We start from the raw sequence: 72,089 nt of genomic DNA, 5'->3' as shown, positions 1-72,089 counted from the left end.
GGTGTTTTCCAACAAAAACCAATCTTTCAGCCAGCAGAAGGCTGCAGCTTCATAATACAACCTCAAGTCCGGCAGGGCAAACCCCCCTCTTTCTTTCGAATCTGTTAACCCTAACCTGATTTCAATAGAGCAGAAAGTCCATACATGGTATGTTGTGCTCTTGCTGTTACTCATTTGTCAGGCCTCTGACAGATGATTGGCGCACAAATTATTCTAGAAGGTGCAAAGTAGATTAATTGAAAGAAGTAAAAATATTCAGTGTTCGGGGGAAATGAGTTGTAAAGCCTTTATTCATGGAGAGAAAAAGAACAAACATATTGGTAACATTATTACAAAAGACCAACAATATGCAAATTTCAAATTAAGACATTATAAAATCTGATAGGTAGATATAACAATCTTGTTTCCTAAAACTAAAACTTCTAAAAGTTTTTATGCAAACAAGTTCAAGGATATCTATCTTCATGAATATTTCCAGAGTTCAGAGTTGTCCCTATGGAGGGATTTCAGTTGCTCAAGAAAGCCATAAAAGTCCTTTAAAATGACACAGATGTGCTATTGAAGGATTTGCTTCATGCATCTGATGGAAGTGGGCTCCAGTCTGTGAAAGCTTAAGACTTAACAATTTGTTAGTCTTTAAGGTGCCGCAATACCCTTTGTTGCTTTTGCTGCAACAGAATAACACAACCTGCTATGCGTCCTGAGAAATCTCCAGATCAGGACTGGGTTGGTAGACAGAGACCGAGGAGGGGGGATGGAAAGATGACCCAGGAAGGGGTTACAGGGAGGGTCTGAGACCAGGAATGGAGGCTGGAGGAGGTGGTCTTGTCCTTCCCAGGATGCATCTGCTCTTGCTGGGGATACAGGACTCCCATCTCCCCTCCTGGGAAGAGAAGAGAAGCAATGGCTCACTGCTATGGTGGAGGAACCAGAGTCAGAAGGGGAGGGCAAGACCTGGAAGTGCTCCCATCACTGGGCACAGACACTTCCTCCCCATGCAGTGAGCATTTGTACCCTTGGCTGCATCTCCCCTACCTTGGGCCCGGTCTTATTCAACATCTTTATCAACGACTTGGATGATGGACTCAAGGGCATCCTGATCAAATTTGCAGATCGCACCAAATTGGGAGGGGTGGCTAACACCCCAGAGGACAGGATCACACTTCAAAACGACCTTGACAGATTAGAGAACTGGGCCAAAACAAACAAGATGAATTTTAACAGGGAGAAATGTAAAGTATTGCACTTGGGCAAAAAAAATGAGAGGCACAAATACAAGATGGGTGACACCTGGTTTGAGAGCACTACATGTGAAAAGGATCTAGGAGTCTTGGTTGACCACAAACTAGACATGAGCCAACAGTGTGACGCGGCAGCTAAAAAAGCCAATGTAATTCTGGGCTGCATCAATAGGAGTATAGCATCTAGATCAAGGGAAGTAATAGTGCCACTGTATTCTGCTCTGGTCATACCTCACCTGGAGTACTGTGTCCAGTTCTGGGCACCACAGTTCAAGAAGGACACTGACAAACTGGAACGTGTCCAGAGGAGGGCAACCAAAATGGTCAAAGGCCTGGAAATGATGCCTTATGAGGAACGGCTAAGGGAGCTGGGCATGTTTAGCCTGGAGAAGAGGAGGTTAAGGGGTGATATGATAGCCATGTTCAAATATATAAAAGGATGTCACATAGAGGAAGGAGAAAGGTTGTTTTCTGCTGCTCCAGAGAAGCGGACATGGAGCAATGGATCCAAACTACAAGAAAGAAGATTCCACCTAAACATTAGGAAGAACTTCCTGACAGTAAGAGCTGTTCGACAGTGGAATTTGCTGCCAAGGAGTGTGGTGGAGTCTCCTTCTTTGGAGGTCTTTAAGCAGAGGCTTGACAACCATATGTCAGGAGTGCTCTGATGGTGTTTCCTGCTTGGCAGGGGGTTGGACTCGATGGCCCTTGTGGTCTCTTCCAACTCCATGATTCTATGATTCTCTAAACATCCCTCCTTGTACAACTCTATAATCCCATTTGGATGATCCAATTCATTAACATTGTCAATGAATGCAGATTGCGTTCACTTCAAGGAGTTCTGAATTTTCTAACAACCCTAATCTCTTTAGCTTCAGTTAGGACTAAAGGATCAGTTGTTTCCCCTTCACACAGACTTCAGTTCATAATGGTGCAAATAAGGCCTGCAAGGCAGCCCAGACTCTGACCTTTCATTTAAAAAATTGCAAGCCTCTAGCCCTACCAGAAGGAAAGTTATGAAGCAAAAGGTGCAGGCATTATTCTAAGGGATTTCTATGAGGGATGCCGGCCTGACTGCTCCTACCTTTCAGTGTTTTAAGCCAACAAGTGGAGTCAGAACTGCAATTGCGGAATGAGTTGTTTCGACTCCAGGCTATAGGAATCCCTGGGGTCCTAAAGAACTGCAGTCACCTTAATCTGGTCTTGCCTTCCTACAGTTAACTATTTAATAATCCAGCAGAGATTAGGTCGGAACAACTATTTTCTCCTAATAATGAAAAGAGTAAGGAAAAAACACACATTAGCTGGGGACTCAGAGAGGAGGGATGGACAGCCACATTTCTATGGTGGGTGCAGAGGAGGGGGTTCTCTTATTTAGCAGCGAGCTTGTTTTCTAGCAAGGAAAGAACAACACACACTGCTGCCCCACCCTCTGCCCACCCACGCATTTGCCTGTCAGCAATTCCTGGTTGACCATGGTTACCAGGCTAGTGCTAAAATGTTGGAATAGGGATGCGCAACATCAACCCCCTGCAAAATAAAGGCCTGTATATTGGGCGGGCTTAATAGAACTATTTAGTGCCTAACCTTCTGCTCTTGCCTCTTTATTGGGTCCTCCCTTAAAGAGGGCACGTATTGAGGTGAGACCTGGACAACCGACATCCTGTGTTGTGGGTGGGTTCAATAGGTAAGCCGCAACACCCGATTGGTAGGTCCCTCGAAGCTGGGTACAATCTGGCCAATGGGACACAGTCCAAATGGTTCGAGGGACCTATTTATGCCCATGCACGTGACCCAGAGCTTCCTCTTTCGGTGCCTGCATTGGAACACCCACCCACGTCTACCTATATTTAGGGCTGTGCGCTTGAACTTACTATACTGTCGTGTGTCGTCTGTCATTGGGACAGGGGCACAGCAGGAATTTTCTCCACTTGGCTGATTGGCTGGTGCCATTTGGGTTTCGCCTGCCACGTAGCAAATCGTCACAACTTGTAAGGTTGCGGCTGTTACGAAAAAGGAGCAATGCAGAAGCAAGCACCAGGTGGCTGGAATGGTAAACAGGATGTGGGTGTTATTGGATTGTACCGTGGGAACCAGGAACAGTTTGTAAAGTGCTCTGAGAGCCGGATGTTACCTCAGAGCAGCACATGACCCTGTACTGGAAGTACATGGGTAGAGTTTATTCTCTCTCTGCAGTGGGAATCAGAGTGTGCAGACATGTTTCTCTGTACTGCTGAAAGACAGAAATAAAGACATGTAAATATATTTCTGTCTGTCTCATTCCCCCCCCCTGGAGATGGGAGGGGGAGTGGTGGTGTGTTCTCCTTCACGTTGAGGAGAATCGCCGAAGAGACCTCCTTTGATCTTGCCGGCAGACGCTGGCAGGGGAGGTCAAGGATTCAAGCCGGGCACCTGGAGGGTGGCCAAATTCCTAAGAGCTGAGCTGGAGGCTCTGCTTGCTTGAATCCCGACAACTGGTAGCAGACCGATGGTTATCTGATCTATGAGAATCTGCATGAGAGGTGAGAGGTCGATGAATCGTTGCCATCCTCTGCACCTAAGAAGATAAAGAAATGCGTCTGCCTGCAGCCAGAGGCTAAACAGAACAGACAGCTGGACACCGAGAGGAGTGTGTTTCAAGGCAACGGAGCCCCCAAAAAGGTATGCTGCATTTTGGGGGAGAGAGAATGAACGCAGAAAGATTAATTTCTGGTTCACAATAGCTGCGTTTGAAAAAACAACAGCTCTGAAGGCAAGCTTGCATACCAGGAATTCCTGTGGTGAGATAAGGAGTTCCGTCCTGAGCAGGTTGCTAGGCAACGTCTGCCAGTTAAAGAATGGCTAAGAAGAGCCTGGGAAATCGAAAGTGTATCTGCGCAGCTGTGCAAGGGTTTTGAAAAAACAGCCCAAAGGCAAGCCTGCCAGTGAAGCAGTAAACAAAAACTTTTGGAGTTTACTGGCTTGAAAAGTGAAAGCTGGCTTGAGATTGAGTGTAAAGCTGACCCTTGGATTCAGCATGGATGCCAAGAAGGGGGGAGTGCCCCTGAATGCCGTGGTTCTAGATGAACACAGCCGGCATGCTGCACTGGAAGTAAAGGACAGGGGGAGGGAGGAACGGAGTTCTAATTCCCCCACCGATGAGGCTACTGGAAAAGATGCTGTAGCTTTGAATGCTATGCAGTGTTACACTTGTGGACAGGCTGGGCATCTTCAGCGGAGCTGTAAGAAGCCACGTCAGCCAAAAGGAGCGAAGGGCCGCTTAGCAAAGCCTGAGGCGTCAGGCAAAGGTCATACCAAGCCTATGGTGAAACCTGCAAAGGCTTTGATGGCGAAAGGAACCACGCCAGATGTTGGGAACGCGTTTATTATCGACACTGCAGCGACGGTTCATATGTCCCCACACAGAGGACTCTTTTCAACGTTTAAGAAGCAAAGCTTCACTGTGACACAGGCCAACGGTCAGGAGCTGGAAGCGGCCGGCGTGGGGACTGTCTATCTTAAGAGTCTGGACTTGACAATAAACAATGTTTACTTGGTTCCTGAATTGAAGTTCAATCTGCTGAGTGTTTCGCAGATTGCAAAGGTGGGACTGAAACTGTCCTACGATGCTGAGAGCTGCAAGATCTACAAAGATGGAGAGTTATTTCTTTCGGCCAGAGAAAAGGATGGACTTTATTTGTTGACTTTTGCACAAAGTGATTACATGGAATGTAATTCATCTGTGTCTAACCTAGTTTCTCTTGCAGGTGTGAGCAAGAAGGTGACCGGAGTCAACAGAGCATTTCAGCGGGTGTATGCTGATGTGATTGGTCCTCTAGAACCATCTAGAGGCAATGCAAGATATTATCTTGTGTGTGTGGATCATTTCTCTAACTATGTCTGGGTTTATGTGTTGAGAAAGCCAAAGGAAGCCTTAGAGAGGTTTCAGGAGTTTTGTGACAAAGTTAAGAGTATGCATGATGCTAACATTGATTGTCTATTCACAGATGAGAAGCAGATTTTTCTTTTACAGGATTTCCAAAGGTTCCTGCAGAAGAAGGGAATAAGACACAAGGGGGGGAAGCGCAATTGCTAAGTTCACATCTGCCACATGAGTACTGGGCCGAGTCTCTAATGTCGTTCTGTTATACGAAAGTGAGAAAGGTTTCAAAAGAGTTGGGAAGTTCTCCTTTTGAGAAACTGTTCCAAAGAAAACCTTCTGTTGCCCATTTCAAGGTTTTTGGGTCTCATGTGAGAACAGAAGCTCCAGGTGGAGTAAAGAATGCCAGAGGCATTTTTGTGGGGTATGAAAAGGGTCTCTACAGAGTAATTTTGTCTGAATCTGGTCAGGTGATTCTCACAAAATTTCTAGAGAGTACTCCTGAACAGGAGAGAGTGATAGTACACACATTTCCCACTGAGGACGATTCAGATGATGATGATTTCACTGATTTCAGCTGTACAGAAAGTGATGACACTGATAGCTCGGAGAGCTCAGTTGTCACAGTCATTGAGAGGAAGTCTCACACAATGGATAGGCCTTCACAACTGAAGGATGAACCACTGTTTACCATTGGAACTAGTTCTCCAAAGAGTCCTGAGACTGGACCAGTGAGCAGAGAGGATCAGCACCTCATACATAGGTCTGAGAGAGTTACAAAGGGTCAACCACCCAGAGGTACTCAAAAGAGTTTGCTAACTTAGCTGTTGCATGTGTTGCTGTTGTAAACAACCGAGGACAGGTTGGAGCTGTGTCTAAGTCAGAGACAAAGACACAACAGAGAGTTGCTAGCCAAGGTAATGTAGATGCACTCATTCCTTGGAAGCCAGACAACCAGAGAGGTACACTGGGGAAACCAGTGGCGGGGAGTTCCAAGGGTGGAACTGAAACAACAGGGGAGTGTTATGTGTATAACAACTGTTTGTTTTCTTCTCTGGATCATGCTTTGCTTGCTGCATCACGCATTGATTCTTTTGGGGGAGGATGTTACGAAAAAGGAGCAATGCAGAAGCAAGCACCAGGTGGCTGGAATGGTAAACAGGATGTGGGTGTTATTGGATTGTACCGTGGGAACCAGGAACAGTTTGTAAAGTGCTCTGAGAGCCGGATGTTACCTCAGAGCAGCACATGACCCTGTACTGGAAGTACATGGGTGGAGTTTATTCTCTCTCTGCAGTGGGAATCAGAGTGTGCAGACATGTTTCTCTGTACTGCTGAAAGACAGAAATAAAGACATGTAAATATATTTCTGTCTGCCTCATTCCCCCCCCCCCGGAGATGGGAGGGGGAGTGGTGGTGTGTTCTCCTTCACGTTGAGGAGAATCGCCGAAGAGACCTCCTTTGATCTTGCCGGCAGACGCTGGCAGGGGAGGTCAAGGATTCAAGCCGGGCACCTGGAGGGTGGCCAAATTCCTAAGAGCTGAGCTGGAGGCTCTGCTTGCTTGAATCCCGACAGCGGCTAGGCTCTGGTTCAGGTGATAGGGATGGGAGAACGCTCTCGCCATCCCTATGTGAAGGGTATTCCGTTAAAGGAATCCAGGAACTTGATGGTTTGGTCAACCCCTGAGAGGGGGTTGTGCCCGTGCCTGAGTCCAGGGGAATATTTGGGTGGCAGAGATGGCCTGTTCCCAGCTTTCCGCTTATCCAGGTGTTCACCCTTGGCTGACCTATGCTGGTGCCCTGGGCCAGCGCTACCTACATGGCAGCGAGCTAGTCGAACCAGAGCCTATGCAACCAGTCACTTTCTGCAATCAATAAGGTTGTGGCCTAAATTCTGCCAAAAGCCAAACCTAAAATTTGAGTTATGTGTGAATTTATTTAGGGGGGAGGTTGCTGGGTCTGAACACGCAATACAGAACAATGCCTTTTGTCAGTTGTTCTTCTGATTTTCAAGGTTGAGCCACTCACCTCTGGGAGAGTGAACTGGAGAATTTCACCAGTTCTGGATTCAGGTATGGCTGCCTGCATCCCTGGCTTTGCCTTGAGAGAAGGTCTCAGTGCAATTTACAAACTATTCATCATTCTCAACATACAACAGCTATTGGACTTCTCCTTCGAGCTGGGATTGTTCAGTGATCTTCCAGCTAAGATGTCAGAAAGCGGTAGAGAAGGTGAGAATCTGTGCTCTGATCTCTGCTCCACTGGCTCTGTCTATTGGACAGAAAAAAATCTTATTTAAAAACTAATAATTCAATGGAAGACATGAAGAACCAATCATTATGCTGATGCTACATGGCAAAACACCATTCAGTTAATCACCAAAGGCCTTCTGTGCTTGACAATGATGTACAACTATTTAAGTACAATTTATTAAATCCATATTTTGCACTCAGTCAGATTATTTATCTTTCTGACTATATTAGTCACCCAAAGTTTAATTTTCTAATGAAAGAACTCCTTAACCTTGTTATCCATAGAAAGTAGGGAAAAGAGAACATTCATCATCTACATTGTTTTTCCAGTTGGACAAAGTTATTATTTCTCCAAGTTAACAATATCTGTATTAATTACAGCAAAACTTTTGCTATAATAATAATCTTGGGGGGCTCTTGGATGCCTCTTGATCGATCCAGTTGCCATTTTACAATATTCTTGTATTGTCTCCTGAAAGGGAGTGTGGTTTTTTTTGGTTTTTTTAAAGTACAATTGAATTAAAAAATAAGGAAAGGGCTATATTGAAATCAAGCCATTGACTGAAAGTCTAAGTGTAGTTGGCTTTGAGAGAGGTAAGGGGGGGCTGTCTAAAGAAAATAGAGATCAGAGAAGTTGCAAGGGAAATAGAGAAATTCTTTGCATCTTTCTCCACTGCATTAATGTGCCCAGTCTAGCGCAGGCCCAATGAAATGTTTCTTTATTGAGGACTACATTCACTTGAGAATAATTGGTCAAGGATCCAGTTGCTCACTGAGGCAAGACAGTTTGATCATATTACACTGATCTTGGCCCAACTGCACTGACTGCCAATAGATTGTCTATTAAAACGACAAGTCCTTTAGTCCAAAATGATTACTCTAATCACCATTAGTGCTGTTTTACTAAAGGGAAAATCTTTGTGAATTAACAATAAAATAAGAAAAGTAAACAGCAAGGAAGGGCAGGAGAAAAACAACCACCCAATTAAAGTACAATGGCACCTCGGGTTAAGAACTTAATTCGTTCTGGAGGTCCATTCTTAACCTGAAACTGTTCTTAACCTGAAGCACCACTTTAGCTAATGGGGCCTCCCGCTGCCACTGCGCTGTGTGTCTTTCCCGTGTATAAGACGAGTATTTTTTATTATAAAATTATGTCAAAATTTTGGGGTCGTCTTATACACGGATAGTGCATGGGGTTGGGGGGACAAGGGATTGATTGCTGCCGTGACCCGGAGGGTGTTATACATGGAAAAATATGGTAAATTGGGCACTATAAAAGCCAACTTTTCAGCCTCTAATTTTAGTTTGAAGGAGGATGTAAGTGTGTATGGAAAACCCAGGGATTAGACCAAAGGCCCATCGATTCCATCATCCTGTTCTTCCAGCGGCCAACCAGATGTTTCTGAGAAGCCAACAAGCTGGGCATGGGTGCAACAGCTATCAAACTGAATTTTGCTCTCAAGTGTGTGGGAATGCTGACATAGCTGTTGGAGAAAACAAAAGATTGTATACCTTTTGCTTTAAGAAGCCCCAGGGCAGCTGCTGTCTAAGCTACAACTGTGGGAAATGAGACCAGTGTCTTTTTGGTGGCGTTTATTTAATTACAAATATACAAAAGCAAGTGGGTAGCTGACACTCAGGCAATCATAAATTCAGCGTCATTTCCCCCAAAGAGTACGCACGCTGCAGTTTTTACCGCTCTGAATGATGTTGTGTTATCCATAAATGTGGCCATCTTACTGCTCACCTCTAACTCTTGGCCATTTATGAACAGCTTTAAGGCACCAGTGTGAATAGGAATTTCCAGCAGGGGAAGAGATGAACTCAAAAGGGCACTTGAAGCCAGGCAAAGGGGCACTTTTTCAACCATTCATAAAAAAAATAAAAAATAAAAATTACACACTAAAACAAAATGCCAAAATCCACAGTAGGGCAAGACCTTTTTAAGACCAGCCAAAGTGTCACACAACACCATGCAGGCTTATGAGTTCTTCACAATTCTTCATCAGGCTAGATGTTAAGTAAATGATGTGGGATTTTGGGGGTGGGTGCTTGGTGTTCATGTCATAAAGATTGAATTGGTGCCAGCATGAAGATGGAGTGTTGGAAGAGACGGCAGATTTAAATTTCAAACCTAACCCACAATGATCTTGATTTGGGAGTTGGTTGTGATGGAATATTTGGGGCAGATACTTTTTAGTACAGTGGTACCTCGGGTTACATTTGCTTCAGGTTACAGGCTCCGCTAACCCAGAAATATTGCTTCAGGTTGAGAACTTTGCTTCAGGATGAGAACAGAAATTGTGCTCTGGCAGTGCGGCAGCAGCAGGAGACCCCATTAGCTAAAGTGGTGCTTCAGGTTAAGAACAGTTTCAGATTAAGTACAGACCTCCAGAACGAATTAAGTACTTAACCCGAGGTACCACTGTATTGGTCCTTTATACCTTAAGGAGTGTCTCTACCCCCATCGTTCTGCCCCGACACTGAGGTCCAGCGCTGAGGGCCTTCTGGCGGTTCCCTTGCTGTGAGAAGTGAGGTTACAGAGAACCAGGCAGAGGGCCTTCTCAGTAGTGGCACCTGCCCTGTGGAACACCCTCCCTTCAGATGTCAAGGAAATAAGCAACTATTTTACTTTTAAAAGACAACTGAAGGCGGCCCTGTTTAGGGAAGTTATTATTTTTTTTATTTAATGTCTTTATTGTTTTAAAATAAATACATTTATACAGTGGTACCTCGGGTTACATACGCTTCAGGTTACAGACTCCGCTAACCCAAAAATAGTACCTCAGGTTAAGAACTTTGCTTCAGGATGAGAACAGAAATCACGCAGCGGTGGTGTGGCAGCAGCGGGAGGCCCCATTAGCTAAAGTGGTGCTTCAGGTTAAGAACAGTTTCAGGTTAAGTACAGACCTCCGGAACGAATTAAGTACTTAACCTGAGGTACCACTGTAGAAAGAAAGAAAAACAATAATAGTATAACAAACATTTATACACCCGACAATACAAATAATTATATATCTTGTGGGGGGAAAGGAAAAAACAAACAAACAAAAAGTTAAAAAATGACTTCCTGTTAGTCTCACTGTACTTTATCTATTAATTCCCTTATACCACACAGTTACATACATAGTCTCCTTTTACATTCCTGTGAATTGGTCAGTTACTTTTTATACAATTCAAGGGTCAGTCTAGTTCTGCCAGGAGTATTCTTTAAAAATTCTCCATTCCTTATAGACTATTTGTTTTTTTGGCCTCTGATCCTTGCTGTCGTCTTTGCTAGCTGCAGATATTCCACCATTAGGGTTTGTCAGTCTGCTATATTGGGTATTGTTGTATTTTTCCAATTTCTTGCTACTAAAATTCTGGCCGCTGTTATCCCGTACATGAACAATGTTCTTTTCGATTTCAGTATTTCTGGCAGTATACTTAATAGGAATATTTCTGGCCTTTTTTAAATGTAAATTTAAATAGTTTTTTAAGTTCTTCATATACACAGATGTCTGTAAAATTCCACTACATATGCAGATAAGACCCAATTTCTCTGTCACATCTCCAACATATAGATAATCTATTTTTATACATTTTAGCAAGTTTTTCTGGGGTTTGTTTAGAGAAGTTTTTAATGTTTGATGCTGTATTGTTTTTAATATTCAATCGGAAGCCACCCAGAGTGGCTGGGGAAACCCAGCTGGATGGGCGGGGTATAAATAAATAAATAAATAATATTATTATTTATTTAAATAATATATAAATAAATATATTTAAATAAATTATTATTATTATTATTATTATTATTATTTATTTAGTGAGAGCACCCCAGCAGATTTAACACTGCAAAACATGCAGCAAAGAAAAGCATGGAAATGTAGGTCGTAATACCTATAAAATATGTCCTTCAAGCGAGTCTCAAAATGTCCCCTTTTAAAAAGCTCTTTCTAAGCTATCCCACTTCCTTAGCACAGAAACAGACCACACGTTTAGTAAGTCATCTCATGGTTTACTCACAAAACTTTTCAAAGGTCAGATTCATGTGCTTTTCCATACAGCAGTCAGAAAAAATTGCACAGGCAGTCAAAATGTTGTTTAGTTACAGAGGGTAAAAGGTTGTAAACCATTGGTATAGGGGGGAAATATGCTAGTTTCAGACTCCATTTTGGTCTGTAACAAGAGACTGGTTGAAGCCATGTGCTCAGAGCTCCTTACATACTGAAATCCACATTGAGAGTGAGAAATAGAAAAGGCTTGGCGACTCATTTCCTCCCAAAGTGGGAAGTGATGACATAGACTACACCTGGCAGGACAGCCTAACTCTATGGTTTAACCCCTTCATGCACTAATTGGATTCAAACATGCTAAGGTTATACCCGACCCGAATCCTACAGGTTGTTTGGATGGCATGTTCAATTTTTCGCCAGCCTCCACTAGCAGAAAGGAATGCCTTTGTTGAGGTGGGGGGGGATAGAGCTTCATGTGGTGGGCAGGAAGCTACCAGTGGTGGTCCTCACATTTGGGAGCAGAGTGCTGGAGGCTTCAGATCTGCAGGACACAAAATCCCCTCAATATACAACCCGCCTCCAGCTCTCAACCTCCCTTGCCCCAGCTAGGATTGCTTTGCCCATTGGATCAGCCTCTCACATGAGCTCTCTAGGTCTCACATGAGAAACAGAGATGCAGGGAGAAAGAAAAACAACAAAGAAAAATCATGGATCAATGCATTCTAACGTAAAATGTGATTTAAAGAGATTTCGCGCTTATACCAAACTTCCTTTCTCCCATGGCACCTCCGTTCTCTACTGAATGTAGTTCTTTGGAGTTCACATTTAAGGTGACTTAAATGTGTTTTTAAAATGACCCTCCTCAGCCGCTTTTATGCCGTTAGCAGCTGGAAGCCTCCTGTTCTTTGAATGCCATTTTTGCTGCTTCTATATATTCTCAACATAGTTCACAGGCAACATGTGACAACCCCTGCCCTGCCCTGTCCAATACACACCATTCTTTACAGGCTCAAAAATAATCCAATCTGGGTATATTTATTAATTTATTTAAAAATAGACTGCACATCAAGTCTTCTGCCTTAGCTGACTCGCTTTTTATTGGCCGTGTCTTTTGTACAGCACTGCTTGTCAGCATTTGATATATCTTTCTTCTGGTGCTGTGATTCTTGAGAGCGAGTGATTTGTCCACATTTTGATCAGGTATTCTCTGCTCTACTTTTCATTCCACATTTTCTTTTTCTGAAGCAACGGCTGTTGCAGAAGAGTGCCTGGTGAAAGAAAGAAAGAAAGAAAGAAAGAAAGAAAGAAAGAAAAGTTTATTGCTATTGATACCATTAACAATGATGTTACTTCATACTACTATTACTTCAGTAATAGTTGCAATGCAGATATAAGAATGAAGATCTATTAAGAAAAAGTTTAATAATGATAAAAGTGTGTAATGGCAATAAGTTATATGAAATCGAAATATGGAATAGACGGGAGGTTGGGTCTTTAGTGTTAAGACCAATTTATGTCTTATTGCTTGTTAAGAAAATTCAGTATCTATTGTTATTCCTGTGTGTAATTTGGTATTTCTGTTTTCTCTTTTTTTTTTTCTTTGTGTATCAATAATAAAAAAAGACAATGCTGTCCTCCTGGACCAGCCCTGGAGAACGGTTATCAAGAGCACTGTCCACTCTTAAATCCAGTCCTAAATCTAGAACCAAGTCCACAAGTAGCATTAGCAGAGTGCTTTGGGGGCCCCTGGCAGCTACATTTTGGGGTGCAGGGGGCTATCTTATCTCCAATGCCATTTAATATCTATTTCAGGGGTAAGCAATCCAAGGCCCGGGGGCCGGATGCGGCCCAATCGTCTTCTCAATCTGGCCCGCGGACAGTCTGGGAATCAGCGTGTTTTTACATGAGTAGAATGTGTCCTTTTATTCAAAATGCATCTCTGGGTTACTTGTGGTGGGTTACTGCCTGGTGTTTTTACATGAGTAGAATGTGTGCTTTTATTTAAAATGTATCTCTGGGTTACTTGTGGGGCATAGGAATGCGTTCATTTTTTATTTCAAAATATAGTCTGGCCCATCACATGGTCTGAGGGATGGTGGACTGGCCCACAGCTGAAAAAGGTTGCTGACCCCTGATCTATATGAAGCCGCTGGGAGCAGTCATTAGGAGTTTGGGGGCAAGCTGTCATCAGTACGCAGATGGCACTCAGTTCTATTTCTCCATAACATCTGAACTGGGAGAGACCATGCAGTCCACGAACCACTGCTTGGATGCAGTGATGAGATGAATGGGGCGGGGGGGAATAAGCTGAACTTGAATCCTGAAAAATGAAAGCACTGTTGGTGAATTGGTTTCCATAGCTGAGAAATTGGTCAACTGCGACTGGAGGCACGTGGAACATGCTTCTGCTGACTGCACTCTGGAGGTGGCGCCGAAGGAAGCCTGGGGGCAAAGCTGTTGCTGCCGCTGCCAACTCAGCCTGGAGAAGAGGTGAGCAAGAGGCAACATGGTAGAATGCACAGGGGGTGGGGAAGTGTTGGCAGGAGGGTGATTTTAAGTGTGCTGGGGGTCCAAATCGTGTCCGGATTTGCACCACTGGGATGTTGGAGAGTATGATATAACACCTTTGCTCAGAGACCTGCACTGGTTGTAGATTTGCAACCAGGCCAAGATGGTGATGCACTATTAATAATAATAAATAATAATAATTTCATTATTTATACCCCGCCCATCTGGCTGGGTTTCCCCAGCTACTCTGGGCAGCTCCCAACAGAATATTAAAAACACAATAAAACATCAAACATTAAAAACTTCACTAAACAGGACTGCCTTCAGATGTCTTCTAAAAGTCAGATAGTTTTTTATTTCCTTATTTCCCTTATTATTTTAAACTTTTATATAGTTCTTTTTAACAGTTTTTGCTGATAGATTCATTGTCTTATTCCATTTGAACACCACTTTGAGAGTGCCCCCCCCAACCAAGAAGGATATAAATTTTAATTCATAAGGTGGGGCTGCGTCCTTGGTGACTGAGGAACATTTCCGGGCCGTGCAAGGACCGCATCTTGCATGCCTTTGCTACAAGAAAGATGAAAGCATGCATCTTACATTACTCTGGGTGGTTATTTTTTGAAACACCTTGTCCATGAACAGCACCAGAACTGCAGTATGGATTTCAGCCGGGTGGAATTCAATGCTACCCTTGATGATTACATCTATGTAAAGACGGACAGATGTGAAGGACACCATATTTATCTTATTCCTCTTGGCACAAATTTCTTTGGCACTAAAGGCTGGCAAGCTTTCTCTGTCTCGTGACAGATAAGACGCAAGAAGTCCTTCCCACATGCATTGTTGTCATAATCGAATGCCAACTCAAATCAATTGTGAGACATTAGAAAGACACAATAAAAGGACAAGCCTAACTCTTCAACCATCTGTTCATTCTGCTGGGAGAATTTGCGATACAATAACACTACAGAATTAACCCCTTGGGTGTGCTTTTTGTTATAAACTCAAATGACAAAAAGCTGCTGTAAGGACGGCTTTCGTGGGTAAACTTACATAGTCAAGTGACTCGAGAGGATGAATGTGTTGGCAAAGACAAAATGAAGAATCATCCCGACAAGACAGAAGTAGTGAGGAAAAGAGAGAAGGCAGATCTGAACAGCGGTGTTCAACCTGTTCTTGATGGATTGTACAGTCAAAGCTTGGTTCTCAAACGGCTTAGTTGACAAACAAATCGGCTCCCAAATGCCAAATGCTTTGACCGGAAGTAATTGTTCTGATCTTTGAACGTTTTTCGGTAGCCGAACATCCAATGTGGCTTCCGATTGAGTGCAGGAAGCTCCTGTAGCCAATCAGAAGCCGCACCTTGGTTTTCGAATGGTTTCAGGACTTCCGGAATGGATTAAGTTTGAGAACCAAGGTTCCACTGTGTTCTCCTTGAAGAATTTGGGATTGTACCTGCACCCAGGTTTGTTCCTGGATACATAGGTGGCAACTTCAGCCAAAGTTGTCTTGAGTCGTTATTCCACATGACAGGGGGGATCGCTCGGGATCTGGGGACTCCGCCTGTCCACGCAATGTTTTTCTCGAGTTTCATCTTGAAATGTGGCCATTTCTAGGAAAAGTCAGTCTTGCCCCATTTTCAGTTTGGTCTGGGGCTGGGTTCAGACAAGGCTCAACTACTCATGAAACTTCTGGTTCTCGTGAGGATTTGTGGCCCAGAGGCTGGCACTGCTTCAAAGAGGACAAGTCTTCTGCCTTCCCTGGTTGCACCACCTCTCCCTGGAGGAGTTTGCAAGGCCTGCCTCCTTCTCAGAAATCCTTTCCTCTGTCACTGCAGGCTGCAACCCAAACCCCTTCCTCATCTTCCACAGGTTGAGAAGAAGCACCTTCTGGGTCTTCTTCTTCATCATCTTTAGATCAAAATCCAAGGGTTCAGAGAGGACCATGAACTGAGGATTCCAAATCAATCCATTTGCAATTGGTTTTCTTTCCTGGCTAGTGTAGATGTCCCCATTACATGGGTTTGGACTACCAATTCTACGCTATGATTCTTTCATTCTAAGTTACTTTTATGTACTCCCAAAGATGCCAATGGTACTATTTTGTTGTGTTGTTTTTTTTAAAAAAGTGAATTGTGGCTTCTGTCTTTGACCTACTGATTTTCTTTTACTTTCTGATCTCTGCTTTCTCTCTGGGGATAGTTCATTGTTTCATTACCAAGCCTTCCCCTGATTTATTAATGTTGTTTCAATTTCTCTTTCATTACCTTCTTTTTTGTAAACTGACTTTTAATCTCTAACCTAAAGGGTTTTTTTGTTTCTCAGAGCCTACGGCACTTTCCAATTATATACTGCTTTTAATCTTCTGGGGGTTTTAAAAAGAAAAAGAAAAAAATCATTAATTATAATGTAAATGTAAGCTTTCCAAATGCTTTGAAGAAAAAACAACCCCTGAACATGGGATTCTCCAGTGTTTGCAGTTTCCGGTGTAATGAAATTGCAGCTGTTCCAGCAGACACAGTAATTTTGTTGAGAGCAACATGCTGCTATTCTGCTTCTTTAAATATTTAAAATCACTTTGCAACTATTTCCACAAAGTACACAAGCAAAAAGCAATTGAGCAAAAATAGCAATCATTAAGTCTGGAGATGTGCTAAGCGCAGCAGGTAACAAAAAGGATACAGATTCACACTTCTACTCTTCAGGAAGCAAAGTCTGGCGTTACAGCTTTGGCAATCAACAAGCAGATTTAAAAGGAAGATCAGACATGGGAGGGTTGGGGGGTGAAGGTGAGGACTGTGCCAACAAACTTCTTATAAAGTCAAAGAAAAGGAACTAAAGATGAGCTGAAAGTTCTCTCCTTTTCAGTGATGCTTTGGCAGTGCCTGAATAAATATTCATTGCGGGCACACGTGCTAAACCCTGTCTGTGGTGCCGACCCCTTTACCTCAAATGATGAGACAAGAGACCAGAGTATGGGTTCAAATTGGCCACAACTTCATTGAACTTCAGAAGTGGAAAACTTGGCACAGGCCTTGGCAGGTAACCCTCTAAGCCCACCTGGCTGAGGATATGCAGGCAGATGAGGCCCGGTGAGAGGGGACTGCAAAGCGCAAACTTACACAGCATGCCCTTCCACCGACCTGGTCCCGGGAGAGCCAGTGTGGTGTAGTGGTTAAGAGCGGTAGTCTCGTAATCTGGGGAACCGGGTTTGCGTCTCCGCTCCTCCACATGCAGCTGCTGGGTGACCTTGGGCCAGTCACACTTCTCTGAAGTCTCTCAGCCCCACTCACCTCACAGAGTGTTTGTTGTGGGGGAGGAAGGGAAAGGAGAATGTTAGCTGCTTTGAGACTCCTTAAAGGGAGTGAAAGGCAGGATATCAAATCCAAACTCTTCTTCTTCTTCTGACCTACATGCCGCTGCTCTAGGGCCAGGGACTCCTGGTTTTTGCCCTTTAAACGGGCCCTGCAAGTGCCACCACATGGGGAGGGAGCATTACTGCATCTCCTCCCCCAACTTGATGTTAGACTAAAGGATACCTTGCCAAGGCCTAAAAACCGCCAAAGTTGTGACGAAATGCTATGGGGAAGACGAAACCTGCCAATGCAGGGGAAATTCCTTCCCAGTTCTGAATACAGCAACCATCTTACGACCTCAGCAGCGCCCGCTGACCTGGAACGCAAAATATTAGCCTGTGAAGAAAGAATCATTAAACTGAAGATCGCTGACCTAGGATGAAATTATGGAGGCAAGAAATTATTAATTTGAGGGTGGGTGGGTGGGTGATCCTGGAAGGAAGAACAGCAAAAGAAGCTTGAGCAACAGTCATCCTCTTTTCTTTTGGCCTTAGGCCCACCCCCGTCCATTGTCCTCCCTGGCCGAGGGTGGGTCAAAGGCCGGCTCAAGCAGGTGGGTGGCACCTGCCCAGGTGAGCCCCGCTCGGTGCCACAAACCCCGCCCACCTGTGGGGAAGGGAGGGCGAATATTGTTGCCTTTTCTTGATCTTCACAGGCTTCATTTGCCCTTTGTGACAAATGACGCCCCCCCCAGGAGTTCAGGGGCCCTCTCCCTTCAGAGATCTCCTCCAATCCATGTAGGGTGATCTAATGGTTATGGGGTTGCTTGTGCGTAAGTTGCCGCCACTCCTGGCTAGGTGGCCTGGTTAAACCTTTCCTGACTGGACAGCCCCTCACTTCGTGGCTGTTCAGTCGCTGGCAGAATCCGACAGTGGGCATTTATTCAACCTTTTCCAACAGAAAAGTTCTTTGACACCCAGTCTCCTCCTAGCCTCCCTGCGCGGAAGCCTTCTGCGCAGGGTGGGCGTGGGTAGCGGAGGACCTGTGCTCTCTCCGCTGGTGTCCAGTGAAGAGTCTCTGAGCCTGCTCTTCGCTTCCCCCATTGGCCCCCCTCCATCCCTGGTGTCACGCTGATTTTCTTCCCCAACAGGAAACCTGCCTCTCTCCCTACTTGGCCCCTCTCCAGCATCGTCGTGGAGCCCCTCCTCCTCCTCTCGTTCCGATGGCAGTTCCCTGACAGGTGATGATGAGAAAATTGACAAGGTGGCAAAACTAGGACACTCATCTCTGTGGACAGTTACTGTGCAGGGCATTGTGTTCTAGATTGCTCCAGTTTAGTATGTGATTGCTTGCATAATCCAGTCTGGAGTTGGATTCTATATGTGGCTCAATGCTCCCCCATAACAGCAACCCTTGTGGTTAATTTAATTTAAAAAATACCCACTTACAAGACATTTGTACTGACAGTAAACACAGAACAAAAGTAATATATTTAAGCATTTAATGTGCCTTGTTTTTATCAAAGTAGGTGAGAGATTGCATGTATCAAAACAACTGCTGTACAACTACTGCTTATATGGTTTACTTGAACCCCCAGGGACACAGGTAAGAAACATTTTCATGAACAGAAGGATGGAGAATGTACGCATTATACGAAACCAAGTTTGTGTTCAACCAAAAGATGAGAATCTCCCATTCCTTCACTCTGTGCCGGGTCGTTCAGAATATCTTCAAAACCAATGCAGTCACAGTTGCCTTTCCAGATATCCAGGGACAAGTTCGCACTAGGAAGGAAAAGAAGACGCTGGAGCAGCTTCACTGCTTGGAATTCCATCTGCAGCTTCAGTGGTTCATGCAGCCCCGGAATATTTCTCAGAGTGGAAAAATTCATCTTATCTTGATTTAGCAACAACGACAACAAAATTATCCGGTGTGTCCAAAGGATGAACAGGGAAAGGTTTGCTCTTCACATTTGTAAAGCCTCTATTTATCACATCACAGCTTTCAAATGCTTCAGCAGCTGAAAAATCAGAAGCTGGAATACAGTCCTTCAGCTGAGATCCAAATGCTCTGGAATTCGCCTCAAGCTGTGTTTTTTTATTAAAAAAGAAGGGGAGAAAGGACAGTGGTCAAAGACAATGAGCATAAACACGTACGCTCAACTTGTAGGGTGTTCCCCGCCCCATGCAAAGGTTCCCTTTCTCTTACCTGGTCTTTTGGGGGGAGGCTTGGGCAGCAGCCACAGCGGTGCACGATTGAGATCCTGCAAGAAAGAAGGGATCTTTGAAGCACTGCTTCTTGGGCTCGAATCCTGTTGGCTGCTTTTGCAGTGGCATTTGGGTGGCCCCTGGGAGAAGAGGAGCCTGGACCAGACGGGCCCTTGGCCTGATCCCGCAGGCCCTTCTAGTGTGTTTCCTAAGGCCCCCCTCCTCCCCCTGTCCCATTACCTCAGGGGCGAGAGGCCGTCGTTTGGGCTCCAGTCCCTCCCGGAATGCGGCGGTTCCACGGCTGAACTTCTCCCTCGCTGCAAAACAAACAGAGACATAATAAGGCGCCTGTCTCCCAGCCACGCTAGCCCCAGTCTGGGGCAGGAGAGTGGGGGGACCTGGGAAGGGGCATTTCCTCCTACCTGATCTTATCAGGGCTCCCCACTTCTCCACCTTACGGGCGTCCGACCGGCCTAGCACAGAAGCAACAGCCAAAGTCTCCTCCCTCACCTGAGAAGCTGTTTTAATGGGAGGAAACTTTGGCTGCTGCTTCTGTGCCAAACCAGGCCGGGATGGAGCCATGCCCGTATGGAGGAGGGGCAGTGGGGATGCGCCGCGAGGGACCTCCGTGTTGTCATCCGGTTCTTCATCCCAGGAGCTGGCGCTGGAGCCTCATCCCTGGAGGCGTGGCCCTGTGGAGGAAGAGGGACATCACATGAGAATGGAAGCCACCGGTGGGAGAGTGTTTCTAGGACTCCCAAAACATGTTTCATAAGGATCCCTTCATTCCTTCAGCCCTCGTACCTGATGTTCGCCATGTCTCTCCAGGGATTTGGCCAGAACAAAATACGTGTTGGGGAAAGGCTCCCACACTGCAAAGAAAAAAGAAACATGAGCAGGCGCCTGGCTCCCTGCCATGCTAGCCCCACTCTGGGGCATGAGGGTGGGGGACAAGGGAAGGAAGCATTCCTAAAATATGGGGCACTCAATTGGCATTTCCACTTACCTGAGCTGGGAGCCTTTCCCCCTTTGTTCTGGCCGGCCTCTCGCCTAAGGAAGAAACAAGCTCAGTTAGTCTGATTGGCTGGAGAAGTTCCAGATAAATATATAGGTAATAACATGTATCTCTCTTATTCTAAGGTTCATTATGGTAACTGAGACCACCAGTTGAGGTTGGCTAGAATCTCAGGAAGGACATTTGCATGGGATGCAGAAATTAAAGAAAAATATGGGCTAAGAAGGCAAAGAGAGCCACTTCTTCCCCTCGTCCAGTTCCACACACCATGTCTGCTTCTGACTGAAGGAAGGAATGACCGGGGGGGGGGAATTCTGGGATTGATCTCCACCAGAGCCAGATTACCCAATGGACAGAGCAGGTACCAGCCTATGGGCCAGGCAACAACGGATCAGAATAAATACTGTTTGTTTTGCCTATTAATTATTGTTGGTTGGTAAAATAAAAAATGTATCAGGATATGATTTGCAAGGAGCCCAGCGATATTTTGACTGCCTGGGGGCCTCCACAGGTTTTAATCTGGAACTGTGCCCAACCAAGGGCCAACTTTGGGCTCTCAAATGTCAAGGGCGCCCTGTACGCAGAGCCGTAGCTGGGTGATCTTGCGCCCCTGGAGAACCATCCAGATCGCGCCCCCTAGCCTCTCCTCCAACCCTCCACCCTTTCAATTCACCCTCTATTAAAAATATTTTTAAATGAGGCAATAATCAATATTTTTATTTATAGACAAATTATATTTCTAGCCAATTTTGCGCTCACCTGCGGGGGCCCACCTCACCACCCCCTAACTAGGGCCCTGCCTGTACAACCCTACAATTTGGCACCCCTCCCTCTGGCCGTGCCATCCTCAGACTGTCCCACCCCTGCTACAGAAGGGCACAGCATACCCAAAGATGTTGGTTTTGGACGTGGCACCGCTGGGCTGCTGCTTGGCCGGAGCCCTGACTGGCGCTTCCAAACCATGGCCCTGCAAAGGAAGAAGGACATTTTACTCTCCTGCCATAGGCATCCACTCTAGGGGACAGGGGTCCCGTGGGCCCTCCCCAAAGATTTTCTTCTGGGGCAGATCGCACTCCATATTGTCTTTCTCCCCAGCCACATCAGGGGACGGCCAGCCAGCGGAGGGACATAGGGGGCAGGTGAGAGGGTGCAGGCCACTCCCTGCAAGGCCCTTTCCACCTGGCCTGGGGGGCGAGAGACCCAGACCCAACTGCCAGCCCTACTGAAGAGGCTCCTCCTGAGGCCGGAGGAACATCGCCCAGCTATTGCTTTATTGTTTTATTATGCTGTAAACTGCTTTGAGATTTTTATTAAAAATATAAAGCGGTATAGAAATATAAATAAATAAATATGTGGGAAATGGATTCCCCATGGAATTAACATACCACTACTTCTAATGGTTCCCCACGGCGCCATAGCAGCTGCTGTGGCCTTCCTTTCTGAGAAGCTGTGAGACAGAAAGGAAAATAAAAACAGAGGAAGTTACCAACCAGTAATTCACAACAGAAAATATGGTCTGGGGTCCACAGCTGAGGACCTGCCATGCTATCAACATCTGTGGACAAGGCAAGCCAGGGACCCAAGCCACATGCATCAGTGGTGGGTGACGCTGCTAATAATAATAATAATAATAATAATAATAATAATAATAATAATGCCACTCCTCTGGGCCATCTACCTTCAGAATCCATTTGATCAACAGAGTGATGATAAACTCTCTCAAGTCTCTCACTGTCATCTGACAGGCATCCCTCTTGCAGGGCACTATAAGGCTTGCTTGCAAAGCAGCACTTTGTGACATCAGCTGGCAAAGAGGGGCCAGGCTGCTGGGTTGTCAGGCAGATGAATTAAGAAAAATACAATCAAGGAAGGGATGCCAAGGGGCATCTAGTCCAACCCCTGGCAATGCCAGGATCCTGTCCACTGCCAGCCCTGGCTGGGCTCCAAACTCCAACCATCTCCAGCCAGATGCACTGACCCCTTGCAGTTCTGCCTGGGCTGGAGAAAGGGGAGCGAGAACCGTTTTTCTCTCTGTCCCTCAGGACATGGATATGAGAGCCACGCCATGCAGCCTTGTCAATATCTCAAGGGCCGTCACAGGGAGGAGGGAGGAAGCTTGTTTTCTCCTGCTCCAGAAGCTCTCAGGACCTGAAGCCATGGCTTCAAGTTACAAGAAAGGGGATTCCAACTCAGCTTCAGGAAGAACTTTCTGTCAGCAAGAGCTGTTTGACAGTGGGAAGAAATCCCTCAGTGGGCAGTAGACTCTCCTTCCTTGAAGGTTTTTCAGCAGAGGTGGGTTGGCCATCTGCCATGGATGCTTTAGCTGAGATTCCTGCATTGCAGGGGGTTGGTCTAGATCAGTGTTCCCCAACCTTGGGCCTCCAGCTGATTTTGGACTACAACTCCCATCATCCCTCGCTAGCAAGACCAGTGGTCAGGGATGATGGGAACTGTAGTCCAAAAACAGCTGGAGGCCCAAGGTTGGGGAACACTGGTCTAGATGACCCTCAAGGTCCCTCCCAGTTCTACAATTCTATAATCCTATGGGGTTCCAGGTTCTCACCTTTGCAAAACTCAGTCATAGTTGTAGAAAGAGTGCAGTGTCCTTTCAGGCTATTAGAGCAAGTCTGAATGTTGGGGGGGAGGCAGTTGAGAGTTGGTTGAGAGCGGTGGGTTCTAGAAGGGGGGCAGCTTCCGATTGGCTGTAGGAGCTTCCTGCACTTAGAAGGAAGCCATGTCGGACTCACTCATAATTATTTTATTGGTTGAATTTATATTGCACCCTTTCTCCCGAAGGAGGCCAGAATGACATGGGATGTGGGTCTATTCTTGGCAGTTCCCGTAGATATGACACAGCTGAGGCGCAACTGGGAACATTGTGTGAATAAAAACCACTGACTTAAAAGTGCCAAAACTTACCTGCTTCTTTAGGGGGCTGTCGAAGGCTACTAGCCACAAATGTTGTGCTCTGCCTGCAAAGTTGGAGACAACAATGCTTCTGGTTTCTGGAAATCACTCGAGGGGCGAGTGCTCCTGCTGTGGCATAGGAAGGGGCATGTGGTGGGTGCGGGAGTTATTTTTTTCCAAAAACACATATTCTTGCCATTCTGTCACCCCCCTCAGTGATGACACCTGGGGCGGACCGCACCCCCCTTCCTGCGCCATTTCTTGTGGGTCTTCCTGAAGTCATGGCCCCATCAGCCATATATTTGGAGCATATAATTATAACGTTATACCAACTATTTAATTTGGTTTCCAGGTCAAGTTCAAAGCTGTAGTGTTGCTTTTTAAAAACTTCTAAGGCCCTAAATCAGGCATAGGCAAACATGGCTCTCCAGATGTTTTGGGACTACAACTCCCATCATCCCTAGCTAACAGGACCAGTGGGTCAGATATGATGGGAATTGCAGTCCCAAAACATCTGGAGGGCGAGTTTGCCTTTGCCTGCCCTAAATTAAGGATAGCTATTGTGATGCTGGCCAGATGTATTTGAACTCCAAGTCCCATCTGTCCCAGCCACATGGCCAACTCTCAGGAATTATGGGAACTGTAGTCCCATGTAGTCTGGACATGACCCATGTTGGCCACTTCTGCCCCCTAAATGATCGGGGACCAGAATATGTCAAATGTTACCTTCTCTCACATGGGCTTACCTGGACAGCTGGAAGTTCATCCAAGGGTCTTCTGAAGTGGACAGGGCTTTTGCTAGAGCAGTGCCAAGACATTCTCAGCAATGTCTACACTGGTTTGGTCATAGAATCATAGAATCATAGAGTTGGAAGAGACCACAAGGGCCATCGAGTCCAACCCCCTGCCAAGCAGGAAACACCATCAGAGCACTCCTGACATATGGTTGTCAAGCCTCTGCTTAAAGACCTCCAAAGAAGGAGACTCCACCACACTCCTTGGCAGCAAATTCCACTGTCGAACAGCTCTTACTGTCAGGAAGTTCTTCCTAATGTTTAGGTGGAATCTTCTTTCCTGCAGTTTGGATCCATTGCTCCGTGTCCGCTTCTCTGGAGCAGCAGAAAACAACCTTTCTCCCTCCTCTACATGGCATCCTTTTATATATTTGAACATGGCTATCATATCACCCCTTAACCTCCTCTTCTCCAGGCTAAACATGCCCAGCTCCCTTAGCCGTTCCTCATAAGGCGTCATTTCCAGACCTTTGACCATTTTGGTTGCCCTCTTCTGGACACGTTCCAGTTTGTCAGTGTCCTTCTTGAACTGTGGCGCCCAGAACTGGACACAGTACTCCAGGTGAGGTCTGACCAGAGCAGAATACAGTGGCACTATTACTTCCCTTGGTCACGTCCAAAGAATGGAAGATGGCAGGATCCCCACAGACGTGCTCTATAAGAAGTTAGCTTCAGGCACCAGGCCCTTTGGCAGACCAACTCTGCATTACAAAGATGCCTTCAAAGACAGAAGTACTGTTTTGGGGAGACAGGAGGCGGGCAGGTGTGGAGGATTCCCTGGTCCTGAACTGGGTAACTGTGTCCCTGAAGGACCAGGTGTGCAGCCTGGGAGTCATTTTGGACTCACAGCTGTCCATGGAGGCACAGGTCAAATCTGTGTCCAGGGCAGCTGTTTACCAGCTCCATCTGGTACGTAGGCTGAGATCCTATCTGCCTGCAGACTGCCTCACCAGAGTGGTGCATGCTCTGGTTATCTCCCGCTTGGACTACTGCAATGCGCTCTAAGTGGGGCTACCTTTGAAGGTGACCCGGAAACTACAACTAATCCAGAATGCGGTAGCTAGACTGGTGACTGGGAGCAGCCGCCGAGACCATATAACACCGGTCCTGAAAGACCTACATTGGCTCCCAGTACGTTTCCAAGCACAATTCAAAGTGTTGGTGCTGACCTTTAAAGCCCTAAATGGCCTCGGCCCAGTATATCTGAAGGAGCGTCTCCACCCCCATCGTTCTACCCGGACACTGAGGTCCAGCACCGAGGGCTTTCTGGCGGTTCTGTCACTGTGAGAAGCCAAATTACAGGGAACCAGGCAGAGGGCCTTCTCAGTAGTGGCACCCTCCCTGTGGAATGCCCTCCTACCAGATGTCAAAGAGAACAACAACTACCAAACTTTTAGAAGACATCTGAAGGCAGCCTTGTTTAGGGAAGCTTTTTAATGTTTGATGTATTACAGTATTTTAATTTATTTTATTTTTTTTGGAAGCCACCCAGAGTGGATGCAGAAGCCCAGCCAGATGGGCGGGGTATAAATAATAAATTATTATTATTATTATTATTATTATTATTATTATTATTATTAATGAGACATGAAGGCTGGCAACATTAACCCTGCCACATGGGAATCCCTTGCAGACGACTGCAATGCCTGGAGACAGACACAGACAGGTCGTGCATCCATAGCAGTGTCCAGAGGAAGAATCACTGCTGGGAGGAACGCAGAGAGAATAAATGCCATGGTGCATCTGCAGCAGCACAACTGGACACCTTCACTAGCCCCCAAACACCCGTATCAGTCTCTACAGCCACAGCTGGCACTGCAAGCTTCTAACAGTTTGACTTTGCCCCAAAACGTGCTGTCCTCTATTGTCTCCTGAGACAGACAGATGCCAACAGCCACGATGTTCTGAACAAGATCAAGTTCAACCCTCCTCTGCTTGCTTCATGACATAAAGCTTACAAGTGGTTTAGGGGATACTTGGTTCTGCCAAATATTTATACTGTTTATCTTAAAACACAGGTAAAGGTAAAGGGACCCCTGACAGTTAAGTCGAGTCGCAAACGACTCTGGGGTTGCAGTGCTCATCTCGCTTTACTGGCCGAGGGAGCCGGCATTTGTCCGCAGGCAGTTTTTCTGGGTCATGTGGCCAGCATGACTAAGCCACTTCTGGCAAAACCAGAGCAGCACACAGAAACGCCGTTTACCTTCCCGCTGCAGCGGTATCTGTTTATCTACTTGCACTTTGACGTGCTTTCGAACTGCTAGGTTGGCAGGAGCTGGGACAGAGCAACGGGAGCTCACCCCATCGCAGGGATTCAAACCACTGACCTTCCGATTGGCAGGCCCAAGGCTCAGTGGCTTAGACCACAGCTCCACCCACGTCGAATCTTAAAACATACCAGCAAATTAAATGCACTCCCGAAGATGTTATACGATTGCAATAAAATATCTTCTTTCAGTTTGTCCTCCTGACCCCAACTTTTTTCTTTCTCTTTTTGCCTACTTTGCATTAGCATAATAAATAAGTACCTACATTGATCTGTACATCAGTATTTCCAGGAGAGAACTTATGCAGGAATGTCATCTTCCTCCCCTTTTAAAATCTTGCAAGGTTTTCTTCTACCACAACTATGTTCAGAGAGTGACATCCAGTGGCTGCCAGCTTCTATGACACTTAAACATAGATCTAATTTATTGAGTTCCATCTTCCATTTTCCTCTCAAGGCAACCTAGCTAAATGTTTGTCATCATTAATATCGCATGTAATTGCAACATATAGGACTTGCCAGGGGGAATGGTACTTTCATTCTGTCATTTAGTTATTATAAAGTGTTTTACACTTTTATATCTTACCTGTCAAGCCATCTATATCCCAGACCGTTGGAATAAAGCAATAAAACCAAAGAGCAAAATAATAACTAGACAACAGAGAATAAAACAGCAGATAGCAGCATTTGTATTGAACTTTATTACGGCCATTGGCCCATCACACGACAGTTTCCCATACCAACATAATGTACTTAAACCTCCAAATTTAAAACCGCCAAAACTTACAAAAACAGACAAGAACCAAAGCAAAACAAAAACAAAAGACCAACATCATACATTACAATAAATTTGTAACATAAACATCGCCCTCTACTCATAAATTAGTAGAAGACATCAATGGTGATATCACCTAATTACATCCTAAAACATAGATCATAGTTTAGAGTGATTATCCGAGCCGCACAGGAGTCCGTTTCTCTTCTTTAGGGATAGAACGCTGATCAAGAATCTGGCAACCATGAGTGATCTTAGGGGGTCATCATCATTTAATAGATATCTCAGTTTGGCTTCATTCGTATCATCGGCAATTCCCTTTAGATATTGAGCAAGAAACTTGCTCCTGGCCGATGAGTGAAATGCACAATCAAAAATTATGTGATGCAATGATTCCGGTGCCCCACAATTACAATCACATAAGAGCAATATCTGTCCATTGGAGAATCTATTTCTCAGCACGTTCGATGGGAAGGTGTTGAATGTTGCCTTTACAAAGGCATATCTATGAGCCGAAGAAGTTAAGGAATTCAAATAGTTTGGGAGCCTTAAGAGGGGTAATAAACCAAGGTTTAGAGGTGAGCAGGTACCATTGCCCAAGACCATTTTCTGCTGCAAGTCCATCTCCTCTAGTTTACAGGTTACTGTTCTTTTAGCTGGAACTATATCCTGCTCTAGTAATTTGGATGGGGAGATTCCCATTGCCGTAATTTTCAGTTGTAAATTTTTTACCCATGGGCTCTGGAAATCATCTCTCCACATGCATTGTATCAAGTACAAGTTTGGGAGATTGTGCCATAGAGATAACCAGTGACAAAGTATGTGCTTCCACAGAGCGTTTTCCAGGGATACAATATTAAGTTCCATGCGTAGCGCAGATAGCAGCATAAAAACACAATAGGAGTTAAAATTGTTTTAAAAATAGGAGGAAGAAAGTTCTTCATCTGGTGCTTGAGAGGGCACGACCTCATAGAATCATAGAATTCTAGAAGGGGCTCTGAGTATCATCTATTCCAACCCCCTGCAATGCAGGAATCTCAATAAATGGGTCCCCCTCCAGTTTGAAACCATACTGGACCCTGCTTAGCTTTGCAAATGTGCTGGCAGTTTTTATTACTGCACCTGGCACCAGGTAAGTTTCCCTGAGCAGGGCATTCACAAACCAGCATGACAGCCAAGAAACTGCACCCTGTAGTTGTTACCTGCTTCACTACAGATGATGAGGGCACCCGGAGAAGGCATGCCAAAACTCACCTGAACTGACATTGGAATGGAAATAGGCATTCCTTCAGGTGCCCAGGTGCCCAGCCATACAGGGTTATGAAGGTAGCAGATGTTCCTGGTGGCTGGTCCCAGTTAACAGCCTGCCAGCTGTAGTTTGAGCTAAATGTAGTTTTTGTCTTTTTTTTATTTGAAAAAAAAATAAACATACAACAAAAAGCAATTCAAGATCCAAATAGCAAGATTACTCTGAATCTCCTGACTTTCTCCCATCCCTTACATGGGTCCTACTGAAGATATTTACAACTGCATATCAATATTTATCCAAATTTTATCCTTCCAAATTATCCATACTTTCCATTACTTTACAAGTGTGATTAAAATCCTGCTAATGTTTTAATCTGCTTACAATGGTCTCGTAAATAAATTATCAACTTTATTTGAAGTTCTTGTCTTCTTGATTTCTGAACTTCCCAGTTAATTTTTCTCTGGCCGGGGTTATTTCTTCCTTCTGTCTCTGGGCTAATAGCATCCATGCGGCTGTTGTCACATACATAAACAATCTTTTCTGGTCCTTTGGTATCTCGCTACCTGTAATTCCTAATAGAAAGTCTTCTGGTTTTTTTAACAACAGTTGTTAATATAGTTTTTGAACAGTGTCCAAAGGTTACCCAATATGCAACATTGCCCAAGTAAATGTTACCAAAGCAAAAATAGGACACTCCATAGGAACATCTTGAGTCTCACTCCTGCTCTATGAAAAAGACTATATCAGCAGTGGAGCAGGCTGATTGGGCGCCTGGGGCGGCATATGTGCCCTGTGCCCAGGGGCGGGGCCAGTCACTGGCGGGGCAAGCTGGGGCAGGATGCTCCACAGGGCTTCCGAGGAGTCTGCCTGCCTCCTTCCACTCAGCCGCCCTACAGCAGATTGTTTGGGGCAGCGCGGAGCCTGCGGGCGCCCAAGCCACTGCGTCAGTCCCAGGAGAGACATGTGGCTCAGAAGAAGAAGAAGAGTTTGGATTTGATATCCCACTTTATCACTACCCTAAGGAGTCTCAAAAGGGATGCGGGTGGCGCTGTGGGTTAAACCACAGAGCCTAGGGCTTGCCGATCAGAAGGTCGGCGGTTCGAATCCCCGCAACGACGGGGTGAGCTCCCGTTGCTCGGTCCCTGCTCCTGCCAGTGCAAGCAGATAAATAGATACTGCTCCGGTGGGAAGGTAAACGGCATTTCCGTGCGCTGCTCTGGTTAGCCAGAAGCGGCTTAGTCATGCTGGCTACATGACCCGGAAGCTGTACGTCGGCTCCCTCGGCCAATAAAGCAAGATGAGCGCCGCAACCCCAGAGTCGGCCATGACTGGTCCTAATGGTCAGGGGTCCCTTTACCTTTAAGGAGTCTCAAAGCGGCTAACATTCTCCTTTCCCTTCCTCCCCCCCCCCCAACAAACACTCTGTGAGGTGAGTGGGGATGAGAGAAGTGTGACTAGCCCAAGGTCACCCAGCAGCTGCATGTGGAGGAGCGGAGACGCGAATCTGGTTCACCAGATTATGAGTCCTCCGCTCTTAACCACTACACCACACTCCCCTCAGTGGTGACACCTGGGGCGGCCCGCCCCCAGTGCACCCCCCCTTCCTCTGCCCCTGGTCTATATGTGTATATCACTAGAAGGAGATAGTTGGGTTGGGATGTTTAAACTAAGAGCTCACCCAGACTTGCGCTTCACAGGTCTGAGCGGTTTTCCGCTTGTCTCTCAATTTCTAGCCATGGGTCCAAACAGTCTGATCTTTGCCCCTCTGCTTTCCCTGGGAAAATCTGCTCTTCAGCGATAAATCAGAGCGAACGTCAATTCAGAGAAAACCTGTCTGACGTTTGCTCCGATTCAACAGTAAAGATCGGGTTTCCTCACGGTGTTTTACATTCAAGCAGTGTATTTGTTTTATAAAATAGATGAATTTAATTAATTAATAAAGTGTGTGCTGCTGATCCAATACAAATCCACCACTAACAGACTTATGTTTTGTCAGATTGTATGCCATTTTATACTGGAAATATACTGGACCTTTGGCACCGGTTTCCATTGGGGCCCACAAGGCCGTTTTCCACAAACCACACTCAGCTGCCCCCACACCCACACACCTGATGTAACAATGTAGTGTCAGGTGTGAGGCAGGTAGACAGACAGACAGGTGGATCAGTCGCAGTGTTATCTGTTCGCTTATTATTTATAAAAGCATAGCAATACTACTGTAACGTGAAATATCAGGGAGGTGTGCAATGTAACGCAGATCTGTGTGGATTCACATTGTGCACAAGGTTGGGAAGGAATTAGTTTTTGTAAACAGATTTTGTTCATCCTATCTATTGTAATAAAAGTGTTTGTGTGTTTGTGTCTCTGTGTGTAGTTTATAAATTTTAGCCACTAGAGGGTACTGTTACCTTACTTGTCTTTCAGTTGGAATGGCAGTTAGTTATTTAGGTTTTAAAACTGTTGTTACCTTCCTTCCTTCCTTCCTTCCTTCCTTCCTTCCTTCCTTTCTTCTTTTAAAAAGTGCAATAACAGCAGAACAGATTAAAATAATGAACTCAGACAGCAGCAGCATTTCTAGATCTCAGAAGGTCTGTGAACTGCATGATCTCTCCTGCCCTCCAATAGGATGATCTAAGAGGCTGGCAGTCTGTTGTTCTCTTCATAGAGAACCGTTTGCCGCTGCTTTCGGGTGCTGAAAGCCAAACCTCTTGACTGGTATGACATCTCTCCATAACTACAAATGTTTTCTCAGCTATTCAGTCTAGGAGGTCACTGTTTAGGGAAGTTTTTAATATTTAATGCTGTATTGTTTTTAACACTTGATTGGGAGCCGCCCAGAGTGGCTGGGGAAACTCAGCCAGATGGGCAGGGTATAAATAATAAATTATTATTATTATTATTATTATTATTATTATTATTATTCTAGAAATAACATTTTCCATAAGCAAGCACATTGACTTGGATCCAGCTGAAGTCATTTTGACAACTGGTCATGCATAACAGTTTTGGGAGAGGAACGCAAATACTGATGGATGTCTTCCATGCATGTCAAAATATGATGTTGCACACAGCTCTCAAAAAATAGCATTTTTTATTTAAAACTCCCGTACAATTTAAAGAATAAGTACTGTAATAAAGAAAATAATGAATATGTTATTGATACAATTGAACTATATTAGATCGAGTCTCGAAAAAGTTTTACTTAGTCTGCTAAGTTTAAACTAATTTAATCCATCCATTTCCTGTCATCTAATTCCGTAATAACCTAGGAACAGAAGCATATTTAATCACAATTACCATTTAATTACTAATTCAGACAATGGCTTTTGTATCTGCTCATTCATTCAAGAGTTACCTAATCAGAAGAGGCAAATTAATTCCAAACCCCGAAAGAATAAGAAGTCTGTAATCCATTCAAGCAAGATTCTTATATGAACCTTAGCTTGTTTCTGGTGGACAGTAAACAAAATAATTGCATGGACGCATTGCCGTGACTAGAACATGAAAAAAATATGTATTTGCAGCTGTGAAGCTCAGTGACTATGTTTTAAAGCAACATGTATCCTGACCTAAAGCATGTTACAAGTAAGTTCAAGAGAGTGCAATGGGATTTATCTCCTAAGCAGGGTGATATCAAATTCTAGCCTTAGCTTTGTTGGTTTAAGCTGAAGAGTTATTACACTGGGTATCAAAAAGCCCTGTGCAGGCCTAGTGCCATGCACTACACAAGCGAACTAAATCCTGATTTTGTGTGTGTTATACAAATCTGCCTGTGTTCTTGGTTTATTTCTAGATTTGTGCCTATGATTTGTTTGAAACAAAAAAACTAGAACCTGGTCTGCATGTGAGATTCTATCCACATAACACCAGACTTGAAAGACCTACATTGGCTTCCAGTGCGTTTCCAAGAACAATTCAAAGTGTTGGTGCTTACCTTTAAAGCCCTAAACGGCCCCGGCCCAGTATACCTGAAGGAGCATCTCCACCCCCATCGTTCAACCCGGACACTGAGGTCCAGCTCTGAGGGCCTTCTGGCGGTTCCCTCCCTGCGAGAAGTGAAGCTACAGGGAACCAGGGAGAGGGCCTTCTTGGTAGTGGTGCCCACTCTGTGGAATGCCCTCCCATCAGATGTCAAGGAAATAAACAACTATCTGAGTTTTAGATGACATCTGAAGGCAGCCCTGTTTAAGGAAGTTTTTAATGTTTGGTGTTTTATTCTGTTTTAATCTGTTGGGAACCACCCAGAGTGGCTGGAGAAACCCAGCCAGATGGGAAGGTATATTATTATTATTATTATTATTATTATTATTATTATTATTAGTCCAACGTGGCACCTGCAGATGTGGGAAAGATCCACCGGGGGACCAGGGTCCTTTTTTTACAATTAATGTGACACACAAAGAAGTCCACAGTGTCATGCCATTGGCACATTGTGTCCAGTGTTATAAATTCCTATCAGCAGTGGCTCCAGGGGCAGAAACCGTCTAACCTGCTCCCGACGACTCTTTGGAGCTGGAGATGGCAAAGACGGACCACGTGACATTTTGTATGTATAGCACATGCTCTCTGTTAACTTAAAATATTGCTTTGGATCCTGGACCCAATATTTGCATTTCACTTAAACAAAAAACTTAAATGTAGGTGTGTCTGAAAGCATCCTATTCCATAACTAAACAAATCAAATTTCTGTTGTTGTTGTTTTACTTTTCATGCTGGATCTTCACAGGCCGTTTCTGCTTGCATTTACAGTATAAATGGAATCATGGCTCTTTTTCTCCACCTGTACGTAGCACACTTCTTTAGGTAAAGTTGATGCTTCTTTCGGGCCCATTGAGCCATCTGGATAGCCATTAGTAACGCAAAAACTCCAACTGAAGAGAGAGGGAAGAAAAAGACTACTGATCTCCAGGTATCGACAGTGGCATGTCAGAAGAATCATTTCCTACCTAACCACATAATGAAGAAGACACAAAACATAACAAATTTGTTTTAAGCATATGACCAAGTCTTGCCCTTCTCTATCTGTGCAGGAATAGTTTCTGGAGGGGGTGTAAAACTTCTTCTTTTTTTAATTAAGTCCAGCAGCTGCAGCTTATCTTCCTTCTTCCTCATGAGTGAGGTTTAGAGATGGGAGGAAGACTCCTGCTGCCAGACATGATCTCCCTTGTTCTGTTTGGGATTCAATTCAGGTCATATCCTACTTTGAGGGGAGTCCTTAACCACAACTTCCTGGTTGAGACATTAGGGGAAATGCTGAACCTGGGCATGTGAAGGAACAGCTTGGGTGAAGAAGACATCTGAAGGCAGCCCTGTATAGGGATTTTTAAAAAATGTTTAATGTTTTATTACACTTTTGAATTATGGTGCAGGAGGAGATTTTTGAGAGTCCCATGGACTGCAAGAAGATCCAACCTCTCCATTCTGAAGGAAGTCAGCCCTGAGTGCTCACTGGAAGGACAGATCCTGAAGCTGAGGCTCCAGTACTTTGGCCACCTCATGAGAAGAGAAGACTCCCTGGAAAAGACCCTGATGTTGGGAAAGATGGAGGGCACAAGGAGAAGGGGACGACAGAGGATGAGATGGTTGGACAGTGTTCTTGAAGCTACCAGCATGAGTTTGACCAAACTGCAGGAAGTAGTGGAAGACAGGAGTGCCTGGTGTGCTCTGGTCCATGGGGTCATGAAGAGTCGGACACGACTAAACGACTAAACAACAACATCCCTTGCTTTTTCCTGTAGGACTAACTGCAGTCGTTAACAGTTGTCAGCAGGTTTACCATATCCATTGAGTCAATCACCCGTCTCCTACTACCCTTCTGAGAAAAACCCCACCCCACTCTCCCACTATATATAAGGATCTAGTGGCTTCTGTTTCAGTGTATCTGAAGAAGTGTGCATGCACACGAAAGCTTATACCAAGAACAAACTTAGTTGGTCTCTAAAGTGCTACTGGACAAATTTTTTAATTTATTTCAGTTGCCTCAGACCAACATGGCCCCTTCCTTGAACCTACCCTATCTGTGCAGGAATAGCTTCTGGTGGGAGTGTAAAACTTTTTTTTTAAAATTGAGTCCAGCAGCTGCAGCTTTTCCTCCTTCTTCCTCATGACTGGGGTTTAGAGATGGGAGAAAGACTCATGCTGCTAGTCATGATCTCCCTTGTTCTGTTTGGGATTCAGTTCAGGCTCAGGGCCACCTCAGCTCCTTGGGGCTATAGTAGAATCTCTAGAGCCAAGTTGTGACCAGTCTTAGGTAGGGTGTCCTCCAGGGAGGCACACTGGGGTGCCCACTAGGATATGCCAACTTTTCTTGCTCCTAAAAATGAGCTGGGGTCAGCTATGGAATTCTTCCAAGGAAATGTTCATCCTGTTCTATCCACAAAAATGTAACAGAACAAAACTTGTGGGTTCTACCCATCTCTAAAATTACTTTACACCAGGGGTAGCCACTGTAATGCCCTTCAATGTAATGTGGACTCCAATTCCCATCAGCCTCAGTCAACATGGCCAATGGTCAGGGAAGATGGGAGGGCAACACATTGACTACCCCTGATTTACATATGGATAGTGGGCATCATCCAAGCAAGATAAATATAATCCAGTCAAAGGTAAACATGTTCCTCGCCCACTTATTTCACTGGTAGAATGTTAAGTTCATTCCTAATTCTCTACAACTGAAGTTAATAAAGGTTCTTAATCATCTGGATCAGGTACATTATCAGTGCTGCAAATGCAGTCTTAGCACAAGGAAACTAGAGGGGCATATTTTGAATTCCAGTGTTAGCAGGGGCAAGCAGAAATACACAGCGAAAAAAATGTATTTCATAAAAGGGGGATAGGCTTTTTTATGAATTTGATAGGTTAATCAACAAAGATTTAGCTCAGGGGTCAGCAATTTTTTTCAGCAGGAGGCCAGCCCACTGTCCCTCAGAGCACAAATAACCCAGAGATGCATTTTAAATAAAAGAACACATTCTACTTATGTAAAAACATGATGATTCCTGGACCGTCCGTGGGCTAGATTTAGAAGGCGATTGGGCCAGATCCGGCCCCCGGGCCTTAGTTTGCCTACCCATGGTTTAGCTGATTGGTTAGTAGTGTCAATTTTAATCAGCAGGGCTGAAAGTTTGTTTCTTTTGCTTTCTGGTTCACAATCATAGTAGGGAATTAAAAAAATATATTACACATTTCCATTCCTTCATACAACATTTGAAAACATCTGTCCATTACAGTTCAAATTATGCTGCCTGATCTTCCTTCCAATGTCTCAAAGGTTAAACAGAGACATGCTTTTTTAAGCATGGTGGAAGTGAGGTGGACACACACCAAGCCTGTTAGCAAATGTCCTTAAATGCAGTGCACTTCCATCACACTTAAATGTATATTGATAATATACAGGTATATTTAAATTCATTATTGAAAAGATGATCAATCACAAATACTTGACTCAGTTAGGATATGTAATATTTATAATTTCTACTTCAATTGCAGAAGTTAATTCTAAGCCATGCTGATCATTTTTCTCATCTAGAATGTTTTCTGGGTGATGGTGAACAAGTTTATTCAAAGATCCCAGCTGGAGACTATTTCTGCTCTTACCTGGCAACGTTTGTGTCATCACCGTAAAGCTCATCCAGGAGCCAATCTGTTGCAAAGGAAAAAATAAATAAATCACAGTTCACTTAAAGATAAACAGCTGTCTGTCTTATACAAGGTCTTGCCAACCCTTGACACACTTCTCCAGCAGTGCCAGTCCATTCATTTTGAATACATAGGTAATTTCCCCAAGTAAAAAAAATAAAAAGGTAAAAAGGTAAAGGACCCCTGGATGGTTAAGTCCAGTCAAAGGCAACTATGGGGTTGCGGCATTCATCTTGCTTTCAGGCCGAGGGAGCCAGCGTTTGTCCACAGACAGTTTTCTAGGTCATGTGGCCAGCATGACTAAACTACTTCTGGCACAATGGAACATCGTGATAGAAACCAAGGCACACGGAAATGCCGTTTACCTTCCCGCCGCAGCGGTACCTATTTATCTACTTGCACTGGTGTGCTTTTGAATTGCTAGGTTGGCAGGAGCTGGGCCACAGCAACGGGAGCTCACCTTGTCATGGGGATTTGAATTGCCAACCTTCTGATCGGCAAGCCCAAGAGGCTCAGTGGTTTAGACCAGTGTTCCCCAACCTTGGGCCTCCAGCTGTTTTTGGACTACAATTCCCATCATCCTTGACCACTGGTCTTGCTAGCGAGGGATGCTGGGAGTTGTAGTCCAAAAACAGCTGGAGGCCCAAGGTTGGGGAACACTGGTTTAGACCACTGTGCCACCCGCATCCCAAGTAGCAATTTCCCCAAGTAGCAAAGCACTGGTAGGTGAGTGGACACAAAGAGTGACAAAATACGCACCACAGATGGGAGGAGACTTGGAGTGGAGCTGAAGTGGATTCTACAAGAACTAGTGTTACAAAGGCAGACCCAGGAAGGTGAAGGGTCCGGTTTGTGAAAATGGAGTTCAAAGCTTCACTCAAGAAACCATGTTGCAGTTCTCCTTAGCATCCTTGCTGGGACCACAAATTAACTGTGGCCTTATGGAGGCAAACCATGCATGTTACCAAAGAGCTTCAACAGAGCTTGCTAGACCAGGCCAATGACCCATCTAATACAGCATTGTGTTCTTACAGTAGCCAACCAAATGCTTGTGGGAAACATTACTGCTGAGTTATTCTGACCCAGCACTTCCATAGAAAGTATTGCAGGCTGACTGCATCAGCCAGTTGCATCAGCTAGCAAACTCAAGCCTGCAGACTTACCATCTCACACAGCATTCTGTGAATCCCGAAACCATCCTGGCTAGTAGCCATTGATAGCCTTCTCCTCCATGAATTTGTCTAATACTCATTTAAAGCCGTCAAAGTTGGTGGCCAGCCTTGGCCCCCTGGGGGAAGTGAATTCCATAGTTTACCTATATGCTGTGTGAAGAAGTACTTTCCTTTATCTGTCCTGAATCTTCCAACGGTTTCAGGACAAAGCTTATAAACCTTTTTTTTATTTTTTGTAAAACAAGCTCATTTTATAAGCCAACACCTTTTTCAAAGACAGCTCCTCTGGAAGCTGTGAGTGACCTGGATCAAAGCAGAACTCACTGTGAGATATCTGTAAGTGAATTAAAAGCACTTACAGTACTTGCTTAGCTAGCTGGCACAGATGCAAGGCAAGAAGGGGGAAGAAATAATAATAATAATAATAATAATAATAATAATAATAATAATAATAATACCTCATATGTATAGTTTGGGCAGGAAACAAACAGAAACAACCATGTGAAAGGGTTGATTGATGGGCTTGGGAAAGAGCCTTTATTGCCTATAAGGAAAAGAAAAAATACCAATATTTCATTATAACAGTTTGAGGAATGAGAAGTCAATTCCAACCTATGAATTTCTATCGTCTACTGACCACACTACAGATAGAAATCAGCTTCAAACACATTTTAACTGTGACAGCTTCTGAACCAAGGATTCCTGAGAACAAGCGATATGGAAAGGACTAACAAAAGGATTCTCCGCACATTCACAGTCTTAGTTACCAGGATTTGAGTGGGTGGGGGAAGGACTATTTTAAACAAATTGCAAAGTGTTTTAAATCATATGGTGTAGATGCAGAATGTACAATAGTGCGGCAGTACTCCCACCATAGGGAACTGGCAGCAAAATAATTCTAGCATACTGTATTTCCTACTAAAGAGCAGCACACAGTATTGCTGCTATGAGATCTTGACAAATCTGATGTGGGAATTCTAAATCAGAGTAGACCCACTGAAATTAATAGACACTATTAACTTAGGTCCATTGATTTCAATGGGTCTGCTTTGAGCTGAACATGGTTGAATATAGGGATAGAGGGACCTGTCAAATCTCTCACAGTTTCTCAGTGTCCCAATGTTAAATTCTGTTGTCAATATTTTGCAGCAATTTGCAATTAAAAAAAGAATCAATCAACATTTTTGCATGAATTTCTCCGAATAAACACATTTTAATATGCTGTTTTGACTAATTTACTATTTTTTGCAAGCAATTTCCCCTAATATAATGTTTTTTTGTAAACATTGTGTGGTTAAAGAACTTCAAAACAAAATTCAGATGGGTGAAAATTTCAAAAATAGATGTGTTGCAGTTCACATACCATTTTGGAAAGGATGAATTTGATAGATTTTGTTTTAAATGAGTAGTGAATCACATTTGTCCTCCATTCCTATATATCTGTAATAAATTATGTTTCCAAGTATGCTAAACTCTGGCTTGTCCTCTTGCTGCCTATTCCCTTTCCTTGAAATTTAAGTTTCTACTGGGTCAAACTATGACTGGGTTAAAGGCCATTGTATTGGGACACACGTACGTTGAGTGTCTTATGTAATCGTATACATATGTAGATAAGGACACTTGAGAGTGTTCACAGACTTGCCCCCAAATGAATTATTGTGAAAAATAGGAAATATTTAAAGGTAAAGGGTCCATTGGGTCCAGTCGTGACCGACTCTGGGGTTGCGGTGCTCATCTCGCTTTATTGGCCTAGGGAGCTTCCGGGTCATGTGGTCAGCATGACTAAGCCACTTCTGGTGAACCAGAGCAGCGCACAGAAACGCCGTTTACCTTACCGCCAGAGCGGTACCTATTTATCTACTTGCATTTTGACATGCTTTCGAACTGCTAGGTGGGCAGGAGCAGGGACTGAGCAATGGGAGCTCACCCTGTTGCAGGGATACGAACCGCCGACCTTCTGATCGGCAAGTCCTAGGCTCTGTGGTTTAACCCACAGCGCTACCCGCGTCCCTTTTAGGAAATATTTAGGAGGCGCCAAATTTTGTCCTTGCTCGGGCTACCAAATTACCAAAGTTCACCCCTGGATATGGTCACTTGAATTTCTACCCCAGACAGACAGAACGTTAGGAGGTTTATCATAGGTAAACAATTAGAAACAGACTACGGACCTGATTGGTTTTGATGGACTAATGCAACATTGATAAAATGATTCCCAGCTTCACACAACTGGAAAAAAAATTGCAAAAATAAAAAAGCATTAGATTTTCAGGCTTTAACTGTAGAATCATAAATTTAGCTTGTCCCCACAATGATGGGGAAGATGATGGTGCTTTATGCACCACTCCGAGATCCCTTGAGAGGCAGTCTAGAGGAATGGCTAAATATAAAATAAGATCAGCCAGGGAGAATCGCATGAAATTTTCCATTCACACCCACTGGGAGAGATAGGGGGACCCACACAGAGCTTTCACGATTTGAAAGAACATGGGCATCAAGAAAGGAAAATATACTGCTCACACATGGCAGAGCCCTGGTAACATCAACAACAAGGTGACTTGCGCAAATGACCTCATCCATTTCTTGAATCGATGTTCCAGTCCTCAGAGAATTTACTTCGAAGTATAACCCTTAGATATCAATGGCATTTACTTTCAAGAATGTGTGACTACCCAGCCTGCGTAGAAGCCACCAGCCAATATTTGTTCCCTGCCAGATCCTTCAAACACATACACAATTTTTACAGTCCTAGGCAGGCAGCAGAGCCAAGAGATTTACGAAGTCTTGAATACACTGCTATCCATCACTAGCGGACTATATTTGGCTTTGATGGTCATACATTGTGCAGGCCTGATCCAGAGAGGAATCATGGAAGATAAATTTTAATAGCGACGGTATGAAGAGTTTTGTCATCTTTTTGCAGGCAGACTTGCTGACCAGGTTCACAATTGTCTCATTTGGAATGCAGATCTGGTTGTAGTCTTAATTAAGTATCACTTCCCTCAAAAGTTTATGTACCCTTGTGTACATAAAATATTAAGAAATAAAGGAAAATCGGTATGCTAGGTTGTAAGAAAGTATTAGGAAGTGTATTAAATGTAAGGTAATAATTATAAGTACATTCAAAATCACAAATGTCAACTATATCGGGAAATGATGGGAAGTCTATATTTATTTTACTTCAGTTTGTTGTTGTTGTGTTGTTTTATTTTATGCCCCGTTATATGATTTTAGCTTAGCTGAAATCTAAGTGGAATTAGGTCAAATTTACACTCTAAGTTAAACTAATTTAAGAATATATATATATGGTATGCATATATATATATATATATATATATATATATATATATATATGGTATGTATGTGTATGTGTGAAGTTAAATCTGTAATGAGATTTTGTTGTTGTTGTTGTTTAGTCATTTAGTTGTGTCCGACTCTTCGTGACCCCATGGACCAGGGCACTCCAGGCACTCCTGTCTTCCACTGCCTCCTGCAGTTTGGTCAAACTCATGTTACTAGCTTCAAGAACACTGTCCCACCATCTCGTCCTCTGTCATCCCCTTCTCCTTGTGCCCTCCATCTTTCCCAACACCAGGGTCTTTTCCAGGGAGTCTTCTCTTCTCATGAGGTGGCCAAAGTATTGGAGCCTCAGCTTCATGATCATGAATTTCATTAATAAAAGACACAATGGCAAAAAGAAAAAGGAAAAAGAAGAAGAAAGTTCTGATCTGGCTCGCAATGCAAAATGAGATTCTGTACATGCACACACAAAGGCTCATCAGGCTGCTTTTGCAAGTGCAAATACATATTCACCAAAGAAACAGCACAAAAAATGAAAGTGTCTCTCTTCTTAGTTCACCTGTCTTGGGAGGGTATATGTAAAATTGTGTGTGTGTGTGTGTGTGTGTGTGTGTGTGTGTGTGTGTGTTCCACATTCAAATTGTTTACCCTCCCTCACTTCCTGCCCATACATACCAGAAACACAAGGGCAGAAATAGTAACTTGCTTGTTCCCAAATGCTAGAAAACAGAATGAAAACATAATTAGGACTCAGCTATACAGCTGCAATTAAAACATTTCAAGTGTGTTGTAAGGTGCATTACACAAGATGGCAATGGTGAGCTATGGCAAATTCAATATATTTTTCAAAGTGTTTTTTTTTTTTAAAAAAAAAGCATTTTCACAACGTTTTCTATGTGTCTAGATCCCACCTTAGTCTTACATATACAGTGCTACCTCTACTTACGTTCATCTCCGGTTACGTATCCTTTGGGATACGTACGTGGCAAACCCGGAAGTATTTTTCCGGGTTTCGCCGCACACACATGCACAGAAGCAGTCTATGCACCTCATGCATGCACAGAAGCAGCACCTCCATTTGCGAATTCCTCGGGATCTGACTGGAGCTCTGGAACGGATCCCGTTCACAACCAGAGGTACCACTGTAATGTAAAGTTTACTTAAGCCTTTCTTTGGTTATACAGTCGACCCTCCGGATACGAACTTAATTCGTTCCAGGGGTCCGTCCGCAACCTGAAAAGTCCGTATCTAGAGGCACCGCTTCTGCGCACGTGCGAGGTGCACAGGGCGCTTCTGCACTTGTGCACGTGGCGAAACCCAGAAGTATACACTCCTGGTTTTGCTGTGTTCACAACCCGAAGTTTACGTATCCGGAGGGATACATAGGTAAAGGTAAAGGTAAAGGTGCCCCTGCCCGTACGGGCCAGTCTTGCCAGACTCTAGGGTTGTGTGCTCATCTCACTCTATAGGCCGGGAGCCAGCTCTGTCTGGAGACACTTCCGGGTCACGTGGCCAGCGTGACAAAGCTGCATCTGGCAAGCCAGCACCAGCACAGCACACGGAAATGCCGTTTACCTTCCCGATATAAAGCGGTCCCTATTTATCTACTTGCACCCGGGGGTGCTTTCGAACTGCTAGGTTGGCAGGCGCTGGGACCGAACAACGGGAGCGCACCCCGCCGCGGGGATTCGAACCGCCGACCATGCGATCGGGAAGTCCTAGGCGCTGAGGTTTTACCCACAGCGCCACCTGCGTCCCGGAGGGATACATAAGTAGAGGTAAAACTGTATAGTGAATAGGCCTTGTTCTCTTTAGAAGCCTCCTCTTCAGACATCTCTGGAATTTTTAAATGTGTGCCTCTCCTTATGAAGCAATGCCTCGCAAACTCAGCCAGGAACCAAATTCATTTTACATGTTGCCTAACTGAAACTTCTATTGCTACGTCTCTTTATAGAGAAGACTATTATACTGCCACGGGTTTCCAAAAGGAGGTTGCATATTTCAGAAAAACTATTTTGGAGCAAAAATATTAATTTGTTAGAAATCTGACAATCACCCCAGAATTTAAATTAGACTCCAGATTGGATCAAGTCCCTCAGACCCTGAATCATAGTGATGGCATCCCTATAGCATCCCATAGTGATGACATTGGTCCAGTATACCTGAAGGAGCGTCTCCATCCCCATCGTTCTACCCGGACACTGAGGTCCAGCACCAAGGGCCTTCTGGTGGTTCCCTCACTTCGAGAAGCCAAGTTACAGGAAACCAGGCAGAGGGCCTTCTTGGTAGTGGCACCCGCCCTGTGGAACGTCCTCCCACCAGATGCCAAAGAGAAAAATAACTACCAAACTTTTAGAAGACATCTGAAGGCAGCCCTGTTTAGGGAAGGTTTTAATGTTTAATAAGTATTTTTGTGTCTTGTTGGAAGCTGCCCAGAGTGGCTGGGGAAACCCAGCCAGATGGGTGGGGTATAAATAATATATTATTATTATTATTATTATTATTATTATTATTATTATTATTATTATTATTATACCTGCCAGGGCCTGGAGCGTCTTGGTGCCTTTGAACCCTCACCAAAACTGCCCTTCCTCAATCATGCAACTTAAGAAATGGAGAGGGGTCCAAGCGATTCCATGACAGAGACTGAAGTCTGAGATGCTACAGCAAAGCTCTGAATGCAATGGTACAGAGTCAATGCAGTTTTTAGCAGAGCTGAGTTCTCTTCATTTCTAGTTTCCTCAGAAGCTGTGGTGAAATACTGTCCTTAGCACATCTTAGGAGGGTCTACTCTGGATCTGACTGAGAATCTGATTAGTTTTTAAACTAGAATGGCAGAGAGGGGGCTAGCTTAAGCTCCCCCCCCCCGGTGTATTAGTTTACTATAATATGCAAGGCATATGAACAGCCTCCCGCTTTTATAATAAAGTGGCACAATCCAGAATTCGTAGGATATCAATGCAAAGTTTCTCCATTAATGTCATGGTCTGCATGGCTCCTGCATGTTTTGCTCCAAGGGACAGAAAGCGCTGTCAGCATCTTAAGAAAATATATTGTTTTCCATGTATAAGGTCTCCTAAAGGTAAAGGTAAAGGGACCCCTGACCATTAGGTCCAGTCGTGGCTGACTCTGGGGTTGCGGCGCTCATTGGCCAAGGGAGCCGGCGTACAGCTTCGGGGTCATGTGGCCAGAATGACTAAGCCGCTTTTGGCGAACCAGAGCAGCGCACGGAAACACCATTTACCTTCCCGCCAGAGCAGTACCTACTTATCTACTTGCACTTTGACGTGCTTTCGAACTGCTAGGTTGGCAGGAGCTGGGACCGAGCAATGGGAGCTCACCCCATCATGGGGATTCAAACCACCAACCTTCTGATCGGCAAGTCCTAGACTCTGTGGTTTAACCCACAGCGCCACCCCACAGCGTCCCCATAAGGTCTCCTAGTTCACAACTAATTTTGCCCTTGGGGGCTTGTTGTGATGCGAGAAAGTTACACCCCAACTACAATATGGTCTGAAATCATCCTCAGTCAATGCTCTGGAGTGGGGAATTGAAGCCACTCTGATTCTCTCCTCAGCACGGGGACAGTATTTTTTACTAACCCTTCACTGGGTTGGAGTCTAAAGCTAGACCTCTGCATTCCTTCCCTCTTTTCCCGTCTAATATCTGAAATCTTGCTAGAAATTTCCATCCTGTTTTGGTGTGGAATTCTGAAATCCTGACTTGAAAAAAGGAAAAACAGCCCCTAATAATGATACTAATACTTTTTTATTTATACCCCACTCTTCCCAGTTTAAAAACAGGGCTCAGGGCAGCTAACAGCAGATACAAAACATTGATTAAAATGCAACTTAAAAACAGCATAAAACACAGCATCAATATCAATAAAATCCAAAAATTCAGGGGTCTTTTTTGGGGGGGAGGGGGACAAACAAACAAACAAACAAAAAACCCCAATCAGTAGACACTGAATGATCCCCAGGGCTAACTGGCCAAGTTGGTCCTACTGGGGCCAGCAAGGAAACCAGGGAAGAATTTAAATGTGGGGTCCCAGAAAGGGTTTCTTCATAGAAAAGGAAAGGGAAAAGGGAATAGAGGATCAGGCTAATTGAAATTGAAGGCCAGGCAGAATAGGTCTGTCCTACAGGCCCTGCGGAAGGAGATCAAGTCCTGCAGGGCCCTAGTCTTGTGGGACAGAGCATTCCACCAGGTTGGAGCCATCACTGAAAAAGCCCTGGCCCTGGTGAAGGATAGTCTGGCTTCCTTAGAGCCTGGGACCTTTAATCTATTATTATTCATGGACCTTAAGGTCCTCTGAACGACATACCAGGAGAGGCGGTACCGTATGTAAGAGGGTCCTAGCCCACAAACTCTATAGGCCAATTCATGTAGCGCGAGACAAGTTTCTAGTGCAACAGGTGCCCTTTGCATTACTTACATGGAGGAGTGTACTGCGGGTGATTGATGTAGTAAGCAAGCCAAGACGTGAACCCCCAGTAAAAAGTGCAACCCTGCAATGAGAACATAGAGATAATGAAAGGATATACCAAAATGAACTACTGTCTCCACAATAGTTGGCACAATGGGTACAACAGATCCCTACCAGATACACACATCTGTTTATTGGATGCTGATGCTCTGGTAACTGGTTGTCAGGGACTGGACATCAAAGGAAGAATTGTGGAGGACCCCCCCTTCTCCTGAATCTTCCTGAGAAGAGGAGGACAGTATAGATCAGGCTTCCTCAACCGCAGCCCTCCAGATGTTTTTTGGCCTACAACTCCCATGATCCCTAGCTAGCAGGACCAGTGGTCAGGGATGATGGGAATTGCAGTCTCAAAATATCTGGAGGGCCGAGGTTGAGGAAGCCTGGTATAGATTTACAATGGTGGTTTGCAGAGGGTCACAGCTCAGAGATAGAAGAAGGGCAAAACTGGGAAATAATGGGAGAAGCAGAGCAGGAACAGCCGGCTGACACGTTATCACTAGAGAGCATTCTAGACCTACCTTCTCCCAGAACCAGGTGGTCAATGAAAGTAGGAGAGCAGAGAGCCCAGAGGCAATTGTCCCTAAGCAGACACCGTAAGGGGGCTGGGGGCTGTTGATGACTGAGAAGTGAAGGGGGGAGGAGATTACTTGGAGTAATGCCATTACCCAAGAGATGACATTTCTACGTCTCTCTGTGTGAAAATGGAATAAAAGACCTTGGTAAGAGCTTCTTGTCTTTCCGTTACTGGCAGCCTGCCATGAGGGAGGGGGGGCAGATTCCCTGAAGCCTGACATTGGTAGTCCCTCCTCATTCGGCTGCCCTGACTTTGTGACAAGTCCTTTCCAGTAGAGGGGGCTTCTCCTGGCTCCTTGTTGTTTAGTCATTTAGTCGTGTCCGACTCTTTGTGACCCCATGGACCAGAGCATGCCAGGCACTCCTGTTTCCCACTGCCTCCCGCAGTTTGGTCATGCACACTTTTTCAGATACACTGAAACAGAAGTCACCAGACCCTTATATATAGTGGGAGGGTGTGGTAAGGTTTTTCTCAGAAGGGTAGTAGGAGATGGGTGATTGACTCAATGGGTATGATAAACCTGCTGATGACTGTTAATGCCTGCAATTAGTCCTACAGGAAAAAGCAAGGGATGTTGTTGTTGTTTAATCATTTAGTCGTGTCCGACTCTTCATGACCCCATGGACCAGAGCACGCCAGGCACTCCTGTCTTCCACTGCCTCCCACAGTTTGGTCAAACTCATATTAGTAGCTTCGAGAACACCGTCCAGCCATCTCGTCCTCTGTCGTCCCCTTCTCCTTGTGTCCTCCATCTTTCCCAACATCAGAGTTTTCTCCAGAGAGTCTTCTCTTCTCATGAGGTGGCCAAAGTATTGGAGCCTCAGCTTCAGGATCTGTCCTTCCAGTGAGCACTCCTAGCACCTGCCTATTCACTAGTTCAGTCCTCCCTAACCTACAGTGCTCCAAACGTTTTGGACAGCAACTCTCATCAGCACCACCCAGCATGGCCAATTGGGAGCTGTAGCCCAACAACACCTGGAGGGCGCCAGGTTGGGGAAACCTGCCTTATTCTTACTCAACCCAAGTCTCCCTGAATTTTTCCTCTACTCCATCACGTTGCTGCTGAGATTCCCCTCAGGTTTTCCTGTTCTTCTTTGGCTCCCTCAAGCAGTATCAGACATAAACCCCTGGGGTCTTCTCCAGTATGGGCTGCTCTCTGAACTCTCAGATTCCAGACTCTGTCCCATAATTCCCATTAAGTTCCATACCCCATATATGCTCACTTGACCACTTTGATCCCCAGAACTTTCCCTGTTACATGTGCCACATAATACTTGTTCCGCACTTGTAAGAAATCAATATTTTAGTATGGCAGCACCTACACTTTTGGTTTAGTAAAAGGCGGCCCAGGCACGTCGAAGGTTGGCATGTGTTTTAATCTTTTTAGGCTTCTTAGTTTAGGTCAAAGAGGGCCTTCTCTGTGGAGGCTCCCAGACTTTGGAACTCAGTCACTAGAGAAGTTAGACTGCTGTCTTTCTGATGGAATGTGAAGACTTTCTTGTTCCACCAGGATTTTGGGAACTGACTGCTTTTAATGAAGGGGCTGGTGCCATGCTGTTTTTATTGTGATTATTTGTATGTTCTTAATATATTTTTATGTGCATATATACAGTTTTAATTGTATCCATGTTTAATTGTTTTTTAATCTTTGGTTTCCCCCCTAAATTTTTAGCTGTTTTTGTTTTAATCTTTAAACTGCCTTGAGTCCCTGCCAGGGGAAAAAGTGGGGTATACGGTAAATAACATTATAACAATAATAATATCCTGTTGGTTTTAATTATCTTTTTAATGTTTTTACATGTTTTTAACAGTCATATTGATAATTTTAATGTTGTGCTTTTATAAACCACTCAGGAGTTTTATTATAATCTGGTAGTATTTAAATTTTGCCAAGTAGATAAAATACTCAACAGAGGAGCAAGAATTGTCGTAACTATTCTCCTTTTCAAGAAAACGCACTTTTAAAGTTTGCCTAGCAACAGCAGAGGCTGAGAAACAGTCCCCATTGTGATGTCATAATGCTTTGCAGCCAACTCAGTCTCTGCTGATCAACACCCAGCTATTCAGTTGGATGTGCAATCTCTTTGATAACGCTGGTGTCACCTGTTGTGGCACAAAACCCTGCCAAGCTTTTAAAGTGAACAAGATGACGCTTTTTACAGATGAGAGGAAAATGAAGACTCTGTTTCTCCTACCACTGTTACTGAGCCGGGCTTTCACTATATCACTCCTTATCGAGTCCCCTGTCACTTTTCTGCAAGCCATAACAACCTTGCTATGACAGCTGGTACAGCAGACCTTTTGAGGGTGAGAAGCTTGCAGTCCTCATTTTGGTGGGGAATGGAGATGGCATCTTTCTCCATCTCCAAGGCTGCCTCAGAAGGGGATGAAGAGGTGAAGAGCAGAAGGCAGAGCACAGAATCCAAGGAGAGGGGTCCCTAGATCTGAGTGAAAGGAGAGGCCTTGGAAGGTACGTAGTCTAGAGTGCATCATATATTGTAGGAGGAAACTCCCTGGGCTGGAAGGCAAGGATATACGGGAGGAGGACATGAAGGCATCTATGTACTCCTCAGAGTATGGATTGAATCTCCTTTCCTTTGCTGGCTCAACCCTAATGGGAGAAAACATCCTCTCAAAGGGCATCAATTTAGCTAGTGAAATATTTTTAAGGATAACTATACAATAAAGAAAAATTTAGAAGTGTGGGGAAGGATGAACTATCATTATTGGGAAGGATATCGGTAATTAAAATTAATGTATTGCCAAAAATGTTGTTTTTCCAATCTATACCCTTGATCAGCAATGCAGGTCACTTTCAGAGAATGGCAAAAAGATATTACCAGATTTATCTGGCAGGGGAAGAAGCCAAAAATAAAATATAAATTGCTGATAGACTCTAAAGACAGAGGTGGATTCTCCCTACTGGATTTAAGATTATATTATGAGGCATCCTGTCTATGCTGGCTAAGAGAATGGATATTATTTTTAAAAATACTGATGTTTTAGACATTGGAGGTCATGATAATAGATGTAGTTAGCATGCATATTTGTGGTATGAGAAAGTTAAAGTACATAGAGCTTTTTAATATCATGTACTAAGAAAATCTGTTTATGAAGTATGGGAAAGATATAAAAATCTATTAGAACAAAAAACACCATGGTGGCTGTCCCCACTGGAAGTGATATCTTTAAAAAACCCCACTGAATATGAGAAATGACTGGGGAACATATAAAGAACTGTTAATGGAAGTAGAACACCAACTGAAATTGAAGAGGTTTGAGGATATAAGATAATTATTAATTGACTGGTTACAATACCATCAATTAAATTATATATTTAAGATCAACAAAAATAATTGTTTTGTATGAAACCTTTAAATTTGAAAAGAGCTGTTAGAGAACAAAACAAATTTGCTTTCAAAAATGTACAAATTAATATTAGAATGGCATAAAAAAGAGGAACTGGTTAAATCAGTAATGATACACTGAGCGAGAGATTTTGGGTATAATATGCAATTTACAGAATGGGAGAAGCTATGGGATTGAGATTTGAAATTTACAGCATGCTATACGTTGAAAGAAATTTATATGAAAATATTGTATTGTTGGTATTTCTAGTAAATTAGCAAAAATGTACAAAACAGGGTCAAATACATGTTGGAAATGTAAGGAAAAGTAAGGCACCTTTTATCATATGTGGTTGACATTTAAGGTAGTAAAAGAATTTTGGGAAATGATATACAATGAACTGAAAAAAAAATTGTTTAAAATAACCATTTCTCCCCCCCCCCTTTTTTTTTAAAAAGTCCAAAGCTTTTCTTTTAGGAATTCTAGGCGCTGAAATCCCAAGGGAGCCGAAAAGACTTATTTATGTATGTGACCACAGCTGCTTGGATATTATTGGCCCAGAGATGGAAAGAAGATAAAGTCCCTACCAGAGAAGAACGGCAGATTGAGTTGATGGATTATGCCGAAATGGCAAAAATGACCGGAAGAATCAGAAACCTGGAAGTTCATAATTTTAATAAGGAATGGGGAAAATACATACTTTACCTTAAAAACCATTGTAAATAACTAAAATCATTGGTAGGATTGGAATAACACGTGTAGTTTAATGTTGAATTTTGGATATAATGGAGATGCAAAAGATTTGGATTGATATAAAAGATGCAGGAGGAAAGGGTTAATATAAGGACCCACAAAGGGGAGGAAGGAAGTTCAGGAGATTCCTTGGAATTTTGTTTTTATATTGATTGTTGGATAATTGATTGTAAAAATTTAAAACCTGAAAAACTATTTTTAAAAAAATTAAAAATTAAAGGTGCCCAGCACAAAAGATATTGGATTTACACACACCCCCCAAAAAAGGGAAAAAGCTAGTGATTCTCACCCCACGCCCCCCCCCCAATGGAAAACGTCTCCTAACCTGGAATCCCTGCTCTTATAAGTGTCTGGAGACTGGTTGCAGTTACTGGTGAACTTTTTCAGACACATCTCTCCCAACCGTAATACAGTGGTGCCCCGCAAGACGAACGCCTCGCAAGACGAAAAACCCGCTAGACGAAAGGGTTTTCCGTTTTGGAGGCGCTTCGCAAAACGAATTTCCCTATGGGAAAGCCCATAGGGAAATCTCCGGGACAGCGGGGAAGCGCAGCGCGTCTTCCCCACTGTCCTCGGACCTTCTCCGAAGGCTGGCGGCGGGGCGGAGAGACCTCCTCCCGCCGCCAGCCTTCGGAAGGCTGCTCCGAAGGCTGGCGGCGGGAGGAGGTCTCTCCGCCCCACCGGCAGCCGTCGGATGGCTGCGATCTGAAAATGCTGGCGGGCGGCAGCGAACGCTGCGCTGCCGCCCGCCAGCATTTTAAAAGCCCCCGGGACAGCGGAGACTTCTCCGCTGTCCCGGGGCGATCTGAAAATGCTGGCGGGCGGCTGTCCTGGGGGCTTTTAAAGTCTCCGCTGTCCTGGGGGCTTTTAAACTGCTGGCAGTCGGGAGGATAGCCCTCCTGTCCCCGGAGCTTGCGGGGTGGGAGGTGGGGAGAAGGGCTTTTCTTCCCACCGCCAGCCTTCAGAACAGCCTTATGAAGGCTGGCGGTGGGAAGAAAAGCCCTTGTCCCCCCCCCCAGCCTTCAGAAGAGGTCGGGGGACAGACTGTCCCTGGACCTGGTCTGAAGGCGGTTTCCATAGGAACGCATTGATTGATTTTCAATGCATTCCTATGGGAAACCGTGCTTCGCAAGACGAAAAACTCGCAAGAAGAAAAAACTTGTGGAACGAATTAATTTCGTCTTGCGAGGCACCACTGTATGGGAATAGGAGCAGTGGCCTGACTTTTGGGGTTGTTGTAACCATCACCGAGATAATGTTCCTAAAGCAATGGAGTGGCAGCAGACTGACTGGGAAAGAAGAGAGATGCCTGAGGGCATCAACACCAGACAGGTGAGTTGTGTGGCAAGGCCCCGGGCCCTGCAGTTTCCCCAGAAACAAACGCACAGACACGGATATGTTGGGTTAATGGGATAAATTAGGCCACAACATTATCGGTTGTAGATGTGAGCGGTTTGGCTTAGGCAACTGGGTGAAGCAAGACTATATCCTGACTCCTTCCTGTCTGCAGGAAGTCTCGAGGGTCAACCACAATAGGGGGAGCCCTATGATATACATCAATTAAGGATCACCGTTGGGGTCATGGCATGGCCCTAGCCCACGCCCAGCCTTCGGACAGGAACCACAACCCCGGATCCCTTTAACGGGGTTCCCCTCCCATGACAAGGCTTACCCAATGTGACGATTGCTGCTAGGTTGGCAAAAACCCAATGGCTGGTGCCAATTTGCCAAGCGGAAAAATTCCTACCCGGCCCCGACAACCAGGTGACTGACATTAGTCGTAGCACATATTCACTTATTCATTCATTCATTTGTCTGCAATATTTACTGTATAGGCTGCTCTGCAACAAAGTTCTCAGAGTGGCTTTTCTCAATCAGTTCTACGGTACAATATGTTACAGATGAAAATCACCTTGATCATATTTTTCAGGGGAGTGTGCCCTTCCGAAATCTTATGCACAAAGAGTGTCTCTAGTAGATGTCTGGCATAGTGTAAACAATGACAGAAGCAGGCCAGGCTGCAGAAATTAGAAAGAGAAGGAAGTAAAGGTTAAAAAAACCCAACCAAAAAATTCATTGCAATGTTTGACGTAGCCATCTTTAAAGCTCAGCTACTACCCTGAACTGGTTAAGAGGCTTGCTTCTCCCATTAACTCAATAGGTTATCTTAGGGAAGCCATCCACAATCTGCATTGTATAGGTCAGGAATGTCCAACTCGCAAGAGACAGTGATCTACTCAAAGTATTAAAATACTGGCAGCGATCTACCCATTGTCATTGCCAGCCAAAGTTTTTGAGCTTTTTTTTAAAGGGGAGGCAAAACAGGGGTGGTGGGACTTTTGCAAACGGTCCCACGATCGACCATGATCTACCAGTGTGCCAGTGTAGTGTAGTGGTTAAGAGCGGTAGATTCGTAATCTGGTGAACCGGGTTCGCGTCCCTGCTCCTCCACATGCAGCTGCTGGGTGACCTTGGGCTAGTCACACTTCTCTGAAGTCTCTCAGCCTTACTCACCTCAGAGTGTTTGTTGTGGGGAGGAAGGGAAAGGAGAATGTTAGCCGCTTTGAGACTCCTTAGGGTAGTGATAAAGCGGGATATCAAATCCAAACTCCTCTTCTTCTTCTTCTACCACTGACGCCCCACGATCGACCGGTAGATGGCGATCGACTCTTGTCACGTTTGCTTCATGATACGTTTTTTCAGGTTGCGTCCCACGGCGACCCGGAAGTTACTTCCTGGTTTTGCCACCCGTGCATGTGCAGACATGCAAAATGACATCATGCACATGAGCAGAAGTGGGAAATCGCGACCCGCACGTGTGCAGATGCGCAGACGTGGGTTGCGTTCCTTTCAGGTTGCGAACGGGCCTCTGGAACGGATCCCGTTCGCAACCAGAGGTACCACTGTATAGGTTAAATATTCCTCAAGATCTAAAAAGCCCACCAATCCAGACCTCACCTTTCTAAAAGGGAAAGAGTATGCACTAGAAACCTCATATCGTAAAGTCTGGTTCCCCCTTATGGTGTTAGGGTTGTACGGCATGTACAAGGAACATATTGGCTTATGTGCTCCTTCCAGGGTAGAAGGCTGCATCTTGTTATTCTGTAGATCCATAGAAAGTCATGTTCATTGCCATTTCCAAAAAAACTGATTCATACATGTCACCATGTATGACTTTGCTTCTGCTTGGGGGACGTTTAGGATTTATATGACCCAACAATCTCATCGTTGGCACATTTCCACTAAATATGAGTTTATTTGCCAAAATTCATGATTATTTGATGTTTGGTATAAATGTGAATCTTGTTTTCCACCATGGAATATATTTTCATTATCTTGTAGTTTTTATTCTTCTTGCTTTTATGACTGCTTTTGTGATTACTTTTAGCTTGAAGTTTGCTTGTAATTATATGCCTATGTTTAAAAGTGGGGGGGGGGTGTCTAAAAAACCTGCATAAGCTTATGGGCTCAGGCTTTTCCTTTACAAATATTACCCAGCATAAAATTCATAAATAAATACAGATTTGAAGGGTGCATGTGTTTGTGAATGACATGGCTAACCCATTCATGAATCCAGTGCTTTTTTTCTTTTTTAAAAAAAATGTTTAGGGGTACTCTCATTCCGTCTGAGACTCAGGATACACCTGACAGGAAATGAGGCTGTCATCGGGGATTGCAGCAACGGAACTGACAAATCACCGTGCTCTTCAACACAACTGATGATTCACCATGCTAGAGAAGAAATTAAAAAAATTTTTTTTTTAGTTTCTTCTCCCGTTAGATTCCGCGGGTGGTGCTGTGGGTTAAACCACAGAGCCTAGGACTTGCCGATCAGAAGGTCGGCGGTTTGAATCCTCATGACGGGGTGAGCTCCCGTTGCTTGGTCCCTGCTCCTGCCAACCTAGCAGTTCGAAAGCACGTCAAAGTGCAAGTAGATAAATAGGTACCGCTCCGGCGGGAAGGTAAACAGCGTTTCCATGCACTGCTCTGGTTCACCAGAAGCGGCTTAGTCATGCTGGCCACATGACTCGGAAGCTGTACACTGGCTCCCTCGGCCAGTAAAGCAAGATGAGCGCCACAACCCCAGAGTCGGTCACGACTGGACCTAATCGTCAGGGGTCTTTTTAACTTTACCCGTATGCGTACCCCTGCGTACCCCCAGGAAAAAAAGCACTGGATGATTCAGATTGAGGCAACCATGGTAGACCACCTCCACTATACTTAATTCACTCACATTTTTGTCTGTCTTTGCTCTAAGAAGGCATCATCACATCATACCATCCTTGAGCACAGACCATTCTTACTCACTGAACTACAGGATGGCGTAGACTTCTTGCGCTCTCCTTTGCATCGTAAATACTTGAGAGGCGAAGGTAAAAGAGCAGATAGATTAGAAGAGGCCCGGTATATTCGGTTAGAAAAACCTGGAAGAAGAAGAAGAAAGAAAAAAGGTCATCTGAAGCTAATGGGATCATAGAGTGATATTTTCCTGTGCAGCCTTAATATCATCTGGCAAATGCCAAATGGCTAGGGTATAAATAATAACATTATTATTATTATGGAATGGGACGTCCCTATTTTCATTGGAAGGTATGCCTGCATGCAAAGTCAACAAGTCTTTTTAAGTTCACCTTTAGTTTTCATGGGGAATAGTTGGGTAAATTCAAGATGTTGCTCTTAGTATATAAAGCTCTTGAACCAGTTTACAATAATAATAATAATAATAATAATAATAATAATAATAATAATAATAATAATATTTTTATTTATATCCCGGCCTCCCCAGCCAAAGCCGGGCTCAAAGCGACTAACATCATGCAAGTAAGACAATGCATAAAAACAAGCGATCAATAAATTAAGATACATCCCACAATTAATTCAAACAAATTAAAATTAAAACTGGACAAGTGGCAATCTTCAGGTTAAAAGGCAGTTACCAACTGTTTCCACTGATATTATAAGCACCTGTGAGCTGGCCTTACTCCTTACTCATTGCCTTACTCCTTATATACCCAATCAATCACTTCAGTTTGTGTTGACATTATTCAGAATGAATAGTGTCCCTTCCATTCCATATTTACAAGGAATCACTCCTCTGCTTTCACTCTTTGAAATTCTCCAGTTTTCAGGGCCTGCTAACAAACTTTTTTGTTTAGGCAAGCCTACCCAGATACATAGTTTCAACATGGAGTTTTAACATGGAATTATATAGACTCATAAGATTGTAAAGTTGGAAGAGACAATGAGGGTCATCTAGTCCAACCCCTTGCAATGCCGGAATTTTTTGCCCAATGTGGGGCTCAAACCCACGACCATGAGAGTCTCATGCTCTACTGACTGAGCTATCCCGGGGATTGACGTATATCTGTTTTAAAACTGCATTTATTTCTATTTTCATGTCAATTAGTTTGAAACAGTTTATTCTATTGCTATTTTAATTAATATTAAAAGCAGTGTTATATATAAATTGCTTACAGGGTTTTGCTGATTAAGTCATAATTGAATTTTGTCAAATATATAAATAAAAAGAAATACTGTGGTAAGAATATGTTTGTTTATTGGTGCATTTTACATAACAATACATCTATTATACAGTTATCATCCTTTATCCTACACTCTTTGGCTTCTCCACACATTCCTCCATGGGATCTTATTTAACCCTTGTTCAACTGCATCTCCTTGATTCCCCCCACCCTTCTGATTATTTTTCACTGCTGTTCATGTATCTGGCCCTACTTGGAAATCTATATGGTTATTTCTTTCTTTAAGTAGTCTCCAAAGTATTCCCACTCCTCTTCTATAGCAGACTCATCCTGATTTCTTCATCTGTGCAGTCAACATGGCTAATTCCACATATTGTATTAGCTTATTCTGCCAGTCTACTTTCGTAGGACTATTTTGGTCCTTCCCATAGCAGTCTTTAGCATATGCGCCGCCGGGGTGCAAAGATCAGCCCAGCGCCCTCAAATTTAGCTTAGCCCCCAAATTAACTTTTATTATGCTTATGTCAGACACCACGCTTACGCCTTATCTCTTGTTTATGAAAGAAGGGAGGAAAAAGAAACAATTTTTTTTATTTGCTCATTTATTTACAATACACTTATACTTAAGTATACAACACCACCACACTTAAACTTATAAGTATTCTTTAGGCACCTGCTTAGGAGAAACATCAGTCGTGTCAAAGGTGCTACTGACCCTGCTGCCGCATAGCACCTCAATACAATACGTAACATAATATTTTGATTTAAGAGTTAATTTCGCGTGCATGGCGCTGTTGAGAATGACAAGCGCCGTTATTGAGTCTGACAAGCGCCACCATTGTGAATGACAAGTCTTAGGTAAATGAGCGCACAAAGTTGAAAGTCCTTTAGCGAAACAGTAGGTATACATTTCGGTAATACAGTGGTACCTCTGGATGCGAACGGGATCTGTTCCAGAGCCCCGTTCATATCCTGAAGTGAACGCAACCCACGTCTGCGCGTGTGCGCGGGTCGTGATTCGCCGCTTCCGCTCATGCGCGTGATGTTATTCTGACTGTCTGTGCATGCGTGTCACCACAGTGCACAACCCGCAAATACTCATCCCAAAGCTACTTTAATCCTAGGTATGACTGTACCTAGGTATATATGTTCCATTCTTAAGGAAATCAGCCCTGAGTGCTCACTGGAAGGACAGATCCTGAAGCTGAGGCTCCAATACTTTGGCCACCTCATGAGAAGAGAAGACTCCCTGGAAAAGACCCTGCTGTTGGGAAAGATGGAGGGCACAAGGAGAAGGGGACGACAGAGGACGAGATGGTTGGACAGTGTTCTCGAAGCTACCAGCATGAGTTTGACCAAACTGCGGGAGGCAGTGGAAGACAGGAGTGACTGGCGTGCGCTGGTCCATGGGGTCATGAAGAGTCAGACACGACTAAATGACTAAACAACAACAACAACAAAAGGTATATATGTATTTTGTTTTTTTAGCTTGATCAAAATGATTTATTATTTCATTACAGGTAGATAGTTAAGAGCTTAGGCAGCTTCAGTGGCGGGTGCCCCCCAGAATTCGGCGCCCGGGTGCCTCGCACCCCTTGCACCCCCAGGTAACGACAGCCCTGGTCCTTCCACCTTTGAGCATAAATTATTCTGGCCGGTGCCGTTGCGTAGAGAAAGACACTGAGTGCTTTCTTGGGTATTTCACCCTCTATTATACTCAATAGGAACATGCTGTGGCATCTGTCTATCTTGGATTACAATGGAAGAGTACACCTTTGGGGGGTGAAGTCAAACTCTCATAATTGCTGCCTCCTGTGTTGTTTTTGCTGCATTAGAAGCACCAAAGTGACCTTTCTGGGGCACAAGCCTGGGCAGTGAGTGTGGAGGTCCTGGGCTACCCAGACAACAAGACGCCCTTCTCAGCCTTGCTGGTGTGGTCCAAAGGAAAGCAGAGCCATACATTTGGCACCAGGTTGGCTGCAGGAGTTGCCAGAAGGAGACATACAAGATGCCATCCAACCTTCTTAGGGACTTGTGTGGGGTTTATTCCTTAGCCTTTTCTCAGAAAGCATAAATTAGTCAAGCTTGGCAATGTCACTGGGCATCTGTGGCATCAGTCAGCTGCACAGTCGAGGCACTGTGATGTCAAGAACAGAAAACTATTAAAGTTGCTTATTGACTTTGGGGGAGGAGGAGAGCACATTGAGGGGAGAAATTAGTAGCAACAATGATAAAAGCAGCTGCACTATAGATTATCTAAAGCGCTGGCTTTAGTTTCTTGCCTGCTGAAATTGGAGCAGGGTGCGTATTCACAAAAGAGTCCCGACCAACTGATACAAAATGTACTGAATGCTTAGTATGCTTCTGTGTGTCATCTATTTATATGTGGCAGAAGAAGAGAAGGGGTGGATGTTTCCGTTAATTCCTGATTCCATGAATGCCAGAGAGAATTTTCAATTCGGACCATAAGCATCATCTGCCTAGATCATTAATTTGAGAAACTCACCTTACAGTGATGGTGGTGACACAGCGTTTCTGAGTCACCACCGTATATTAAAGGCACATCCTGTGTTCTGGTTAACTAATCAAGAATAGCTCTTTCTTCACCTTTCTTATAGAATCTCTTCTCTTGCTACTTGGTGATGTAAATGCTACTTGGTGATACTGTTGGTGATAAAAAAATTGATCAACTGGTCTGGGTGACCTGGCTAGGAAGCATTTGCAAACAGTTCTTTTTTTTTTCATTTCCTTCCAGGCTATTGAGCCACATAGCTACATGAAACAAATAGGTCAGTAAAGTTTTTCATAGATTAGTAATATCTATGCACATTAGCAAGGCGAATGCGGTTTCCTCCATTTATCAGTTTAAGCATGAAAGCTCTGCATTCAGACCAACAAATACATTTTCAGCATGGTACTTCTCAACATGGTAGGAATAATGTTTGAAAGCTGCTTACCATGTGTGTCATATACCAATTCTTACATCCCGGGTGGTAGCTAGAGAAGTTGTAGGGTGTACTTTGATCTGTGTTTTTCCATGAACTGACCAAATTTGCATTTCTCAGATTAGGGATGTCAGAGAATTCCAATGAAAATGGCAGCAGAAAATTGCTGGTGCTCACTTATTTGTCCCATGTTTGGAATGGGAATAAATCTAGCAAATACAATTGATATTTGCTGTTGTTTTCAGTCTGAGAACGATGTACAATGATACATAATTGTAGATGTTCTTTTTCCAATTTGCATTACGTCTCCTCTGCACTGAAATGGTGTGGAAACATGTAATTAATGACATAATGTTTCACCATGGTGGACAGAGATGAATCATGTCACTTTTTGCAGCGGCTGAGCTGCAGCAGACCAGGGACTGTGCTGCATGCACTGACTACGAGGTGGAACAAGTTGTATTTATATAGCACTTTTGTATATTCAAAAGACAGCACGAGTATTGCTGTAATCCTCACAACCTTATAAGGAAGAGGAGTAGAATTCTCTCCATATTGCTGAGGGAAAGTGAGTTGCCTAGTAAGGTCATTGCAGAGTTGAAATCTACAAGTAAAAAGGTAAAGGTTTTCTGGGAAATGGTATATAATGAGTTAAAGAAAATGTTTAAAAATACTTTTATTAAAAAACCAGAAGCCTTTTTACTGGGTATAGTGGGTGAAGAGATACCAAGGGAAGATAAAAGACTGTTTATGTATGCAACAACCGTGTCAAGAATTCTTTTAGCCCAAAAAATGGAAACAGCAAGTAGTACAATGAAAGAAGAGTGGCAGATGAAGATGATAGACTTTGCAGAACTGGCGAAGCTGACAGGAAAAACCCAAAACCAGCACGATCAAGTATTCCAAAAGGATTGGAGTAAATTTATACGATATTTGAAAGATGGTTGTAAGCAATTAACATCACTAGCAGGGTTGTACAATGACTTGTAATGAGAAATTTTCTATCTTTCTATATTTATTTAAAGTTTGAGACATTCTGTAACAAGTCTAATTAGAATTGGAAAACGTATAAATTGCAATGATATAACGATTAATTTCGAAAGCCATGAGGTGGGAGGGAAGGAAGTCAATAGGCGCCAAAGAACCAGGGTGATATAGTGGACAATGATGATGTGAATGTACAGCATTAAATGGAAAATAAATAAAAATTATATAAAAAAAGAAAATGATAAAAACCAACAAAGCAAGAAGCACCTCTCAAGCTAATGCACAACTCTGCCGTGTGCATTTTACCAAAAGTTAAACTTACTGTTGTCCAGGTGACTTGCTGACCCATGTCTGTGAAATACAGCGTAATGATAGAAGAAGCTGCAAGGGCCTTTATGTTGACGGAGTCTCTCAAGTAAGACCCATCTATGATAACAAAGAAACAGAAGGAGGTGACATGCAGTCTGAACTGAAACACCGCTTATGTGTTACATGCTCGACCCAATTCCATGAGATGTCCGACTAACATACAGCCACTGAAATGCCAAATCTGTTTAGGTAGCGTTCAAATGGCCTCATACCACATTTGCTTCCTGCCAGTCCACAAATCACTTTTGAATGGGAACACAGGATTACACCAAGTCTGCAGGGCAGTCACTGGAGTATATACCACAGTGACCAAACATTACGTGGTCAGCGTTTGATGCAATACCTTCACAGAGAAATCACTTGACATTGATTTAAGGATGCGGCATGAGAGCATTGTCCCAGGTCTTATTTATTTGCTCATGTTGCTCAAATGGTGGACTTGCAAAGTGGGAGTTCCTCATGGCTCAAATTCACACTTCTAGCCCAGGGGTCAGCAAACTTACCGCGTCTAGGGCCGGTGTCTCCAGTGCCGATCACGTGGTGGGCCAGAGGGTGGGGGAGCACGTGCCCATACGCATGCACACATGCTATTTCCAGCACACTTCTGGGTCAGAGGAGCACCGGAAATAGCTTGTGCGCATGTGCACGGGCCTCCTCCGACCTGGAGGTGCACCGGAAATAAGGCTTGCGCATGTGCAAATAATGTTTGTGCATGCACACAAGCTATTTCCGGTGCTCCTCTGACCCGGAAGTGGGCAGCCGTGCAGCGCAGCACCGATAAGAGTGGGCATCAGCAGCGGGTGTCGCTGTGGGCTGGATAAATGAGTCCCTCAGGCCTTATCTAGCCCGCGGACCTTAGTTTGGGGACCCCTGTTCTAGCCAGTAAGGAGGACAGGCAAGCAATCTCCTTTCTTGCCAGCATGAAAGAAACAGAACAACAAAGATGGATCAGTGCTAGCGACCATGTTTGCGCTGGTTAGAGCATGGTTACACCATGTTTGCTCTGGTCAGAGAGGAAGTTTACCTTTGGGGCTACCACCCCTTCTTCACTTCCCAAAGATCTTCTGGCAAGACTAGCAACTGAAGATGGCAATGCATACATAAAATATAAGATAATCTTCACATTTGCAAATCTGTGAAAATATTGGGGGAAATCTAAACTGGCACAGTCAGTATAGCAAAACATTTATTTCTTGGTTTGTCTATCCATATTATAAACATTGGGAAGCTCGTTCTCACGTACGAAAGGTAATGTGGAAATTCATTCAGAAAACAAGCTCGGGAGCAGGGCTTCTCAAACTTGGGCCTATAGCTGTTTGAGGACTACAATCTCCATCATCCATGACCACTGGGCCTGCCAGCTATGGATGATGGGAGTTGTAGTCCAAAAGCAGCTAGAGACCCAAGTTTGGAAAACCCAGCTCAGGAGTACCTTGGCAGAAAAACGAGTACTTACTGCGTTCAAGTCGCAGGCCTATGCGAGATGGCGACCACTGGGGACCTGCATTCAAATAAGTGAAAAATGTACCTTTCACTCTGAAACATTTTTTTAAAAAGAATAAGAAGGTTGCTCTTAGAAAGAACAGTGTGGCAAAAAAATGAGAGCACAGTGCAAAAACAGAGTAGAGATTTAAAGACCTCAGCTAACCTAATAGAAATATATTTAAATGCCCTACTTTATGTGTCTTTCATATCAACCAGGGCACATATTTTCTGTGAATGTGAAATACATCAATTTTGATGTGTAGGTTGTCCGGGCCTTAAATAGCAAAGGTCATCATAAATGTCATTTAAGGTGAATGGGAATCAAGTGTCTGAGAATTCTCAAGAACACTTCGGTGTAACTGCAGAGAGATAACGGTATCATTTTGACAACCCTGTGTTTCATTCTCCCCCAGACTGGAAAATGCTCCTGGAAAGGAGCTATACCACCTAGAAGACTTTCTGTCTGAAAATAAATATATATATATCGGGAGCTTGCTTCACTTTGGCTGGACAGTGCTGTTAAAATTTGTGCTGCTTGTGTAGAGGAACTGAAGTACTGTCGTTGTTAAAAGTTTATAAAATATGAAAAAATATGAACAAGACACCAGGGAGTTTAGATGTGAATGCAAAAGGAAAACATATTTGTTTTCTCCCCAGAAATTATCTGGCCCCACTGCAATGGAATACAATGGATTTATTTAGTATTTTAATAGCTAGGATTTCTAGCTTATAAATGGGTAGATTAATCAACTAAAAATTTAGTTGATTGATCTCAACCAATTTTAACTGATGGGGTAGGGATGAAATACACACCTATTTATATACTGAGGCTACTTTGGTTTGGCTATGTGGGAGGATGCTGAAAATTATAGGCTGGTTAGCTTAACATCTGTCCCATGGAACCTGGTGGAAAGCTTTGTTAAATATGTAATTACCAAGCATATAGAAAAACAAGTCTTGCTGAAGCAGAACCAGCATAGCTTCTGCAAGGGTAAGTACTGTCTCCCATAAGATTTAGAGTTCTTTGGGAATGTCAACAAGTATATAAACAGAGAAGATCCAACTGACATTGTGTTCTCAGCGGGCTGGAGGAAAATCTCAGGTTTGCAGAAATACAAAGAGAGAGAGAGAGCGCTTTAGCGCTTTAGCAATAATAATAAACACCTCTCCAAGGGGTAGTCCCCCTTCCAACTAAGCATGCTCATTTAAGAAGGAATTCAGGCAGGGAATCTGGGATAGGGCTGTGTGGATGGATATAGTGACTAGCTGAATCCCTGAACAGAAGAAGCTCCTTACTGTAACATTTCGTTGCAGGCCCCATGTATAATCCTAATTGTGGCATTGGTTCTCTGAGTGTTAATCCTTACATAGCCAAAACACAAGACGAGATGTCAACAGGCTTGAGGAAACCCAAATGTTTAAAGAAGTACAAATATATACTCCATCTCCTCAGAGTATTGCAAAAGAACGATGTCAATCAACATTTGCTGCTGTCCTTTCATACTGCATCATGGTGTGGTACGCTGGTTTGACATCAACTGATAGGAAGTGCCTACAGAGGGTGGTGAATACAGCACAAGATATTATGGGCTGTCCCGTGAATCCGCTGGATGAAATAGTGGAAGATTGTTGCCTCAGGAGAGTGAGGAAAATTCTCAGGGATGATTCACACCCTGGCCGGCACTTTCTTGATCTTCTGCCCTCAGGCAGAAGATATAGAAGCGTGATTAGTCACACCAACAGGGTAAAGAACAGCTTCTATCTGTGGGCTGTTAGGCTGCTGAATGAAAAGATTACAACAGGGCAACTGACTTTCGGGTTTGGTGGGTGTGCGTCAGTAAATTAGGGGAATTAAGACTAAGAGAGCTGAGTGGGGGGTGCTTGCGTAATTTCACTGTATACAAGTTGTACAAGTGACAATAAAGTATTTCAATTCTCTCTCTCTCTCTCTCTGTCTCTAATATATATATATACAGCAGTACCTCAAGTTACAAACGCCTCAGGTTACAAATGCTTCAGGTTACAAACTCCGCTAACCTGGAAGAGTTGCCTCGAGTTGAGAACTGGAGAATGGAAATCGTGTGCCAGCGGCACAGCGGCAGCAAGAGGCCCCATTAGCAAAAGCACGTCTCTAGTTAAGAACAGTTTCAGGTTAAGAACGGACCTCCAGAACGAATTTAGTTCGTAACTAGAGGTAACGCTGTAAAGGAATAAATTTTCTAAGCGAACAACAAAAAAAGCAACCCGAAACCACACACCCCAGACTAATGCAGACTAAGCATGCTCAGTATGTGCAGAATAATGTTGGGTGTCTGTTATGAGGGTGGGGGGAATGAAAAGCAGGAGGACAGGGGCAGGGGTGTAACTAGCTGCTCCGGCATCCAGAGGGTTGGAGGTGGGGCGATCTGCCCACAGCGGCGGGGCAGCGATCCATGCACAGGGATGGCACAGCGATCCACCCGGGGGGGGGTGCCGTGGTGATTTACGCATAGTCTGCCTGGCGAACACAAGCCCCACGCAGCCATTTCGGACAGCATGGGGTCCCGAGTCACCGTGTCACTCCCAGGAGAGATGCGTGGCTTGGGCGCGCTGAAGGCCAGGCACTACGGTAAGTGCCACCCCCCACGGTTTGCCATTTTGTCACCCCCCCCTCCAGGATGGCACCCGGGGCGGCCTGCACCCCCTGCACTCCCCTTCCTACACCCCTGGGCAGGGGGATGGCGCTTCCTGAAAGGTGGCTTGGCTGGTTGGCTGTAACACTGAAGAGGACCCCTTTTCACAGCATTGTGGTGGCTTATTTTTAGCTCCCTCTTAGTTATCAACCAAATCAGGAATCAATCAAGGCTGAGCTTTATGTATGAAAGAGTGGTGATTAAAGCTATTTTATCTGCACCGCCTCCATAATATTGGGATAGCAGCTGCACACATTTCTATTTCAACATTGCATATAGCTGATTAAGCCCACTTTTTCTCTGATTAATAAAATGTGTGACACTGGATTATGCTGATGCAAGTATATCACCGCTGATGGGGAGAATGGACCAACATGTCCTTATGTTCCAATATTTGCACTTTCTGCCTAAAGTGCTCACGCAATATGCCAACGTGCTTCTCCCGCGCTGCTGTCGCAGGGAGTCTGCACTGCTGCTACCCCCCTCTCCCGGGTTGTGAACTTCAACCAGGAATCTTGCAGTCTTAAAGTAAATAAATGAAAGATTCCTGCAGAAAGCTTTTTACAGTACTTATTGCTTGGATTCACTTTAACAAGTTTTAAAGAACAGCCATGATCAGGGTGGATTTTCCTACATCCTTTTAATCAAATTAAACAAGTCTGCATCAAATACACAGATGAGAGGCTTGCAGGGAAACCTAGCCCAAGCTTCCTTTGAAGAAAGGCTGGTTAAGGTTTAGCAAATACAGTAGACCTGCAATTTACAAGAATTTAACATTCAGATTTATGTGCTTGGCTTTTTTTTTAAGGGGGCAGAAAGTGGGGTGGGTCTCCTGACCTGATTCAGGTCTGCTGCTGACGGTACAGTGGTACCTCGGGTTAAGTACTTAATTAATTCCGGAGGTCCGTTCTTAACCTGAAACTATTCTTAACTTGAAGCACCACTTAACCTGAAGCACCAGCTAATGGGGCCTCCCGCTGCCACTGTGCCGCCGGAACACGATTTCTGTTCTCATCTTGAAGCAAAGTTCTTCACCCGAGGTACTATTTCTGGGTTAGCAGAGTCTGTAACCTGAAGTGTATGTATCCTGAAGGTACCACTGTATTAACTTTTTTTTAAAAAAGCGAACGTAAGATCTCCAGTTCCACTTCTCATTTGGCCCTGGATGTAAAACTTTTAAAAATTGTTCCTTTCAGTTTCAGAATTAAACTGACAGCTATATAATTAAACACTTAAATTAAAAAAGAGATATTTTCAAGGCAATTGCATTAAGCACTAAGTCCCTAAATGCAATACTTTTACAACTGGGATTTCTCTAAAAAACTTGCCAGTATTTGTGACTGATTGCCCTGCAGTGGGAGGAAAGAGAAACACTTTCTGATTCAGAGAATAAACATTCTGCATCTTCATAAGTCACATGGGGGCTTTTTTGTCTCTGAATTCCCATGTGGATGAGCTCTAGACAGAATGAACACCAGCACTAGAAGACACTCAGCTGTCTCTAAATATCTATGGCCCGTAGAAAACTTGTTGCTCATCAGGCAGAATTTATCTCCTACAGGTATGTGCCTTCTTGACACATACATATAATAAATTGCAGCAAATTTCAACAGTTCATATAACTTGCATTGAGATTGTGCACAATGCGGCGAAGCAAGACTATGCACCATATTACAGCCCATTCCCCACCCCCACACAAAAAGAGGAGACAAATGCCTCCATTACTAACTCCATCCACTTAGCAGTAAGCTCCATTGAGTTTAATAGGGAGTACTTCTGAGTAAGGGACGTGGGTGGCGCTGTGGGTTAAACCACAGAGCCTAGGGCTTTCCGATCAGAAGGTCGGCAGTTCAAATCCCCACGACGGGGTGAGCTCCCGTTGCTCGGTCCCTGCTCCTGCCAACCTAGCAGTTCGAAAGCACATCAAAGTTCAATTAGATAAATAGGTAGCGCTCCGGCGGGAAGGTAAACGGCGTTTCCGTGCGCTGCTCTGGTTCGCCAGAAGCAGCTTAGTCATGCTGGCCACATGACCCATAATAATAATAATAATAATAATAATAATAATAATAATAATTTATTATTTATACCCCGCCCATCTGGCTGGGCCTCCCCAGCCACTCTGGGCGGCTTCCATAAAAGCCAAAAATACAGTAAAATATCACACGTTAAAAACTTCCCTGAACAGGGCTGCCTTAAGATGTCTTCTGAATGTCAGGTAGTTGTTTATCGCTTTGACATCTGCTAGAAGGGCGTTCCACAGGGCGGGCGCCACTACCGAGAAGGCCCTCTGCCTGGTTCCCTGTAGCTTTGCTTCTCGCAATGAGGGAACCGCCAGAAGACCTCAGCTCTGGACCTCAGCGTCCGGGCTGAACGATGGGGGTGGAGACGCTCCTTCAGGTATACTGGACCGAGGCCGTTTAGGGCTTTAAAGGTCAGCACCAACACTTTGAATTGTGCTCAGAAACGTACCCAGAAGCTGTACGCCAGCTCCCTCGGCCAATAAAGCGAGATGAGCGCCGCAACCCCAGAGTCAGTCATGACTGGACCTAATGGTCAGGGGTCCCTTTACCTTTACATTTTACTTCTGAGTAGACCTGCTTACCTCCAACCCAGTTACCTTGCTGTTTGCTCTTCCTTTCGCTGTTCTCCCCTACCATTTTCGCCCTCACTACCCATCTTTCTCCCATGCCTTCATTTCCCAAATGGCTGTTTCCATCCCCACCAGTGGAGAACAAACCCTGTAAAGAAGCCCATTCCAAAAGGGCTTGCTCCTGCATTGCTTCAGGCTGTGGCAAGTATGAAAAATTACCGTATTTTCCACCTATAAGACGCCCCCCATGTATAAGATGCCCCCTATTTGGGGGGACTCAGATTTAAGAAAATGGGGGGAGATGACCCCGTGTATAAGACGCCCCCTAATTTTTGACATTATTTTTTAGGGAAACAAACCAGTCTTATACACGGAAAAATACGGTATGTTGTTTGCTGCCTCTTGGTCTGCCACCTGGGGCACAAGCCCCCTTTTGCCTACCCCTTTGATCTGGGCCTGTCTCTCTCTTTCACACACACATACAGTTTATTCTGAGTTCTTGGTGATAGGATAGGAGACAGCTTTTTCCCTATGCAAAAGGCGCCGCCAGGTACTTACATACTTTGTGAAACTTATGTTTTACATCGAGAAGCGTTGATGATGGTGGTATCTGAAAATTGGAGGGGAAGAAAATATGTTGTACTTGTTGTACTGTTTGTTTGTTTTTCACTCTGCTTTGCTTTTGTATTTCTAACAGACCCCAAAGAGGTATTTAAGATGAAAACATTTCGCTTTCAATCGGAACTGTGCCATACTCACTGGGCACAACTGAACCAAAGTCAAGCACTTTAAGTTCCATTGTTCTCATTTTTATTTATTTTTTTAAAAAGGACACACATCTCACAAATGCAGCCTCATGTAAATGATGTAACATCATGCACATTAAGGCATGCATGTAGATAGATGTTCAGTTCCTGTGAACCCATGAGCTGGTGTCAGAGCGGCTGAATGACTGAGCTATGAGTCAGTAAGTTCAAATTTCACCTCTATTCTGCAGGCACAAGATTCCTTTAGGCCAGCAATTCTGTCAATCCTTTATAACATACGAGCTGCAATACGGGGTTGTTCTAAGGATTATAGGTGAAGGAATTTTGCGCCTTCTAAAGTACAGTGCAAATATGTTATTATTACCCTTCTACCACAAAAATGGCCTGAGTGCATCCAAGAAACACTGGTTTCAAATGAGAATGTAAAACGCAGACTATTATAGAAACTGAATACCTCCTATCAAATTAAAGTAGTAAATCTAGCTGATATATAACAAATATAGATAAATATAGATGTATGCAGGCTTATCTGGGACTAAGTCCTACTGATTTACTTTCTGAGTAAATATGCATAGGATTGCACATCCTGAAAATCAAACATTAAAATACCATCACATGTCAAATATAATCTGCTACCATAATATCCAATGTTAAATATCATCAGATATCAAACACTGGCACTGAACAGCAAGATTCTGAATATTCAGCATTATTTTAATGTTGAAATCTGCAGTAAAGGACATTACGAGTGCAAACTTGTTCTGTCTTCCTGCAGATGAATCTATAGCAGTTGCTAAGTAGGAGTCAAATACTGTGAAAAAATCTAGCCTAGAATATTAAAAGAGCATTCATTTATAGTGGTGGGGGGGAATAGGCAGAAAAGCAGAATTTGAGATTTACAGATAAATGCATCCCATCTTCCAAAGCTTAGTTCTGCACTTAGGTCTGTTTGATTCACTGCCCTGTTTGAAAGTTACAGGGTTTCATCAGTGCCACAGGGTAAAAAAACAAAAGGAAAATCTGTCCTTTCCTATGGAAAGTTAAATATAAGCTGCAATATGAACATCACAGAAAAATAACACAATTTGATTCTTCCTATCAAGCTGTAGAATGAGTTAGATGCATTTACAATTTGGCCAGGAAGGAGGTTAAAAATTATTGCATGTAGCCATATATATATATATATATATATATATATATAGGCAGGAAAGCAAGACTCAGAATACTCCTAACCATGTCTACTCAGAAATAAGTCCTATTGAATTCAGTGGGGCTTACTCCCAAGTCAGTGGAGTTTGGCTTGCAGGGCAAGTCATGCATTTAAGATCACACATCCCACAGCATGCTGGAGTAGGTAGTGTGTGATAAAAAACATACAAACCACATTGACTCACCTTGTCCACTACACAAATCTGTTTTTTGCTGTGGGCATCAAGGATCTCCACTTCAAAGTAAGTCGTTTTGGAGTGCCTTAAGACTGGAGGTGGTTTCAGGTGGCCGGCCGAGAGGACAAGCTGAGACAAGCTGAAGAAACTTCTCATGTCATTATGTGGCAGTGCAGGTCCAAGGTCTCTCTTGTGCTCCGAAGAGCTGGGCTTATGTCTCCTGAACATGGCGGGGACAAAACACTAAGGCCTGTCATGTCAACGCTGGACACCTCTGAGGAGAAATCTGTTGTCCCGGCATCAGTTAAATACAAGCACAGGCCAGTGGAACACGAAAGGTCAAGTGACATTCCATTTGGAGACTCTTAGTTTTATATAGCAGGATTGGAAACAATGGCTCTCTAATCCGTGACTATATTTAGCGGGCTATTGTAATGTGCTGTGTTACCTTTTTTTAATTTTAAACACAATGTTTGAAACAACATGTCCTGTTCAGTTCCTTATCTTCATTTGCTAATAATTACAAGCCAGTCCGTTTAAAAAAAAAAAAGGAAAAAAAGCCAGAGCTATAAAGGAACCAGAAGTGATATGCAATGGAATGTCATCATTATCTATAGAAGCAGGGTATGTAAACAGGTCCATTTATGAAAATGCAAGTCAAATGTCATCCGCGTGGGAGATGTTTCTTAATGCAGAGCACGTCTATACTAAGCTTGGCATGCCGATCAATTAACCGGTCAAATATTGTCAAATGACTGCCAAACGCTCCATGAGGGATTGTGTAGGTGGTGGCTTTCCATTTTTAATTGCGCCGTGCTGTCATCCGATAGCAAAAGCGAAGGAGCGAAGGCTTCCTGATTCCCAGCCTTGCAGGAAGCAAGATGCAGACATGCACACAGACTCCTGCATGCTCTCACACATTTCACCTAGGATTAAGCACCCCAGTTCAGACATCAGGCTAGAGGCTGTCACATTCCTGCCCCTGGGTAATGGCCTGGTCGTGACCTAGAGAATGTGGCGTTATTGCTTCTTGCTGCTGGCATCAGTGCCCTGAACTGACACAGGGTTCAGAGAAGAGTTCCCCGAGCCAAAACACAGTACAAACCTGAACACCTTAGTAGTATTAAGAACACATTCAAATAAATGAAAGCTCCGTTGCCGGACTGGCTGGTTCCCAGGCACCAGCCAGGGAATTCCCTAGGGAATCCTCCCCCACCCCCCAGAAGAAGACTCAGGGCCAGGGGACTGGTGGTGGGACAACGATGAGTGGTCAGAGGGAGAAGAAGGAGCAGAATGAGAGGAGGAGGTGTCAGAAGCTGAGGAGGTAACAGGGTTTAGTGAACAGGAAGAGGTTGCGGCAGAGCACAGTTCAGACGCTGAGGCAGAAATCGTGTCCTCCCTAAAAGAGGGCACGTGTTGCGGTGAGACCTGGAGACTGACCTCCTGGTTGTGGGTGGGTCTATTGGATAGCCACAACACCCGATTGGTAGGTCCCTCGTTGCTGGGTTTAATCTGGCCAATGGGGTGCAGTCCAAATGGATCAAGGGACCTATATAAATCCATGCACGTGTCCCAGAGCTTCCTCTTTCAGCTCGTGCCCACCCGCCCACCTCTCCCTAATTTTAGGGCATTTTGCAGTTGACCTTGCTATGCTTGCTATGTGTGTTGTCTGTCGTTGGGACAGGGGCACAGCAGGAATTTCCCCCACATGGCTCATTGGCTATTGCCATTTGGGTTTCGCCTGCTGTGTAGCAATTCATCACAACTTGTAAGGCTGTGGATAGGCTCTGGTTCAGGTGATAGGGATGGGAGAACGGTCTCGCCATCCCTATGTGAAGGGTATTCCGTTAAAGGAATCCAGGGACTCAACTTGGTTTGGTCAACCCCCGAGAGGGGGTTGTGCCCATGCCTGAGTCCAGGGGAGCATCTGGGGAGTGAACAGAGTCTGCTCCCAGGCTTTTCACCTTCCTCAGGTGTTCACCCTTGGCTGACCTATGATAGAGCTCTGGGTCAGCGCTACCTGCAAGGGTGTAGAGAGCTAGTCGAACCAGAGCCTATGCAACCACTCACTTTCTGTAATCAATAAAGTTGTGGCCTAAATTCTGCCAAGAACCAAAACTAAAATTTGAGTCAAATGTGTCTTTATTTAGGAGGGAGGTCTCTGGGTCTGAACACACAAATGGGGATGGAGAGGAGTGGGGCCAGGAGACAGAGAGGCTGGCTGCTGAAGAATCCAGGGAGTCTCCCCCTTCTCCTGTGACCAGCTCCCCTCCCTCTGGTCTCCTAGAACTCAACGAGACATGAACAGGCAGTGCAGAGGTTGGTTATACGCAGACACATACAACGTGGGACTGCATGGGAAAGACCCTGGAGATGAGGAGTCCTAATGAGCACAGGAAGGCTGGAGCCTTCAGTCCTCACAACAACTTCATTGGGGAAAGACCTCCTAAAAAGATTTGTTGAGACCACTAGGCCTGAGCTGTTGATTGTTTCCTTGAATAAAGAGTTAACTTCACTGGCCTTCGGTGATGTATTGTCTCGTTGCTGACCTACGCCCGACTCCAACTCTGACATCAATGCAGTTGCAGGAAATAGGAATGAAATAGTTTATTTCACTATTAACTGACCCCAAATTTTCTTGGTAAAAAGGTAAAGGGACCCCTGACCATTAGGTCCAGTCGTGGCCGACTCTGGGGTTGCGGCGCTCATCTCGCTTTATTGGCCGAGGGAGCCAGCGTACAGCTTCCGGGTCATGTGGCCAGCATGACTAAGCCGCTTCTGTAGAACCAGAACCTCTGCTAGGTTGGCAGGAGCAGGGACCGAGCAACGGGAGCTCATCCCGTCATGGGGATTCAAACTGCCGACCTTCTGATCAGCAAGTCCTAGGCTCTGTGGTTTAACCCACGTACCACGTTCTTGGTACATAATGATAATGATAATGATAATGATAATGATAATGATAATAATAATAATAATAATACATTTATTGTCATTGTACAGCTGTGTGCAATGAAATTAAATGAGCCTCCCCCCCCAACACTCAATCTCTTATCAAACAACACACCACCTCGCAAGTCAATTTTGCTATGATATTTTTCGTTCAGCAGCCTAACAGCCCATGGATAGAAGCTATTTTTTAGCCTGTTGATACGTCTGATTATACTTCTATATCTCCTGCCCGAGGGTAGAAAATTAAAAAGGTGATGGCTGGGGTATGAGTCATCCCTGAGAATTTTTCTCGCTCTCCTAAGGCAACGATCCCTTGCGATGTCATCTAGTGGACTCAAGGGACAGCCCATGATATCATGTGCTGTATTCACCACCCTCTGTAGAGACTTTCTGTCCGTGGCTGTCAAATACCACACTGTGATACAATATGAAAGAACACTTTCTATTGTGGACCGGTAAACGGAGTTCATCAGTTGTTGTTTAACATTATTCTGCCGCAAGACCCTGAGGAAATGGAGTCTCTGTTGGGCCTTTCTGACCACCTGAGTTATGTTGATTTTATGGTAATATTTCTCCCCTTCCCTTAAGAATTTTTTTCCACACACCACACTCAAGAATAGTCAGCAAAATCCCTCTACTCCATCACTTCCCATTTTGCTAACCAGGAATACAGATGGATAGTTTTGAGAGGCCAATTTCACTCCACCCTAGAAAATACGTTAAAAAGTTTAGTGCCATATGAAAATGAGTTCCAAACACCTCTTTGTATAGTAATCTCAGGGTAGATAGCAATCAGCACTGTCTCTTTTTGCCTACT

The 72,089-nt window shown here is 44.2% G+C and overlaps 1 protein-coding gene and 1 pseudogene across 1 annotated transcript; both read right to left on the bottom strand.

Annotated features, from left to right (window-relative positions):
- Positions 1–18,643: 18,643 nt before the first annotated feature.
- LOC128400274 (proteasome maturation protein-like) lies at positions 18,644–19,981 on the bottom strand (annotated as a pseudogene).
- A 12,921-nt stretch (positions 19,982–32,902) lies between these two features.
- Positions 32,903–68,695, bottom strand: TECRL (trans-2,3-enoyl-CoA reductase like). Its single transcript, XM_053361886.1, has 12 exons — positions 68,333–68,695; positions 66,730–66,781; positions 60,881–60,925; positions 59,378–59,481; positions 53,949–54,064; positions 51,553–51,658; positions 44,915–44,987; positions 41,152–41,195; positions 39,348–39,405; positions 37,638–37,723; positions 35,966–36,011; positions 32,903–33,240 (listed from the first exon to the last, which is right to left on the bottom strand). The coding sequence occupies exons 1-12, from the start codon at positions 68,549–68,551 to the stop codon at positions 33,113–33,115; spliced, it is 1,077 nt and encodes a 358-aa protein (XP_053217861.1). The 5' UTR covers positions 68,552–68,695; the 3' UTR covers positions 32,903–33,112.
- Positions 68,696–72,089: the final 3,394 nt, after the last annotated feature.

Source organism: Podarcis raffonei, chromosome 13 (assembly GCF_027172205.1).
Source record: "Podarcis raffonei isolate rPodRaf1 chromosome 13, rPodRaf1.pri, whole genome shotgun sequence".
NCBI lineage: Eukaryota > Metazoa > Chordata > Lepidosauria > Squamata > Lacertidae > Podarcis > Podarcis raffonei.
Note: the sequence above shows the minus strand (reverse complement) of the source record. Positions and strands in the feature narration are given on the sequence as shown.

What these genes read in the sequence shown, in the direction of transcription:
- TECRL (XM_053361886.1), bottom strand. Translation starts at nt 68,551, where the DNA reads ATGTTCAGGAGACATAAGCCCAGCTCTTCGGAGCACAAGAGAGACCTT. An exon ending in CTACGCCATCCTGTAGTTCA is followed by an intron (nt 51,659 to 53,948) that starts GTGAGTAAGAAT and finishes TAATTTCTGCAG; the next exon opens with CCTGGCCTGCTTCTGTCATT. An exon ending in GCCCAAACTATACATATGAG is followed by an intron (nt 36,012 to 37,637) that starts GTATTATTATTA and finishes CCTTTGCAACAG; the next exon opens with ATTGGCTCCTGGATGAGCTT.